Genomic DNA, 72,089 nt, shown 5'->3' with positions numbered 1-72,089 from the left:
AAAAAAATATAAATATACAACGAACTTTTGTTTTACTCTACGTTTTGGGAGGATAAGAGTGCGTTGGACAAACGTCCATTTTTCCAACTTCCAGATCGCAACGTAAGGAGCATTTTTCCATGCGACATCGCACATTGGAGTACTATGCCAATAAAACCGGACAAAAGTCGAAATCTGAAAGTTCTACAAAAGCTACTTTAAACTTACTTTACTTCAAGAAGATAACTGTTCTAAACATCTTACCTATTACTCCCCTTAAGGTAAAGAACAACTTCTAAGTTCCGAGAACTTAGACGATGTTGGAGTTGCGCAAGTATGTTTTCAACGCTTTTCATTTTAAAACTTCGTTTTTCTTGTTATTGTATTTAAATACGATACGATTTAGTAAAACAAACTTTTCATTATGGAAAAAAGAGGTTTTTAACTCGATTTAAAATCCTGCTGAGTTTATTTGCTTTAATCATTTGTCATTTTCGTACTGTTTGAATGTAAGTCAGGATTGGGAGTTTATTTTTTTGCAATGAGTTTTTCATGCTAATGTTTTGTTTTACTTTTCGGGTCCTGTAGGGCAATATTGATTTTATGGACATAAAATTTAGATTATTTGCTTTGATATTCTGTAACAAAATCTGCCTCCCTAATTGACGATTTTGTTTTTTAAGAATTTAGAGTTGGTGAGTAATAATGCCTTAATGGTTTTGGGTTAGGAGGTTTTTGTTATTTCTTTGTAGATTCTCCTGAAACTCGTGGGAAAAAATTCCAAACCATGATAGTGGATAAAAAATTTGCATCGTCAGAAAGAGAAACCTGTGGAACTTACGAAACATTCAGATCATGATAAAAAATCTTATTAGTCGTGTTTTGGAGTGTTTTACAACCGATTTCAAGTATAAAGGAACATTCGCTTGTTATAAAAATAAATGTTTTTTGAGGAAAATAAAAAATGGCAGATTTTGCAGACCAGCAATAACTGATCTGCAAAATCTGCACAGAACGACAATAAAAGTCCTTTCAAGAGCAAAGTTGTAAAACTAAAAAACTGCGAGAGCAATTACTTGATGAAGTGTGGAAAAGTGCAGTTGGTAGCCAGCGTACTATAGAAAATAGTGATACATCTAAAATGATAAAAGAACTACTTTCCTTACCAACCAAAGTATCAATACTTCAAAAGAAGTATCCTCTGAAATTGCACTTTAAATATTGCTTGACCACAACCCGTTGCAATTGTATAATTATATAGTACAGGTTGCAAAAACGCGTTCAAGAGAAGAAAAGCAAAATAGGGTACTAATATCGAACCAGGACTGATGAATCCCCTCAGACACAGTATAACCAAGACTTTCAAAACATTACCGGAAACGATGCATTTATCTTACAGAACTCAGTTGCTCATTTCATACTAGTTGTTATTATTGATTGTGAAAAGAAAAAAAGTGTTAAATTGCATTCGTTTGATTCTGTCCACCCATACACGTCCGGTTGGCATCCTTGCTTAAAAAGGTTTGCTTCCTCCTAGATCCGGCACTGCGTTTCCTGTATTCATACCATCTAAGCACGAATTCATTTATTAAGCATTTTCTGTTTTTTTATTTCAAAGCATGTGTCAACTTCTAAAAATAAAGAGTGTCAACTCCTAGATATTCTAGTTTTCGTTTGGTGTCAACTACTGACTGAATCAAGGTCTATTTTAATTTTAAAACACATAAAACTTTCACCGTAATTTTATTTGTCTAATTCTTGTCTGATTATAATAGCGTACTAGTTGGTGCACCTATCACTTATTAAACGTTTCCCATAGTGTGAATTCACTCCAAGCTATATCAACAAACAGAAAACATAAAAACTATATTAACATACATAAACTTTTAAAGCGTCAACGACTGGTGGTTTTACCTTATAGGAAATAAAAAGACAAAAAATATTTTCATTTTTTTTAAAACTGAAGTTTTAAATTATTTTAAAATGCATTATAAACTCTGCATAAAGCTTAGGAGCAATTATAATTAGGATAATTTTTACATAATAAAAATTTCTTCGTACTGATGTAGTCTTATGAATTTTTTTCGTGTCTATCCAGTGATCAGAACAGTCTACAAGACTTTAATATATATTTAAAAATGAGCAATTATATGGGGTGAATTTGATCGAATCTGCCATATGAAAGGGAATGATAGAAGAGCGTAAGCGGAGCGTAGAACCACCCATTATCATGTCCAATCCCTAACCGATTTATGGTAGATATAAGGAAAAGGACTGTTTTGAGACAAAGGAAGGAACTCTAGTGCAGCTCTGGTTAGTTGAGCTGTGATCTTGACTATGTTTACCTGTTTTAGGGGAGTTTAGTGAAAAATAGACGCGTTATTGGCTCGGATTTTAGTTGGAATATTTTTGAAAAACTACTAAGAAAGTTTTTCAACTGAACTTAGCGCCAATTACCCCTCCCTTTTTACCGAAACAGAGGTAAACATTGGCAGAGTCGAAACTCAACCTCTCAGAGCCTCACAATAAAACGGATTCAGTGCGTGAGAAAACTCTGGTGGGAGAAATATCTTGGCGGTCCGAGACATGGGACCGTTCCACTGACAGCAACTTTCTCTAATGTATCTGGCTCATATAAAAGAGTTTTTCTTTAAAATATGATACTTGTCCCTTGCCCTGCATTTTTAATCGTGTTTGTATCTGTTTCAGTCTCGCCCCCCCCCCCCCCCCCGACCGCTATAGAGGCACGAATGAACAATTGAAGACTTTTATTTATTTTTTAATACCATAAAGTGATGAAATAATTTTTCTAAAAATCTAAAAAAAAATCCATGCCATAAAAAAGAAAAATAATAAAAAATAAAAAGTAAAAAAAGAGTGTTTAATCATGAGAAGAGAAACTGATAATATTTTTTGAACACTAAAGAAATGAAAAAAAAATTGTTTTAGATGTGTCCCTATTTTCCTGATGAGATTTGAATACGTGGCGAAAATACCAAAAGTAAGAAGTGTAAAATAAAATAAATAAATAAACTCAAATAAAACGTAAGCAATGAAAAGTAAGCAGTGTAAAATAAAATAAATAAATAAACTCAAAAAAAAAAACCTAACAGAAAATGTAACACCAAGGGGTAAAAAAAAATATTTTTCGAAAACGGTAAAATACCGATTTTTATTTCTTAGAAGTTACGCACACCTAAACACAATCTAATAAAAAAATACATGATTTTCTTAGTAGTAAAGGATTACCTAACTCTAAAAGAATTAATGAATTCAGTAATTTAAAAAAAATTATTCTTAATATTCTGGTAGGATAATCGCTAGTTTACTTTCCTTTTGCGTATTCCTTATTCCTGTTATGAAATACAAAAAACGGAGTAAAAGTCATAATAAAATGAAATTTATTCAGTTAAGTGAAATTCAAATAAGCTTCAAACATGTCCACCTTTTTCCTCCAAGTTCAATCGACCTTGTCATTATGTACTCATAAGATCAGTTCTTAAACTCCACAAAAGCCCGCTATCTATAGAATAGCAGAATGGGACATCACATTTCCATCCATTCATTTCGGTGATCCCGCCGATGAAACGATTCCATATTATTAGCAATGAACGATTCTTTCCTTCGCTGCTAAACTAAGCTACAAAAGGAGGCAAAAGCCTTAGAGAAAAGTACCTATGCAACAAGAATGGGAGAAATGGCAAAAGGGAGAAAAAAAAGTTACGAAGTCAGAGAAAGTAACAGAAATCAATTTGAAGTAGGGGAAAAAAAAGTTGGAGAAATTGCGCCCTGTCCTACGGGTAGAGGGGGGATGCTTCGATGTCGCAACTAGAGATCCCCCGAGGCGGATACCTATGCGATATTGTTAATCGATTAATCGATACTTCTCCCACCCTCCGGGTTTGCCTTTGATCATCTCCAAAAGAACTGCAGGTTCTCCCGATTAATTATCTGGAAAAGAATGTTTTCGGCGAAGATTTTCTTGTGTAGAGCGGCGATTACCTATGTTCTAGTTGAATGTGTAATGTACTCCTCCCCCCATTCATAAAGCCGGCCGGAATCATAAAGAACTCCATTTTAACTCTCCTCATAATATTCACGTTTGGATACGTAAAGAAGATTTATGCATGCATGGTCACGTTCTTTTGTTTAGACCTCGCAATTATGCAGAGTTTTACGAGCAAACTTAAGGAAAGTATTCGAGGGTCTTGCTGTGGAGTAAGAATGTAACTTTGCTCTCTGTGTCTAACTCTGCATGCCTTCAATCGACGCTATAATCGAATTTCAAAGAATGAGCATAATAATTACTCAATCTCAAGTAACCAAAAAAAAAAAAAAATTGTTTTCGTAGCAATCTATAAAAAAATCTTTGAAGAATGATCCAGTAAAAACTTTATAGCCGTGTTTCGTTCTAAGTGGTATCCGTTTTTCACGCTAAAGTAGCATAACTAGTCGTAATAAAGAATGGGGTTGTTTCCTTCAGTCAAAAGTACTACTTTTAGTCACTGAAATTGATAGAATGAGTAAAAAAATAACATGACCCAGAAAATACTTTCATTTTCCCAATAGTTATTTTTTAACTGATTTCTTAAAATGTCCGATTTTGAAAACAAGGCGTGGTCTTTATGACAACACAAATGATGCAGTTTGGCGCATCTTTCTTTCGCGTTTCCACGTTATGATAATCCTGGAAGCGAATTAAATATTGCGCTCTACGCTTGCTATCAACCATATCGTTTCCAATACACATGAGTAAAGATGCGAATTAAATATTTTTCTCTGTGAATGGCAACACTGAATGGCATTTCATCATTTGTGATGTCACACGACAGAAACGTAAACAATGAAAGCGCACCGATTTAAGAAATTTTTTAAAAATATTAAACTTAGTTAAATTATTTAAAAAATGGTCAGATCCTATGTTTTTAAGCATGCTCTTTCAGAAAAAAATACTTTTAAAATTTTAGAAACGACCCCATTGGTTGCTGACCAAAGAGTGTAAATGGTTATTGTGAGAAGTTGTTGTTGTTGTTTCAATGAGTTGAAACATTTGTAGATAAAATATTACCATTTTTGATTGAGGCAGGAGTTATTATTTCTGAGAAACCATTTGAGAGGATTCGGATGAAGTCATTTGCACAAAAACAGACTCTTAGCTGCTCAAAAATCACATCCGATACCAGTTTTTTTTTTTTTTTTTTTTTTTTTTTGAACTCAAGTTAAAAAATAGCAACTACTATAGAAAATCTTCGATTATGTAAGGAAGAGAGGAACTCTGGGACTCTCCCCTAAAAATTTTCGAGATTTAAGGGTTAAAACCAAAGTTTTAAGATGATCTTCAATGATATTAAGGCAAAAGGTTCAGAGGTTAAACCTTTTAGAAACCGTAAAGGGATTTTCAACGGTTTTTATAAAAAAAATACAATTGAAACTTCGAGTATAACATCCAAAAGAAGCTGAGGAGAAAAAAAAACCATTTAAATAGGTTATCAAATAATGTATCAAAAGTATGGAGAATCAGCATCTAATCTTTACTAATAATAAAGTTGAAAGTCTCTTTGTCCGGATCTCTGTCTGTCAGGATCTCTCTCTGTCCTGATCTCTGTCTGTCAGGATCTCTGTGATGCGCATAGCGCCTAGACCGTTCGTCCGATTTTCATGAAATTTGGCACAAAGTTAGATTGTAGCAGGAGGGTGTGCACCTCAAAGTGATTTTTCGAAAATTCGATGTGGTTCTTTTTCTATTCCAATTTTAAAAACAAAATTATCATAAGATGGACGAGTAAATTACGAAATTATCATAACGTGGAACCGTAACATGGGCACAAGCCAATTGGCGAGAAAATTCACCATACATTATTTGCAAATATGCAGGCGAACCAAAAGACCTTTTAATTTTCTATTACGGGCAAAGCCGTGCGGGAACCACTAGTATTGAATAAAAGAAAGAAAGAAAAAACTCACCGCCATTATAAAAGAAATATCTTTGCAATTTGTTTCAATTTGAAACTAAAACAGCAGCTTTGAGTATAATGCTTCAATGCTTTATCTCTTATTTTCTAACATAATGGCGCTGATTTTTCAAGTGGTTTTTAAAAGCTTATTATTTTGTTCTCATGACAAAAAGGCCATATAAGATACTGATTTTTAAAACTCGAAACGATTATTGGAGTGCATTATTCAATATATTTTTAACCTAATTAAGTTCTATATTATAATTCTAAAATATTTACGTTACGTATCAACGCTTGAGGACAGTTATCGTAGAGATCAATATGAGAAAGGAAAGTTTCAGTTCACATTACGGAGAGAACTTTTCATAATAACAAAACCTTTGCACAATTTGTCTGAGAGAGTGTTTCAGTAAAGCAAATAGGAGCAATATGATAGTTTGTTGGCCGATTTCTTAAAATAATGATGAAAAAAATGTTTTTGACAAATCTTGAACTCTGTTATAGGAAATGTTTCAATCAGTGTCAGTGAAAATGTTAACAAAAATGAATCAATATTCCATTACGCAAAAATCATTCTCATAGAAACAGCAACAAAATTAAAACTGAAAAACCTATATTTTTTCAGTTTCGTATTTTGGCTCATTTCCAAAAAGGAAAATTATCAATTTTTATTTTAACAGTAACGACTTTTTTCCATTAGAGATTGCCCTTTCTTTTTGAGTTATAATCGCTGATAAAATAAAAAAAGAACAAATGTAGGAAAACTAAAATGGCAATATTTAATGTTCCGACATAATTTAAAAGGAAACGTTTATTTCGAACCATTGATCATTGTATGTTTAAGTAAATATTACTACACACGAATATATTATTTGGTAGCAACTTCCGTTGCATTTATTGACATCTGATTCACAGAACAATTGGTAAAAATAAGTTCATTTTAACATTTTTGAGATATTTATGTACTTATTTCTAAGAATTGCCTCTTAAGCTGAGGGGCACATTATAGCGCAGGAAAATAAAACCTACCCAAAGTTTCTAAAACAGTGTATTTCAACGTAGAACACACGCTTCCTACGGCATTAGATATTTTTTAAAGGATAATCTGAGAATGAGTTATTTATTATTTTGACTTCAAAAGTTTTTTTTTCTTTCTTTCATTTTAGTAAAACTTTTTTTGTCCTCTCTGTCAACTCTCATATGCTGTTTGAAAGCTTCCTGAAACCACACTGATTGTGTTTTAAAGCTATGCCATATCAAAAAGCACTCCTGTTGTAACAAACGGATTAATTGTTGCCGAAAAAAAAAAGGACTTCAAATATGTTAGACCCTTGTTATATTGCATGAACTTTATGACGAACATAGTCTCTACTTGTATGTTATGCCATAAAATTTTAAAGATAAACAATATTTAAGTAATATTTTTTGCTCTGTAATGAACATCTTTCATAAGCTGCGTCCATTACTGGTGTAAAAATCCTTATATATTCAATGTTTTTGAGAGTTTTCAAATTTTTAATATATTATATAGTCGTTACAAAGTTTATGAATTGAAACAATAATCTAATACTTTTACAGAAAGATTTATGCAACAAAAGATAAATCTATGAAAGTTAAATTTCCCTTTTACCAGTGTGTATCGGTACATTAGATGTGGGGCAAGGTTAAAAAATGTTGGGATGCACTGCTGTAGCACAACCAGCAACTTTCCAGATAAAAATACAAGAGTCTCGATAATCGTAATAAAAAATTGTTGTTCAATTTAAAAAAAAAATAGTAAAACTTCGTTAATCCACTTTTTAAATTGGAACGTGTGTTAAACTGAAATTAGTCGAGATATTGAAAATTCCGTGCAAAATAGCATGCAATATGCTTCATAGAAAAAGGGTAAGTAGGTCATTCTCACGAAAACAGTTCGAATTATATCACACATTATTTAAATTATTGTCCCGAATAGTTATAAGTAATATTATTGTCCCAAATTACTAAAATTTCTTGGGGGCTCTGCCCCCTGCTCGCTGGCGCTCACCAACCCCCGAAGATTGTTTCGCAATCTTATTTGATTCGCAAAAAATTAAACCGTCAATTAGAAATAAACAGATTAAAAACGCATAATGAACTCCCTTTGGATCAAAAAGCACCCCTTTCCCGGGTTTCAAAATAACTTGTACTTGCAGAGCCGTAAAGGCTAAGGGGCTCCTGAGAATTACAAAACTGCAATGTTGTGCGTTTGAAAAATCGCTTTCATATTCATGGTCTCTACTAATATATTTTGCTTTTAAGTTCGGGGCTTGAATTGAGTTGAGCCTAAGATTTTTACCCCTTTAGAAACCTTACTTTTATCTCTACATAGTATACAAGTAACCAAGATTAAAAATCTTTAAAAATCTCGATTTGGTCGCAAATGTAGAATCAAGAGGGAAAATTGAAAGTCCTTTCAAAAGCCTTATACTATTAAAAATCAATCACAATTATTTTATTTGTTAACAAATAGAAACTCGCAACAGATGAAATTTTAATTAATTGCTTTTTGATCCCCGACACACAAAGGAAGGGGTTTGACGTGTCTGTGCGTCTGTCTATGGCACTCTACCGCCTAAACGGATGGACCGATTTTGAAAAAATAAAATTTGTTCGAGAGGAGAGTTGAGCGAGAGTGTTTTTAGCTAGGTTACATCTTTGGATGGCATTAAAAAACGAAGATGTTAATTAAAAAGCTGTAAAACGTTTTTTGCGATTTTTGCAGGGAAAACATAGTTAAAATTTTTAAAATTTAATACAAAAATAAAGAGAATTTTTTTCCGCGTCTGATAGAATGTGTTTGGAACTTCCATGTTTCATGGAATTCGAATTATAACGTTTTTTAAAAGCAGATTTTAATAACAGCTAAGCCTTTATTCACGCGATTGAAAACCGAATTCATTGTTGGCCGACAAGGAAATTAAACGCAATGATTTAAAATTTTTATCTGTTTCCAGTTTCCACTTAATAGCAAATAAAATACTTGACATTAATTTTTAATAATTTAAGGCTTTTAAAAGTATTTTCAATTTTCCCTCTTGATTCTACAGTTGCCACTCAGTCGGTTTTTTTTTAAATTTTTAATTTTATCGTTGCTTGTTTCTTTCATTTAAGCCTGATTGTTGAATATGCATCACTTAACACAATGGTTATTTTTAAGATAGCCCGGACAAAGCCAGGCAATGCAGCTAGTTTACTATAAAGAGATTATTGTTAAATCAATTTTAGTTAGTACCACAAGTAATTCATTCTTACCAATAATCCATTTTTTGTACGTATTAAATTATTGATGACCGCAGATAAGTAATTTATGAAGGGTTTAAAAATATTTGAACCACACTATATTAGATATTGAATCTAATACAGTACACTGATAATAGAGCGGAACTTAAATAATCATTTCATTTAATTTTGATGAAATGTTCCGATTAAGGAAAAACATAGCAAATCAAAAATCATTATTTTGTTAGAAATTTCAGGAAAACATTCTTATCATGGATTTAAATGTAACATAGTGGACACATTTAATACCTCAAATTAACTACAGAAGAAGGAAACAAGGCTCACTTTTTCTGCTGACTGAAGAATTGAAAGAAGCTAAATAAGCATAGAAGTTGTAGTACCCATTTTTTTTCAAACATTACCAGATTCCATGTAACTGTTATTTTTTTTCGAATTATCTGTAATAAAGTGGGCAATATGAATCTTAGAATATGTTGAGAAGCAAGCAAAAAATAATTTTGTCAAGGATTTTTTTCTCAAGTTATGTTGTTAAATTTACTTTCATGTTAAATATGCAGTTTTACTAATTGTTACATTTCAGCACAATATTAAAGTTTAACTCCTAATGATTTGAAACTGGAACACGTAAAATCTCCTTTTTGTCCAAAAGCAAAATTTTTTGAGCTTTTAAAAAAAAAAATAATAATTTGAATTTTGACATCTTGAATTCAAATTATGTTTTTCGCAATCACGAGTGTGTGTATGTAGACGTGTGTGTTTGTGTGTGTGTGGGGGGGGGGGGGTTTTGTGTATAGGTGTATGTGTATGTGTGTGTAAGCATGTGTGTTTGTGTCTGTGTGCAGGCATAAGTGTGTAAGTAGTTGTGTGTGTATGAATGTGTGTATGTGGGGGGGGGTATGAGTGTGTAGGCATATGTGTTTGTGTCTGTGTGCAGGCATGAATGTGTGGGTAGTTGCTTGTATGTGTGTGTATGTGTTTGTGTGTGTGCATGTGTAGGTGTCTGTATGTATTTGTGTGTGTATGTGTTTGTGTATGTGTGTAGGTGTATGTGTGTGTATGTGTTTGTGTGTATATGTGTGTGCGTGCGTGTGTGTGTGTGTAGGTGTATGTGTGTGCATGTGTGTATAGGTGTGTGCGTGGGTGTATGTGTGTGCATGTGTGTGTATAGGTGTGTGCGTTCGTGTATGTGTGTGTAGGTGTATGTGTGTGTATGTGTTTGTGTGTATATGTGTGTGCGTGCGTGTGTGTGTGTGTGTGTGTAGTTGTGTATGTATGCGCGTGTGTGTAGGATATGGATGCAACCTGGAGATTGCTCCAAAAAAAAAAAAAAAAAAAAACGGTGTTCAAATATTCAATAGTTGATTACGCAAGTAAATAAAGAATCAAGGAGAAGTAATATTGTTTAATGGTAATTATTAAAACCCCGTCAATCTACTGGTATTCCAACTATTGAAGAACTCATTTTGCTATTAATAAATTGAAAAAATAATAAAGCAACAGGACCTGATGCGATCCCGGCTCAGTTTTTAAAATATGGCTAACAAGATTTGACAATCAGGAAAATAACCGTTTTTCTCTGGAAAAAGAAATCCTACCAACTGGTTGAAAGTTAAGTATTTTATGTCCCATGCACAAAATATGTATGTACTTAATTGAAAATTATGAAGGTATAAACTTATCATGTGTTGCTTATAAAATGTTCTGTAATAAGTTATTCAACTGTTTATCTCCTGTACAATTTTGCTATTTTATGTCGATATGTTTTTTAACTATACCCCTTCGTACATTGTATAATTTTGCCTACATCTTCAAGTTAACTTCAACTCAAGTATAAAATCATAAAAAAATTCTTCAGGTTTGTATTATTTGTTTTTTTCTGACGAATATTAAGATAAAAATACTACTAAAATTTTCCTTACTTGCACTAGTTTAGACGAGAAACATTTTAATAACATTATATAACTCATTTTATTTGAGTATCATTGTGAAACCTAATCCATATAATAGGGATGCCAGCTGCAAATCGAAGTATAAATCATATTTTCGAAACCACAAACTTCCATGACTTGTACCCCTTTTGGCGCCAGCAGGCGATGAAGCATCTAACGTCGCAACGGAGGAGGGGTGAATTTGATGACGATCGTTGCCTTGTGCAGTTATAAATTAGGGTTAACGATGAATGGGAAATTGGTTGCAGAGGACAAAAGATTCAAATCGGGAAAATTGCGCACGAAACCCTTTGAAGCGGTCCATGTTAACAAGCTGCGAGGTGCACCCTTTGCCGTACCTTTCCGAAATAAATTAGACGGAACGTAATTTATAGGCTTGTAATTTTCTCTACCCCCGACGGTTGCAGTTTCTTTGTCCCACTGCTTTTGTCAAAAAATAAAGACACAAATATAGCTGTTTCAGATTTTTTTTCATGCAATGGATGTCTTAACGATATACGGCTGGTTCTCAAAGATAAGATTTCAAATGTAATATTAGAAGAGAAAAAAAAGTTTGAGACAATTTTCGATTATAGGTTTGGAACTTATACTTTGTCTTTATTAACTTACGAGCGCGGTACCCACACGGCTTTTCCCGTAGTAGAAAATTAAAAGGTCATTTGGTTCGGCAGTATATTTACAAATAATGGACGATGAATTTCTCACCAATTTGCTACGTTAATTTGCTCGCTCATGTTAACTTTCTACGTTATGATAATTTGGTAATTTATTCGTCCCCGTTATGATATTTTGCTCGTTAAAATGTTCTTAAAATTGGAATAGAAAAGGAATAAAATCGAATTTTTGAAAAATCGCTTTGAGGTGACCACCCCCATGCTACGACCTAATTCTGGGCCAAATTTCATTAAAATCGGTCGAACGGTCTCGGCGTTATGTGCGTAACAGACATACAGAGATCCAGAGACACAGACATCCAGAGACACAGACATCCAGAGACAGACATCCAGAGACACAGACATCCAGAGACACAGAGATTTAGAGACACAGATATCCAGAGACACAGATATCCAGGGACACAGACATCCAGAGACACAGATAACCAGATACAGACTTTCAGCTTTATTATTAGTAAAGATAAGTTTATTGGGAAGCTTCGCCATACATTTAACATTTCCATTCAACTTGGAAATTTCGAGCAAATTTCCTCTAGTGTAGAAAATACAAGCAGTTGAATAGTGTACAAATTTTGAGCAAAATAAAATTTCAGAAAAAACAATTCGAGATACATGCTCTGGACTAATTATGTGGCAGATTCAATGATAGTTGTTGTGACCTTGCGTACTTTTCCGTTATTTTTAGTGAAGAAGATGCAACGAACATGTCTGTACCTCAGAGCCAGACTGACGTAAGTCCAAAAATTGCGATTCTCGGTTTATTAGTGCATTGCATGTTGATTCTAGAAGCCTATTCTGCATCGAGCCATGTGAACGTTATTCTTTAAAAAAATATATAAATAATCCTTTTTAATTTTTTACCAGGGTTAAAAGAACTCGCATCCAAGGCAAGATGGTCATTAGTCCGTAGTATAAGAACTTACGTTCATCAAGGAATGTTTAGCACACGGTGCTCAAAGAAAAGTGACGGTTAGAGAAAAAGGCTTTTTCTATTAAAAATAAGCAATTTTGATGCAGTTTCCTTTTAAGAACCAAAAAAAAAAGTGTTTCTTTGAAACATAGCTGCCAGTTTCTTTTCTATCTCCTTTATATTTTGCTACAGACAGCAATATTTCAGGAAATACTTCTACAGCAACGCGTACGCAAGTTGATAAATCACTTATAATAATTACCATTAATAACATTCTGGCTGTCCAATTATGTTTTAAATGTATTCCATAGTTTGAAGAAAAATTATTTTGAAGATTCAAGTGAAAAGGGGTTTCAATTACGTGAATTTAATTTTTCACTTTATGCAAAGAACTTGTGTATTAATATCAAGCTTGAGAAAGTATTCGAAATGAAGTTCCAAGACACTTCTTATTGTAGCATCCTCATATATATAATATCCAATGACCGAGTAATGCTCCTGATGTCGTAAACAATGAAACTCGTACCACGGCATGATAATTTGATATTATGTTTTGGTGATGTTCAACATGCAGAGAAAGACTTTATTGTGACAAGGCTAAATTATATCCGATAACTTCACAGTTTTATAGGTAAGACTATCATTTCAGAGAAATGAAGAAACGAAAAAGTGGTCAAGGGTCATTCTTTAGAAATATCAATCTCAACCTCAGAATTTTTTCCCCACAAAGCCCTAATTGTGACCTATCATTTCATTCAGCATACTTTCTACTACATAAATCCAGTAACGGTTTGCAAAAATTTCATTCGGTATTTTTCCTCTGGCTCTAAACGTGCGAGGCTGTAGAAAAGGCTTAGCACACGCAAAAATAAAAAAAAAACATGCGTCTAAGTTTCCTTGTGTAATGTAAAATATTTTGATAATTTTTAAAAGATCCATGTTTATTCTAAAAGATTAGATATTTGCCGAGTAAAATTGACTGTCCTTTTTGCATGCATTATACGATAAGTATTTTTTCTACATCTGTGTCACATCTACTTAAAAAGTGCAAATTATTTATTTTAGAATCAGTAGATATAAAATAATTAGTGTGACTAACGTAACATTTGAGCTGTGACTAACTTAACATTTTTAAAATGACTGCTAATATTTAAAACTTATTTTTTTAATGCACATTTTCATTAACAGTTTTGAATAAGTAGACATTCTATGCTGATTAAAAATATTTAGGGTAAAAATACCCGTTATATCACATTGTAGACCTCCTGTCTACTTAAAAAAAATACTTTTTTGAAGATCTTTAAAAAGATACTTCCAATTTAAAGATTTATTATTAAAAAAAGTGAGTAAAGCAAAATGAGTACTCTGCTGAATGTGCAATTGTGCATTCAACACAAGAATCCAGCTAAAGAATTAAGAAAATAGAAAGATAGTCATAACAAAGAAGAACGTCTCTATTTTTTTTAGAAAATACATCTCCACCTATTATTAAAATGAAGTAATGACAGCTTGTTGAAAAACATTTGAAGATGTGACGATAACTAGTATATCGGCAGAATACTAGAATTTGGTGAAACTATCAACTTGTATAAAGTTAACTTTTTAAAAGAGAGATATTTAGGATTTAACTAGCCCCCAAAAATGATGTTATTCAGTTAGTAAAAGCAGTTTATCTATTTTTTCGCACATTCAAATTGAGTTAATTGAACTGAATCTTTATATTCATTTTCTTACATTAATATAGTAAAAAAGGTAAAGAAAGAACAATAATTCAACATAAAAAAGGTTTCTAAAAAGTGTAAAAGTAATATAAGAACAAGGGATTAATTATAAAAAGTTTTTTATATGCATTTATTGCTTGTTTTCGATGGTTACGTTAGTCACGTTACGCTAGTCACACACAGTTTTTCGTAAAAGTACCATTAAGGGCCAAAAAAGATTCATCTAATAAATCTGTAGTAATTTTTTTTAAATAGACTGCTTACCTCTTACAAATATATCGGCCAATTTTAAATGCCTGCGTAACTTTCAGAAAAATTTGCCTCGTAACATAAGCGTTGTTTCTCAGGGTTGCAAAAATGTTACGTTGCTCACGATGCCTTTTTTGGTGAAAAAATACCTGCCAGCGCTTATTTTGCTTCAAATTCTTGGTAAAAGTGAAAAATAGTCACCTTTTAATTCTGCAAACTTAATTTTTAAATCTGCATATTAAACCAAAAGAAAATTATTTTTGCTCCCGGTTTATGTAAAAAGGGTAAGAAAATCAGCTGCGAATGTTACGTTAGTCACTATGGAATGACCCTCAACAATGAATGCTATCTACTGGAGTTTAGGGTTAATATACGGGAGTTAGGGGTAAAATTTCAACTATCAAAATATCACCCAAACAGGCAATTGGTTCGTTCAAATGTAGAAACAATTTTTATCCCTCATATCTTGACTGACGATTTTCTAGTTGTCAAATAACTTTGTGAGTTAGTGTCGGTTAAATGTGAATGAACTATATTTCAGAAGTTTTTTTTTTATTTTTAGATTTTTTAACACGATTTCTAAATTTCTTTGTAGAGATTTCAAGATTTGCTTGATTTTTCCTGCTGATCGAATCCCAACAGCCACCTTCTTTATCCTTTTACAGTTGTCAAAAGTGTTTGAAAACTAGATGGGCTTCAGATGATTTGCCGAAGCAGATTCTATTCCATTGCGATCGAAATTAAGTTGATAATTTCATTTTTTATTTCGAAAGCTTCCAAAATCGAAATGATATTGTTCAAAATCCTAATTATCAAGTTTATTACAAAACGAATTTCTTGTGCAAGATAAAACTCAAAAAATGTTTTAAAGTAATGAGTAAAACAGTCCTTTTTATCGCTTTTATAAGTCTAGAAAAAGAACTTAAGGTAATTTTGGGTGCGATGTCGAGCAAATTGAAAAACTTGCACTCTGAAAAGAGATTAAAAAAAAAAAATGAAATGAAACAACTACTTTGTATACAGCTTTAAAACAGAGTTTACAAGTGCTAAGATGAGAACACGAAACTGGCCTAGCAGTCCCTTGTGAGACACCCTTGTGTACTAAGCATGGAACTTGAGATAGGTGCAGTCTGTTCTCTCACCCAGAATAAAGATTCAAAAATGAGATTGCATAAAACATGTGTATCCTTGCCTGGGTACTAAGGTATTTGGAAAAAATAAAATTTAAATAATTACGCAAATGAAAATTAAATTTCCGGTAGGAAATTTCTTTCCTACCGGCAGTCGTGCTATATTCCAAATTCTGAGCTTCAAAATTGTTAGAAGGAGTTTTTTCTGTAGTATGTATTGATAGTTCATGGTTTAATGAAATATCCATTAGAACCTCTACACTTACAGAATTTTTAGTTTGGAAACCTATGAAAAGAAGAACCATTTCTTGAAGTTTAAGACAGCCTCGCAGAAAAGATTTGTTTTCTAATGATGGTTTAATGAAATATCAATTAAAAACTCTACACTAACAGAATTTTTAGTTCGGAAACCTATAAAAAGAAAAACCATTTCTTGAAGTTTAAGACTGCCTCGCAGAAAAGATTCGTTTTCTAATCGGTAAACAAAATTTTTCTTCCAAAAGATATATTTTTAAGTAGTGAGTAAAATATTCCTTTTGTTTTCGGTATTAAACGTCTAAAAAAGATGTTGAGGTATTTTTTTGTGCGATGTGGGGCAAGTTCAAAATATTGTATTCTGAAAAGAGATTTAAAAAATTGAAATGAAACTATTGCTAGGTATGAAGCATTAAAACAGAGTTTACATGTGTTAAGTTGAAAACCCGAAACTGCCCTAACACTCCCTTGTGAGACTTCTTACTGCACTAAACGTGGATTTTGGGATACGTGCTCTGCTATCTCACTCAGAATAAAAATGAAAAAGTTGAAGTTGCATAAAACATTTGTATCCTTACCTTGGTAGTAAGGTTTTTATAAAAATCAAAATATAAATACGTGTGTACGCAAATGAAAATGATTTACTTTCCTGCCGGCAGTCGTTTTATAATGAAAATTCTGCAGCTTCAAAATCGTTAAAATAAGTTTCTTCTGTTGTACGTATTGATAGTTCATGGTTTCATGAAATATCAATGAAAAACTGTACACTAACATAATTTTCAGTATTGTTTAACCAAGCTAAATGCTTGAATTTTTATACCTTTTTCTCTAAATTTTATAGAATGGCAATAAAGCAAAATAATTTTGATCTAAACGGTTCCTCGTGAAGCTACTTCCCTAGGCGAACATTTTTAGCACCAGTAGTTCGTTCTAGCTTTGTTAAAAGAAAGACTGCGCAATTTCTCCAACCAAAATAGGAGTGTTTGCTCATCTGCTTCCTAGGAGTGTTGGAGCACTTCTCATTTTTTTATCTTCTAGTTTCTTAAGTTTTCTACCGTTCCTTGTCTTGTTTCTTTTAATTTTTTTTCCTTAATTAAAATATCAATTTTTAGAAAGATATTAAGATATCTTTCCAAAAATGTGCATTTTCTGATTCATTAATGATTAAGTTGAAATATTTACTCCCTCTTTAATATGGTTATATACAAATACTTAAAAAATTGTTATTTTAAAAGTAGTTATTTTTGTAAACAACTTAGTTGTATAGCTGTTATTAAGAGCGATCTCTTCTACTCAGGTACGCAATCTTTCTGACCCCATATAGACAGATTGCGCAAATCGCTCTCTTGATTTTGTTACAGCTGTTGTATTACATTAAAGCGTAAGAGCAAAATGGAAAGAAAACGCATCTTCATCAAATGATGTTACAGTTATACATGTGCATGAACAGTTCAGCAAAACATTGATAACTATAGTTGGAGCAAACCTAACTTTGCAGCGTCGTAAATCTGATTAGGATCTACGTAGCTTTGACAATGTTTCCAGGTTAGGTTTGCCTCAGTTCAGTTTTTCTACTATTCTGTTAAATTGTGCGCGAACTCTCTTAGCTTTTCCTTACTTTTGGCTTCGAATTCTTACCGGTGGAGTCAGAAATACACCAGACTTAGTTTCTTGTTTTTCAGAATGTTGGAAAACTTCGAAAAAGATAGTTTTCTCTTTTAGAAGTGACACTCATTGCAAAACTTATCCTCAAGTTGATTCTGCATCCCCGAGAAAGGTTAAGGGGGTGGATAATCGGATTAGATCCCCGCTCATTACGAACGCGTTCTAAATCGTCTTTCTAATGGCGATACACCGACGGCCCTTAACTCAAATGGAACACGTACTGCGTAGGAAGGGGGAGGCGCATACCCTCATCTGGACCGCGTATTAATCTTGGAATTAATGCCGTCGTGTTCCAAATGGGGAGGGTCGGTCGAGTTAGTGACGAAGTACATTATTGAGATGATTTTTGGTGTTAAGTGCCATGGAGTTCTTATGAGGAGGAAGCATTAGAATAATGGAATTCAACTACACTGCCATTGTTCTGCTGTTAAATTAGAAACATAGCAGTGGGAGGCTGCGTCGGATATTCATTATGACATTTACTCATTAGGGTCTTAAATGGAAATGCTGTAGAAGGCATCCAGGGCTATTAAGCGATTTAATTTAATGTTTTTTAGCTTCGCCTTTTGTTTTTTAATTATGATTTTTCAGTAACGTGAAATATGGATTGAAGATATCACTGCTATTCGAATTCAGTTCAATTTATTAACTTTATTCATATTCATTAAATTAGCTACAAAATAACCCGCGTTTAATGAATTATTTTAATTCGTTATTGAAAACATGCAATTTTTTAATCCACTGATACGTTTAACTTTCGTGGAAATTTCGGAAGTAAGGAAACAATATGATCTTCTTTACAAACAATGAAGCTGAAAGTCTGTCTGTCTGTCAGGATCTCTGTGACGCGCATAGCGCCTAGACCGTTCGGCCGATTTTCATGAAATTTGGCACCAAGTTAGCTTGTAGAATGGGGGTGTGCACCTCGAAGCGACTTTTCGAAAATTCGATTTTGTTCTTTTTTTATTTCAATTTTAAGAACAAAATTATCATAAGATGGACGAGTAAATTACAAAATTAGCATAACGTGGAACCGTAACATGGGCACAAGCCAATTGGCGAGAAAATTCACCATACATTATTTGTAAATATACAGGCGAACCAAAAGACCTTTTAATTTTTCTATTACGGGCAAAGCCGCGCGGGCACCACTAGTAGCAAATAAAACATTTTAAAAGGAGGTAGGGGAAACTGTTTTACCTTGGACCACTTCTAAAACTTTTTGGTTTTCAAAAAAGGAATGTGTGATTTTTATGGTTTTTAGTTATTAAAACTTAATTTCAAACCTTTTTGCATAAGTAAAAAAATATTTCAGATTATAAAAAAATATTTTTCTATTTTTGTATATTTGTCAAAATTTATTTAATTTGATCCATGGTACATGAAGCTCGTGTACCTTGAGATAGACCTCTTGTACTTGCTTAACTGCATAACTTAACGTTGTATTCAAATTTATTGGACCCACTTTCATTCAGCTTTCTTAAATGTCTAGTAATGTTCCTGCTCACTTTGAATACTTTTACGGTCTCTCTAAAAGTTTTTTTTTTTTGTCAGGATCATTACTTCTTACTGCTTCAATAGCATTTTACAATGCCTCAACATCTACTGGATCCCTCTTGATTCCAGTTTTACTTCGAGGCATGATGAAATCCTAACTGAAAAAAAAAAACAAATCACTACAACCTATTGTACCTTGATCCAGTGGTTCAAGGCACAAGATGGAGCTTGTTTTCAAGTTACACGAGGGTGCATGTTTATACAAAAGTGGCTACCTTAGCCTAACAGCTACGTAAAAAGTAAAGACTAAATGTTGAATACACTTACCGAGAGATAGGCAATAGATATAATGGTCAATCAGTTGGGTAACACTAGTCTTTAAAAGTTCAATTTCATTTAAGTAGCACTGGAATTATTTACTTTTGTTTACACAAATCACAAAACAATCACTGTCCGCATGAAAGCTGGAGTTTCAACCTACGACTCACTCTGGCAGGTGGAGAGACTGTCATTGCTGACATAGTACCGTGATTCCTCACTAGGTAAGAGAGCTAGCTAATTAGAGTGTATGGCGCAATGTACACCGTGGTCAAGGTACAACAGTCTCCCCTACAGTCAGCAGCAGGAGTAAGGTAAAGCCCCAGTAGTGGCCAGTGCTACATGACCTGACACCCCAAAGTCCCAAATGTGGCCAGTGCTACAGTAGAAGCTGCTTCAATATTTGAAAAAAATAGGGGATTTCAGGTGTCTCTACAGATTGAAAAGTACATCGAACGTGCAGGAGGTAGTATTACCTCCGGCCCGTTTGAATCCATTGGGAAACCTGGAGTCTATTTTGTCAAATATAAGCCGTGAAGTGGCCATTACTGGCATGTTTACCTAAGTTCTTTTGGAAGTAACATCCATAAATGAACTACAATGTTAGGAAAAATAACTTTTCAACTACAGATCTTCACTTTTTTCACAAAGTTTTAAAGTCCATTTAATATATTAAGCTGTTAAATGTTGCATACTGCATTTACAATGTTTCACTAATGTAGTAGCGTCGCTACGGGGGGGGGGGGGGAGGGGGCGGTCCGCAAAGAGTCTCAGTGTCTTAGGAGTGACACCCAGAGTGGAATTGCAAGTTTTTGAAAAATATGAAGCTAAAATGCATTTTTAAGATTACAAAAAGAAAATTTCGGGGGAGGTGGGGGGGGGGGTAATCCCACAAATTAGCTCCCCTGGTGTCATCCATGCTAGATACGCCGCTGACTAATGTTTTACTTGAAGCGGTTTCTTTTTTGAATTTATTTCGCAATACAGTAGCCCCTCGTTATATCGCTCATTCGGATATATCGTTCTTTTCTTCTGTCTCCCGAAATATTTAAGTTTAAAATAAGGAATAAAAGTTTTCTTTAAGTTTGAAACCATTTCTGAAAACATATGGTATTGCTCAGAGAAGGTATTTTTCTTCTTCATTTTGTCAATGAACAAAAGGAAACTATACTTCTGAATTCACTGGAAAAGCAGCATTAATTCCTGTCATCCGAATGTACATACCAGCGCAGTATATTTCAGTTTCAAGTTTTTAAACTAATTAATGTCTTTTGCATTGATACATTGCCTTTACAATGGGTGAGAGATATCAAGCAAGTGTCATACTAGCCCATGTAGAAGAGAACATACGACCTTCTTTTAGTACAAAAAAGATTTATGCTTGGTTGCACTAACCAGGATTTGCATCAAAGAAAGGAAGAATGTTCTGGACGGGCAAAATTTTTTTGTAAACAATGTGACAGCAAGTTAAACGGATTCGAAAGTCTATTGGGAATGAGAGGGTATTGGAATGCTCACTCTTATCTCCCAGTAGCTCAGAAAGATTATCTTCATTCCCCATTTGATGTTTTTTACTTTCAGACGGTGAAAATTTACTTAAATTTCAATCATGTTTAAATATCAATCGGTATGATATTCGTGAACTACATCGAAACCATTAGAAAATCATCTCAAAAAGAACTAATGCTAATTTAATTCTGTATTGGACTTATGACTATTTTTAATGACCTCCGTTATATCGCGCTTTCGGATATATCTCTCTTTTTCTTTGTCCCCCGAAAAGCGCGATATAACGAGGGGTTACTGTTTTTATAATCCAACCTCTCCCCTACATTTCCATTCTAAGGGAATTATATTGATATTTAATTCAAAGTAATTTTAGCACCTAGGAACTAATCTGATGGAGAGAAAAATGCCATATCAGAAAACTTTAAAAGAACAACTTTTATCAGTGTCATCTTCAAAAAATGATGAAACCACTGCAATAGCTTGGAAAACACGCGGAAGTTTTAGATCTCTTTTTTTTTTCGTACCTTGTCTTTATTCTCCAACATTTAAGTAAGTTTCACAAGTGGGGTAATAGAGTTTGTTTCTGTTTACCCCATGTTTCCTTTTACTCCATCTAACCATACGTGTTAGAATGGGTCGATTTTTACTTTTCTTTAAAATCGGAATCGATTGTGGTGGCAAAAACTTGTGTATTGTTATCAAAATAATCAAGTAAAAGTTTTTGCATAGCCATGCTTGTGAAGTTTTGCTAAATAAGTAAAAATTAATACTTAAAAAGAGAAATCAATTCCCTATGTAATATTACAATTTATTGAACACACTTTAAACTTTTCTTCTAAATTTCTTATGTATTTAATCGCCGATGTTGGGAAGAGTTAATAATTGTCATCAAATATGCGTTTACGAAATGTTTTGGCAATTAAAATTAATTTAGACCCCCGCAAGCCCTTGAAATTTCGTCAAATATGAGAAAAAAAAGCGTTTTTAAAAACGTAAATTTTGTACGTATTGTTTTTTTTTAACTGCCTGTATTGTAAATAGTTGAATAGTAAGACCCTCTGTCTGCGAACAAAATAATTATTGTATCATACATTTGGTTTCCCTCCGCCATCTCAAAGAGATAAAATGGGGTCGTTTCCAAAATTTTAAAAGTATTTTTTTCTGAAAGAACATGCTTAAAAACATAGGATCTAACTATTTTTTAAATTATTTGTTTGAGTTGAACATTTAAAAAAAAAACTTAAATCGGTGCGCTTTCATTCTTTGCATTTCTCGCCGATGGCATCACAAATGATGAAATGCCATTCTGTATTGCCATTCACAGAGCAAAATATTTAATTCGCATCTTTACTCATGTGTATTGGCAACGAAATGGTTGATAGCAAGCATAGAGCGCAATTTTAATTCGCTTCTTTATTATAACGTTTAAACGCGGTACTAAGATGCGCCAAAGAGCATAATTTGTGACGTCCTCAAGACCGCGCCTTGTTTGAAAAATAAGACAGTTTAAAAAATTAATTAAAATATAACTGTTTGGAAAATGAAAGAATTTTCGGGTCCATGTTATTATTATTATTATTATTATTATTTTCGATTATTCTATCAATTTCAGTGACTAAAAGAACTACTTTTGACTGAAGGAAACAACCCCATTTCCTTCCCTCTTGCTTTTACCTTTCAACAATCTTACTTTTTGAGTTTTTCTTTCCGAATTTTTCAAGGAGAGAAGGAAGGAAAGTTTATTGTCCGCGAAACGAAGGGTAAACCGTATATTTACTGCATTTAAGAAGATTGTTGCAGTGTCTCATAAGTCAATCGCACGCTAATAAACGCTATCATCTACGGCGATTTAGATTTTTAAAAGAAAGTTAAAGTCGACCCATTATACAACTTTTATTAAATGATATAAAGCAGAAAATTTAGACTAATTTTATGAAGCAGTTCGAAGGCAGTGTAGTGATGAAAAAATTCATAGCAATATCGGAGCTCTGTTCGTTTCTGAGAAATAGGAATCACTTAATGGATTCTTACATGGAAATTCTTACATGGAAACAAATAAGTGTCAATAGACAGTTCATAAAAGTAGCATAATATGCTATTTACACTATCATATATTTAATGTACTATCATGTTATGAATTATGATGGGTTCGCTGTTTAAACCCGAATTAAAGTTACCGATAAATTTCACAGCTAGTATGGTTTGGGGGTTTTCCATCTTATATGTCGCACGATCACCCCTAACCACCAGCAGATACAGATAGAGGGCTGGGGATGGATAAAATAAAATCGTCTGCACTATTTAAAATGGCATTTTGACTTTTTTTTTCTACGTTTATGGGTGGGGGAATGATGATTTTCTGCTTGTTTCGACTGAATGTTGTTGTATGAATGGCACCGAAAAAAAGTAACCATGTGAAATACCCAAGTCTGGTTCCTGAGGCAGGTGACCTTTGCTATCACCTAGGACGCTAGATTTTAAGAGCGGCAAATTTTGTGAATATTAATTTTTTTTTTATCTATTAGTGTGCCGTTAGATGCTATGATGGATCTAGTGGGGGTCACGCTAGGGTCCGTGCCTCGGGTGGAAAATTCTAGTAAGACGCTTGAGCGAGCGCAAATCGTAAAGATGGTTATGATTCTCTTTGAGGACACCGAAGGAACCTTCAAAATTACGGCTTTCGTTTGTTAATTTCAAAACGTTGCGGGAAATCCACCAATCTCCCATGGCTCTTCCTAAAATGTCATCCAAATTAACTAAATATTGCATTTTTAGAATTTCGATTTCGAGCATTTTCCGAAAAAAAAAAAAAAAAGCCACTTACCCATCTCATCTCCCCTAATCTGTCCTAAACAGTCTAAAATTGTGCTTTTTGAATTTTAGGCGTTCTATCCTCTAATCACAAAGCAAATACAAAGCCATGGCTAAGTAAAAGCTTGATTTCTATGAAAGACTTTTTAATTAAATCATATCAAATATCTTATTTGATCAATGTTGCGTTTTCAAATAACTTCCAGTTTCAGACCATTCTCTTCCTCTCTGTACATGTATAACGTAGCCAAGATCTGTTAAAAATGCGTTTTCAGGACAGAAAGCTACCAAATGTCCTACCGCTTCTCCTGACATCGCCAAAACTTGGTTAAATCGAGTTTTTAGAGCCTTAATGTGAAAAACCACTTACAAGGAGTTGCCGCAACCCTCTTTCTTCTCTATAATGAACAAACATAGCCGAAAAATGTATATTTAGGGTTTAAATTTCGAAAAATTTTGAAGGAGAACATCCAACTTCTCCGCTAACGTTTCAGCATATAGATGCCACAAATTGCCTCTTTAAAATTTTAATTTTGCAAATGATCTTAAGAAAATTGTGCTAAAATCTCTTCTTACTTCTTCAAGCATAGAATAAAATTGCGTTTCTAAAGCTTTAATTTCGAAATATTTCCTTGGGAGGAGGAAAGTTCCTCCGAACTTTCCCCCTCCCTTTTCCCTAACGCCACCATAGATAACTTACCAAAATCTAGTATTAATAAAATTCCGTGGGAGAGCAAAAGAGTCCTTACTTCCCACAGATAGCTTCAAAAATTACCTTAAGTTTCGAACAAAATTCAGGAGGGAATCCTGAACAGCTCTTCACCATTTTTTCTATCGTTTCCAAAGATAGCCTAAAGTCAAATTTTTAGGACGTCAATTTCGAAACATTTCTGAGCTGTCTGACTTCGCTTTTGGTGAAGTATTTGAGCATACCTCTATCGTTACCAAAGATAATCTACAATTGTGTTTTTGAGACTTCAATGTCAAAAATGTCCAGAAAGGACCCTGAAAGCTACCTTACAATCAGGTTTTAAAGACTACAATGCCGAAAAATTTCCAAAGGAAATTGTCGTCCCGATACCTCCCCTAACGTCGCAAAGATAGCGTGCGATACGTTTTTCAGTGTTTGGCGCTGGAAAATACTCTGGAAGAGCTCTCATATTCTAACTTCCTCAAGGATAACCTAAACACACTTCAGTTTTGAGGGAGCCCCGCCTAACCTTACCTCCCCCTCCTTTCCTAAATCATTAATTAAAATTTGCGTAAAATTGAGATCTTTAGAGTCAATACTGAAAATCTCTCCGCAGGAGAGATTCATCCCCCCTCCCCATTCTTTTTCATAACACTTCCAAAGAATGACTAAATCTACATTTCTGAGACTTCAATTTCGAAAAATTTACGGACAGAGATCTAACAATCCTTCCCCTCCATCTTTCTTCAGGCGTCACCAGAGACAGTCTAAATTTTTATCAATAGCAATTGTATTTTTTCAAATCTATCTTTATTTCAAACAATCCTGGACAAATTTTAGAAGTTTTTTGAATTTCTTTACAAAATAGCAAACATATCATTCATACCTGATTGACAAGTAGGATAAAAATAAAATGCCTTACTGTCGAAAAGGACACAAATCCAATATGTCAAACGATTAGAAGTTCTTTTATAATAACCAAGTAAGGCCTTTCTCATTAAAATTGCTCTGACGCGAAATTTTAGATTTGCAAGTGTAATATGTATCATTAATAAGAAATTTATTCACCGCAAAATGATCACCTTTTTAATATCGCCAACATTTCCCTTTTCTTCATTTCATCCTCAAAATATTCCAAAAGATTAAAGAATAGGAGCAGCCATATAATCCTCTCAACTTACCTCGATTCCCCTTCTAATTTGACTCTTTCTATAAGCAAACCTCTTTGGAACAATGGCATGGAACTTTAGAATCGCCTATTTCAAAGGATGTGCTCTCCCCTATTGCAGGGAGGATAAGCCACTAAAAAGGGATTAAAACATTCTTTTTCTTCCTCAGAAATCCCTCAGTTTACGCGGATGGTTGAGTGTGATAAGGTGATTCGAATTTACATAAGCCGACGACAGACGCTTTCACAAAATGGCTCTTTCGTGCAAGCCTTTTGTTGATGGGTAATGTAATTAGAAGATTTTTTTCCTGGGAAGATGAGGTATAAGTAGGAGTTTTTTTGTGTTCTGCGGTGATGATTAAATTCAAAATGTTATCTGGGATTTATTTTCAGCTTTATACATTGATAAGACAGGCAAGCGAAGTTAAAAAGTACATCTTTATACTTGTTTATGATTAACTATAACATTATATATATATATATATATATATATATATATATATATATATATATATATATATATATATATATATATATATATATATATATATATATATATATATATATATATATATATATATACAACATGGAGCGAGAAAAACCTTTTTTTTTCGCAACAGTTGTTTTTGGTTAATTTTTTTTAATGTCCAATTTTGGAAATAAGGAATGGTCTTTATGACGTCACAAGGGATATACTTTGGCACGCTACTCCATTTTCGCGCTAAACGTTAACGCTTTGCTGTCAACCGCGTTGCCAGCGCTGTGCGCTAATAGCATCAGTGAATGACATTAAATCACTTGTGATGTCATGTGCAGACGCGTAAAAATGAATTTCAATCTGCACATCGATTAAAATATGCGTTAAAAAATATTAAACTTTGTCAAGTTATTTGAAAAATGGTTAAATTCCATGTTTTTAAGCATGTTCTTTCAGAAAAAAATACTTTTGAAATTTCGGAAAAAATCCCTTTCTGAAATTCCTCCATTTCTTTTTCCTTCAATTTTTTAGCATTAGTTTAATTGATATGGCAAGGTAAAGCAAACGTTTTCATGGTATGAATTACTTAACTGTGATTTCAAATGAAGAAAAACTAAAAACAAGGTTTTTTTTTTTTTAAATGCTGCAAAAAAATATCTCTTCGCAGAGCTTATTGGAGTACACAGTTTACATACAAGTTGAGAAAACAGTCAGTAGATACATTTGAGCAGCTAACAATGCTTTTGGAAGTAAGGGGTTGAATCATAGTAAGAGAGTCAATTCTGCCGTGGACAGGTAAAGGGTAGTAATTGCATTTTTTTTTTTACTTTTATTTTCTATTGTACATTAACTTCATTGTACGAGCTTTCTTATTTGGTTTCCGCTGAAAAAAAAGGGCAATCAAAATGTCTAAATCCAGAGTTTGTTTTTGTTAGAATTGAATCAAAAATAAGTTTCTTCAACTACAGTGCTGGCCAAATTATAAGAATAAGACTGCTAAAAGCAAATACTTTATTGATTACATAACTACAGACACAGTAACGAACAGTGAAATAATTACGTAACATTTAGTATGCATTCCCTTGTTCTTGATGAGCATTTTAAGTCTTTTTGGCATACTTTTCACAAGGTTTACACCATTTCTTAACTTTTTAAAAAAAGGAGGTAAAAAGTAGTTTATACTCACTATTATATATACTCACATACACATACTCACTAATTACCTAAAAATAACTTTAAATATAACAGGACACACTAATAAAAAGAACTAGTGAACTGTTTAAGCTGATTGAGGTTATGTTCCTGGTAGGTAGATAATCAAAGATCATAAGCAAAGCAGACAGTGCTGCCACCTGCAAACAAATAATTAGGCTAAAATAACGTAATAATCAGTGTAAAGTATGTACTGTACTTTAACAGTAAAATAAGTAGTATTTTAGTACAAATAGTGTACAAAAAACAAAAACAAAAAATTCTAGTGTAATAATCTGGCCAGCATTGTATTTTGAAAACTCATTTCAGCAGATACTACCTTTTACCTGCCAACGGCAGAATTATTCTACGCATTGAAAATTGATAGATTCATAATTTTAATATTTATGGTTTTTCCTCCAAGCTGAAATGACAACTTAAACACTTCCTTCTACGTCAGGGACTGTACAATGGAAAAACAAAATGAAAGGATATAGTCTGATGGGAAAATATTTGAAAACACTTGGAATTAGTCTATTTGATCAAACTTAATAAGGAACAAGGATTGTGAAAAAACTGCAAAATAAACCTTACGTATGTCACGTCTCTCAAAGACTGAATATTGCAATAGACTTTTTTTTGGGGGGGGGGGGAGGGGGAAAGGAATGCAGTTGTTCTGTTTCAGACAGATATCAAGTATTCTTTTGTTTCTAAAACGGAAAAGTGTTGCCACTTTTCAAGCAAAAAGAATTATCTGAGGGATGCAAACTAAAAGGGTATTTTCCCTCTTTTAGTAGCTGAATTTCTTCAGAAATTTTTTAACTCCGACTTCCATTTTGTTCAAAACATTGAGACTTTTTTTTTGAGAAAAATGTATATGTTGTTTTGTTTCAGATCAAGCACTGTTTTTTTTTTTTTTTTTTTTTGAAACGGCAAAATATTGCCACTTTTGAAGTAAAAGTATTATCAGATGTAAAACAAACTAAAAGGTATTTTTAATTATTATTTTATTAGTTAAATTTTTGTTTAGAAATTTCTTAGCATCAACTTCAGCTTTGTTCAAAACATTATTTTGTTAAATAAAGCATATATATCATAATTATTGAGAATATTTTTATGTACGTTATATTTCTTACACACTTAATGTTCTTTATAACTATGGAAGTTTTTCTTATTCTTACCATGATTTTTTTTAAAGAAAACTTAGTATAGTTATTTCTTCTTAGTATTCAGAATCAAATTCAAAACTCTAAAAGTACTTTTAAATGAAATCAAAAATACTTTGCTCTTCTACGGATAAATCAAATACCGTATAAGTCTCCTTTGAACGATTGGGTTTTGCTGCTCTCATCTTTTTCTTTCCTTTTTTATTTTTTCGTTCTAGCAGATAACATCGTTAAGTGTCCGCATCTATTTTACCGTCCTGACGTTCCGCTAATTGGCCGATCTGTCAGAGTGACGTCATGGACTTGGTCGCAGAGCGGATTGTTCACTGATTTGGAAAGGACGCCCCGAAGAGAATTTCATGTCTCCCGGCGCTAATAAATTGTGTCACGTGAGATTTTTTACCACCTAAAGGCACGAATCACTCCCGCTGTTTCCGCTACTTCAATTTTTACTTGGATGTTTATCACTTATGCGGGTCCCGCGTATGCATTACTTGATTTAAAGTTGTTTCAAATCATCCTGCAAGGCTCAAAGTTGCAATATTGATATGTACTGCAGTCATTTTAGGACAAAATTTACATAGTTGTACATCTCAATTTCTACGCTATGATTTAGAGAGGTATTTCTGACAGTACGAATAAAGTATTAATAAAATTATAATGTTTAAAAAACTGAAAAATAATACTTTTGTAGCAATGTGGACTAAAAAGTGAAAAAAAAAAGCTCATTGCTTAAAGTAAAATAATACTCAATAGAGATAAAATGTCCTTCAACTAATAAAAAAAATATTTATTTTTTGAATGAATTTAAAGTAAGACTAAAATCATTTATCTTGCTTTAAATAGAAATTTCAAACACATTTTATTTCATCCAGAAAAAATCAGGCTTCTGATTGATATAAACTGCTAATGCGCAGAAGTAGTTTTTTTGCTTAAGTTTGTAAAAATTTAAGAGAAACTTTTGAGTATAATTTTGTTCAAAAAAAATAATAATGAATCTGAATTTTGAAATTTTGAATTTAAATTATGTTTTTCGCAATCACGAGTTGCGACAGGGCCCTACTCATTGGGGGCTATTGTTTGTAGAAACATCTCCTGTCCCCCCAAGCCTACCCCTCCTCCTGGGCGGTTACGTGTGTATAGTTGTGTGTGTGTGCAGGCGTGTGTGTATGTGTAGGCGCGCGTGCGTGCAGGTGTAGACTTGTGTGTGTGCGTAGACCTATGTGTATGCACGTAGTGTGTAAAGGCTTGTGTGTATGAGCGTGTGTGTGTGTGTATGTGTGTATGAGCGTATGTGTGGGGTAGGACATGGATGCCCCCGACCAGGAGAAACGGATTCCAGGAGGCAGTGCTCGGAGCCGCGCATGCAGAACCGGTGGGTGGTGGTGCTGGTGTCCCTAGTCCAAGTTGAAAAAGGAACAACAACATCAAGGATGGTGAAGTGAAAGCAATAAGCAATCGTAATTGCTCAAAAAAAAAAAAAAAAAAAAAAAAAAAAAAAAAGAATCGAGCTTATAAAAAAAAATATACAATTTTTAAAACTGTACTGTGTGTTACAGGTTTTTCATGAATATACAAAATTTAAAGTACTTCGGACGTCTGGAGGTGGGCTAAAATTGACTTGTAAGACTCCATGCTTAGGTGCAGGTGAAGTTAGAAGCATATTAATAAATGTATTGTTTGTTAACATCCGATATTTATAATTAACTGCCAACTAAAATCTAGGTAATACTTAAATTTGAGTAAAAATGACAATTATTATTCCTGTTTTTGCAAAGTTACCTAAAAATCGGGTTTTTTGAGTGATATATTTTTTTAAAAAATGCGAGACGTATTTCTGAAAGAACTAGAATACTAAAATGTCAACATGTATCTTATAGTGGAGGGAAAATTGAACGATTACATTACGTTCATACCGGTGAAGCTAATAAATGTTTGTTAAAAAAACGATTTTTGCCATTCAATTCTAAACTTCCAGTGCAGTGTCGGTATAAACAATGCTGGTATTTCTGTAAGCATAAAAGTATTATAGTACTGTAATAAATGCTAAACTATAGTATTTTTTCATCCGATCTTTCAAACTGCTCTTTGCTGCACTGTATATAGAACAAAGGGGCAACACGTTTATACTGAATTTATTACACAAGGACATGTTGTTTTCTCTACATGGGTACTATTTTTGCAAACAAACACATTTTACAGAATTCTTGGACTTGATTGAAAATGTGCTTACAGTTGAACCTCGCTAGTACAAATCGAAGGGGAATGTGGGGCAAAGTGAAATAGTTAAATGACTGAGCTTTTTCTAAAATAAACAAATTGGAAGTTTGTTTTGAAAATTACAGTGGGTCATTCCATGTCAAGTGATCCCCAAAGATTTTTCCCTCACATTTCGGATTTCTTTGAAAATAGGCTCATCAATTGTACCCATAGAGGGAATTAAAAGTCCAAATTTTTAGATTTTTATCTATTTTATTTTTTTATTTATAAAACTTTGAATTTTAGAAAAACCCTCTTTTTTTCATGGATTATTAAACGTAAAATGGACCATAACTCAGCACCAAATACAAATAGAAAGATTTGTTTAAAAGCAAAAAAAAAAAAAAAAATTTTAAATGAAACTTAAATTTCAAATTTAAATTTCCCCAAAAAGGAATAATGAATTTTTTTTGAAAAAATTCTCCAAAATTTGTGCGTATTTTATCTTTGTTTGAGAAAAATTTCAACACGGGATCTCAATGGGATCATATTTTTATGAATTTTTGTATAAAATTTGACTTTAGAACAAAAATGATATTTTTCAGATTCTATTTGTTTTTAAGTATGGGGTTCCCTTACTGGTGATGGTCTAGTTTGCAGTAAGTAAACATGACTATGCTTAAAGTGAGCTGGCATGAACTTAAAGATTGGTGAGCCCCCCCCCCCCCACACACACCATTATTTTATTTTCCACGCCAATTCCATATAATCCGTGGTAAAACTGTTTCCAGTGATAAGATACCCTCTTTTACTGCTTGTTTTATAAAAGGGAGATAATACCTAAATGGTAAACCACTTGCTCGTGAAAATTACGACTGATGGAGGAAGCTGATCACCAGTACTGTTGTTCAGCATTACTCAAAACGTTTGCATTGAAAAAGGGTTCTTCGTAACTTCGAAACGCGTGTATGTGGAATTTAGAAAACTTAAGATTCTTTAACATTTTGTCTTGTATAAAAATGAATTTTTAATAAATAATAAAAAGAATTTTAAATGACCCATTTGAAATAATTAGCAGAAGAGAACCAATATTTTCAACTTAACTACGGCTATTTCATACCTTTCATAAACCAATGACTTTTTAAAATTTATTCATTTAAATTTTATTTTCACTAATATACGCATTATTATAGTAGTCTTAAATGATTTTGCTAATCCGTCCACTTTAATAGCATATTTAAAGTTAACTTCCACAATTGAGAGTTGTAAAAAAAACTCTTTTGACTTAATGTTTCCTGAATGCAAATTTAATGGCAATCAGTCTTTCTGCTCTTTTTGATGCTGCCATAAAAAATTGCGACTATTCATTCCGGAAATCAAGCTTGAAGAATTAAATCCGGAGCGTTTTGTCACAGCCGTTCCCCTCCCCTGAATCGAATCTGAATCATTGGGTCCGGTCCAGTTGTGAACGGTGCGCCTTTTGCTCCCAGGAACTTGTTATGAAGAGGAGAGGCTCTCCCCTAGACCTTTCTTATTTTTCACGCATCGTCTGCTTGTCAGACCATTCTGCCATATACTCAAACTGATTTAGCATTGTCATCTAAACACAGCTGTACAGTTATTTTCAATTTTCGCTCGTATCAGTTCATGTAAACTCAGCCAAGGAGCGTTGTAGTTTAAGAGGTGAAATGATTTTATTAATTCCTGGACGCGGGGGGGGGGGGACAGATCTTGAAACTTCGTCTTCATTTTTCTTTTGAATTTGAAACAGCTGTACATTATGTTGACACTAAGTCTCGGTAGTCTTATGAGAGATAATTCAGTAAAAATTCTTATACGAACCCTTCTGCCCCACATTTCTTGTGATAAATTTTTAATATCTAAACTGTCAGTTAATATTTTTAATCCCTACTATGTCACGATCTCGCTCTTCCTTGAGAGACTCCAGTTGAATCATCGCTAAAAATTTTGCATTCATTGAATTTTGCATTCAATTTTGCCATTTTTTCCCGTCATCGCTTCATTTTTAGTCAAAAACTATTTTTGAATAAAACCCTTAACTTTCTTAAATGCAGAAATCCGGTAATTAGGATTTTTTGGGATGTCTAAGAAAAGACTCGCAGAAATAGCCAACAACATGCAGGAGGTGACAGGTTAAGTATAGTCTTTAAAAAAAGACAAACTTCATCTTCATCATGGGAAAAAAAAAGAATCGAGTTTAGTTTTCGAGATCGCTGGTTCAAATATTGCAGAATATGTAGTTATGATTATGGTGATTTTCTTAATAATGCCATATTTTACAACCGTCGAAAAAAGGCTACAGTGACTTTTTTGCGGTATCAGTAAGTGTCTCGGTGATTTTAGTATGATGATTTTATTAATATTCAAGATAGTTAAGGACTCGTAGTGTCCCATACACTGTGAAAAAAAAATAATTCCGAAACGTCACTGATTATTTTCGTGGAACGTTCCAAAGTTTTTCATATTTTAACCAATTTCCTGTGAAAATTAAGTACATTTGTCGATACGATTCCTGAATTACTACAAGTTGCATGAATGGAGACTTCTCACTATTGTGAAAAATAATTTTAGTTACTAGTTTAAAGATTAACTGAGCGTATTTGTTAAGTGTATTGGCTTCAGATCAATTACGGCCCGTCTCGATTGATTAATCCCCATACGAGAGCGAATAAGTCTCTGGATTCCGTGGTAGGCATATGAGGTGTTTGGTACTCACTTGCAGTTCTGTCTTAGCTTTGGACCGTAAAGCAATATTGCTTTTGTAGCTTTCTTGTTAACTCAAGAAGGTGTCAAACTATTACTTAGAACTTAATTTAGTATTTTCTGAAGGTTCCAGAAACATGACCGTGAAGATTTCTGTACTATTTAGAAAGGATAATTTCAGGAAGATTACTGACTTTTTATGGAATACATTCCTGATTTTTCTAGATACGTTGCCGGCAGACATTGGACACATTAGCTGCTCATTATTTTACAGGAACGTTTCTGAATTGTTTTTACCGTGAAGTTAAGTTGGAAATTTCAAATCAACTTCATGCAACTTAAACTGTTGTAGATATTTCAATTGTAGCAGATAAAATCTAAAATGCATATTGATTAAAAAAATTTCTGAATGAGTCCGGTACATAAAACAGAACGAGGGTTTTTATCAATGTAAAATTTGTTTGGTATGATGAAAGAATTATAACTCAGTTATGCTCACTGTCATTGGCTACTTAGGGCATGTTATCCAAAAACAGGAAAAGGCAAAAAAAAAAAAAATAATAATAATAATAATAATAAATAAGCCACAAACGGTACTCCGATTAATACGAAAGTCATTACAGGCGAACAACTTGAGGATTAGTCATTCCGGCAAGACACGGGGATCGCCCCAGGGTGGAGACCGTTTCGAATCTGGGTCCTGCTCTTGACTTCTCGTCCGTCCCGGATATTATTGATGGACGGGCGTAACAGGACTCCCCTTCGATCCCCTGAGTCACTCCAGAAAACAGGGGACGACTGAAACGCGCGCACGACCCCCTGGAAAACTTCTCGCCGATGAGGTTCGCCAGATAAGTGTATATTCTTCCGCCGCATTGCATACCTAATGTAGTAAAGAGTGCACGGATACACGCGCGCGTGCTGTGTGCAAATAGATAAAAATTCCCGAAATGAAATATCGAAGGGGAGACGGTTTTTTTTGCCTTGGAGATTTTTAGGTTTTTAAATAAAAAAGAGGAAGCAATTCATATTCATTACTTCCGGATACTTTCTCGACGAACAGCGATTTGAATATTTGGTGGAGTCATTGTAATGTACTCTATTATTTAGTCGTTCAAAATTGACCCATGGAAGGCGGAGAGTTGCTATCATAAATACTGCTCTATGTGAAAAAAAAGTAATATTTTTTTTGAAAAAATAGTAAAAATCACTTTTTAAATGATAAAAAACACAGAAATAAGATGTACAGAATTCTTTTGTGTTCTAAATGAATATAATTGTGGTTTCAAGTGCGGCATATTTCCCTAATTCAAAGATTTTTGGAGCTTCTTTTCAATTTTCAGAATGTAACTGCATTAAAAAAAGCCAGAAACGCTACTGGAAAATAATAGACAGCTATTTCTGCAAGTAACATATCTGGCAAATAACAGAAAAGTTTCCCACTTAAAGTCAGTAACCAATCTGAAATTAACCTGGAATGTTTCTAAAGAATTCAGAAACCTTCCTAATAGAACTGAGTCATATTTACGGAATAAATTAGGATCCTTCCAAGAAAACTTACATATGTTTATAGCAATAACTTGAAACTATCCTGATTCACCTGGAAATTTCAGAAAGCCCCTTAGTGAATAGGTCAATGACTATTCAAAATTGCAAGCAAGTTCCAAATACCTTATTCTTGCAAAGCTACAGAGTTCAAACAAAGATTGCTTTTCGGCACATTTGGGGCTCTGTTAATCTGTGCGTGCCTCATTTTATCGTAAAAGAAACACTTAATAAAACCGATGAGTATATTTTGACACCGGTAGCTAAAATATTTTTCTCTTCAGTGAGAAGTCTGCATTCATGCAACTTGTAGAAATTTAGGAACCTTTTTCACTAAGACAATTCATTTTCCCAGAGAACTGGTGCAAATGTGACAGTTTTCAACATTACATAACACTCAAGACTGGATACTATAACTCCATAAATGGAAAGCTAGCCACTCAAGAGAAGCATTTAAAAAAACGAGCTGATGTGTGCATCACATGACTTCCTTTTACGCCAATTTAAAGATAATAGCGCCTTTGAGTAAGCAAGGAAACATTAAATATTTTCACCCCTAGTTTCATGCGAACCGAAGGGAAAAAACGTTTTACACCGATTTATTACACCATTATTGGCAATTTTAATGTAATTCAGAGGTCAACTCTTTAAATATCACCAACATTGGCCAAATTAAAACCAAACTTAAAAATTTAAAAAAAAATCGCCAAATTTTTCGTCAAGTTGGCGACAAAACTTGAGCGGCCAAAAGCTTGGCAATATATCGCCAAGTGTTTGACAAAGTATAACACCACTTGAGTTAGCATTGAAATTAACAATTATTTCCCCCAAAAAAGGTGTAAAAGACCCCAATTAGGAACATCCGAATGCAACCAAAAGAGAAGGTGCGCAACTAGACCCCACTAGGAGTCAACGTACCAAAATTCATCTTTCTAGGACATACAGTTTTTGAGTTATGCGAGATACATACACACATACACACATACGCACATACTCACATACATACACACGTACATACGGACGTCACGAGAAAACTCGTTGTAATTAACTTGGGGATCTCCAAAATGGATATTTCGGGTGTCTGTTCGTTCCTAGGCATGTATCCACGTGTGGTCGAGTCGAAAAAAAAAATCAACATTCATTCGGGGGTGAGCAAAATGGAAATTAAGGCCGATTTTTGAGTGAAAATTTTTTCGCGAATACAATACTTCCTTTTTTGTAAAAGGAAGTAAAAAAAGTGACGTTAAAATCTGTTTTTTTTTTTTTTTTTATCATTTGCCAACAGTCAAGCAGACATAAATTTTCAAGTCCCTTTGCAGGTTCTGCACCAAGAAGCTCAAATATTAATCAATCAGACTACACATTAAACTATAAATCATCCATTACTTGACTTAAATGTCTTCGTCTTTCACAGCCTTTAAGCGATACATTTTAGAATCATAGCTCAGTCAATAACCCTAATGACTTCTCATTAGAATATCCATACTTTAAATTTGCTTTTAAGCTTTCTTATCAACAGCTGGAGGAAAATGATCTCAGATAGATTTCCCAAAGAAATTAGAGAGTTCCTAATACTTTTCTTACGGCAAGCGTGGAGTATTCTATAACATGCTCTAACGATGCCCCCGACTAATTGCAGGCCCCTGAGAGGGTTCCTTTAATAAAGCCACTTACGAAGATCCACGCCGTTGCTAAGTATTTAATGGATATAGCTTGTAATTGCTTCAGACCTGAATTCCAATTCAGGAAGTAAATGTTGGCAATTTTTTACCGAAGAGTTTTTCAGGTCTTTTGCGTCAAGATTGTAAGGGTTTTCTTTTGTAAGAACTTGGAACGGCATCTTTTGAAGATTGCTAACAGGCTTCAAAATTACGATTCAGATAAAAGAAAAGATAAAAGCAATGATTACTACAGTTGGGGCAAACCAAACCTGGCAGCATTGTGAAGGTTTCGCAGATGCTAATTACAGTGTCACAGTGCTGACAAGTAAGGTTTTCTCAAGCTATAGTTTTCTAGTTAATTATGACTGAGCATATTCTTATTAACAGAATTATTTTGATTTATTATGTTATTTAAATTTTTAAAATGTGTAATGAATGTTGTGTAGCTTCCTGTATATTTCATTTATTTTCTACAAAAGACATGTGCGTTACAAATATGTAACATATCTTCAAGTTCGCCATCGGATAATATATCTGTAAATTAGATTCTCCAGCGGAGAAATATCTATGCAGACATTCTTCGCAAGTGGGGCGTACTTCAATTTATTTCTCGAAAACACTTCTATTTTCTCCAAGGACTATATTGTGGCTACCGGTACATTCTTTGTTTGTTTTACACAAAAAAAAAAAAAAAAACGTGCATCAGAACAGATGTGCAGAAACGCTGCTACACACCCGGTAACCACGACGCTACTGCTCACATTGTAGATTATTGAGGAAATTGCCATAGGGTGATTGTCACGGAGGGGCGCCAAGTTTTACACTTGTGACAAACAGTCGGTTAACAGATATGCAGATATTTTCGCTACATTTTAAAATTTGCATTGAATGAATAGATTATTCTAATTATTTGATCGATATAAAAAATCAATCGATAGTTTTCCAATGTGATAACGATCCATAAGTTGTTAAAATAATATCTGAAAACTTGTTGAAATTAATTAATTAATTCATGAATAACGTGTTTTATACTTTTTTATTTGCACGAGTTCGCTTTTCCTGGCTCAGGGAAAAGTTTAGTTCAAACAATTCAGATAGTCTATTATTTTGAATTTGGGTTGAATTTTAAGATTCTGCTTCGTAGACTGTTGAAAAAATGCAATCCGTTGGGAGCATCAATAGGACACAATTGTGTTTTGGAGTGAAGGAAAAAAATTGAAGAAAATAAAAACAGATTAACAAAAAAAATAGCAGATTCCTTAGAACAAGAGCAAGTTTTGGAATCATTAAGTTCAGGAAGCACCTTAATGGTTAGAACGAAAAAGAAATTGGAAAAAAAGTTTCAGAATCAACTATTATCACTTGCTCCCAGATACTATTAAAAATGATAAGCGTTAAAGCAAAACGACGGCATTAGGAGTCAATAATCGGAAATTGTCCCTAATGTAAGGATGGCTATTTGTGCTATGGTTAAATAATGAAAAGGAAGCGGTTAGCCGCACTTCCACTAATAGCTACATCGTCGAAGCAAAGAGGAGAGCGAGATAAAACTTTAATGTGGTATTCATTCCCACTCTTTGGGGAAGGGGAGCGGTGGTCTTGAAAATTTTATCAAAAAGGCGGCTTTTCAGACCTTTTGACGAGAGATGGAAAGATTCCATTAGTGGAGGGAACGGTGTTGATGATGTTCGTTGGAAGTAGCTTGCTTAATAAAATCATACGTAGAGAGGAGTGGAGTTGTCTCACGTATCGAAACCGAGTAAGCATCTTGTATAACAGAAAGGGTAGTGTTGTTTATGTTTCACATTTTGTTTCCAGTTACATATTTAAATACTCACGGTCAAAGACAATGTATTTTTATTATCTATGTCAAGTATTAAATGTGTCTTTTTCTTTACTTTGAAAGTAAACAATATATCGTTTGATGAAAATATCACCAAAAATAAAGTTGAGTAAAAAGAAATCAACATATGAGGCAGTGAGAAGCAAAGGGATGTAAGTGGGCATTTTCAAGTTTTGAGTAAAACGCGTTTAAAGATAACATCCTAGGTAGGCTTTCATTGAATTTTTTTTCTAAATCATGCTGTATAGCAGCAACTACCAGGGGTACTAGTACCATCTCTTGCCCAAAGACACAGGAGAGGTTCACCTACCAGGTGAACTGGTTATCTCTAAATTTTAAATTTTGCCAATTACGTCCCTTTGGTTCTCACTGCCTCATATATAAAATGACATAAGTAATGGCTCTCTTTTCTCACAGTACTATGCTTGTTAATAGTATTATTTCCTCACTGCCCATGAATATAAAAAATAAAAAAGAAAGAACTTTAAATACTCATATTTTATAAGTTTTGAAATATGCAGCAATGTACCGGCGTGGGCAGGCAAACGACAGTATCTGCAGAAATGAGTTTCGAGACATTTGAAGAAACTAACAGTAAAGAAATGTTAAAATCAGACGTTTTTTCTGCACTTAGTTTTCAGCGGAAGCCAAATAAGCAAGCTTGTACAATAAATCCAGCGCAGCATAAAATGCAAAACAATGAAAATTTTTCAGTAACTACCACTTACCAGCCACGGCGGTTTGGTGCACAATAATTGCTTTCCTGAATTTCTAACTAAGAATATAGTTTCAAAAGTTTACTTCAAGATTGGAAACGTAACTGATACTTTTAAAGATTTAAACAAACTTAGCATAATTCATAGAAAATGAAAAGACGTAGCAGTGAACGCAAAAACATATTATTGAATCACTGTGCATGTTTCCCTAAATATGCTACCAGTGCATTTTTCTTTATGTTAACATAATGAAAACGCTTTCCCTCGGGCATGAATGTACTTTCTCCTGTCTTAGTTCTTTCTTGTGTGAATGTATTGTTATGCTGTGAATGGTTTTCTACCCTATAAACGGGTTCTTATGGTATGTGTGTACTGTGGAAGTCGGACTTCACACCGAATTACGGTACAGTTGGAAAAGTTGAGCAGCGCTCCACATATTGCCAGCCTTGCTGGAACAAGCCAGCAGCAACAGAAACAGAAGCAAGATCAGTCAAACAAGTGGGTGAGTAACAAGTTAACATTTTTTTGCTTTTGTTTTGTCATTTATTCAGTTTTTTCCCCTTCGTGAGAACGCACGTTGTCATACTGAAGCTTCCAGTCTTCTGCTCATCCCGAATAAACTCATCTCTTTACAACGCCTCAATCAGTTTTCACAGCTGAATTTAAAATTGCTATTTGCTCAATGCTTTTCAAAAATTTTCATACTGAAATTATTGAAAGCGTTGAGAGATTCTCAATAGAACTCATTCGCCCGTTTGTTTCTAATTAACGTAACTGTTCAGTGAATTAGGTAAATTGTCTAATCAACATATCTGGAGAGGGTTATTTTTTACATTTCTTCTTCACCAATATTCTTAGCACGCGCTGAATTTTATGTTAGTTAACAAAGTTACATCCGAATAACTACGTTCTTCAACTAGGTATGTTTCTTTTACATCTACTTATTCCATTGACTAGGTAAGTGGTAATCAATGGAGCTCATTTGAGAGGGTGTAAGGGGAGAAATTAATTGTTTTTTCAGGTTTCTCCAAAAGAAAACAGTGATTTTAAGGAGATAAACTAAGCATCTGCTTCCCACATAAAATTTTTGTGTAAATGTATGAAAACTACTGACTACCCTTCCATGTGCTTAACTTGTTAGAAACTGTAGGTTACCCACTTCTCCCTCCAGACGGCAATGTCACCCAAAAGCAAGACCAGGAACTTCAATTCTTTAACTGGAACCGTATTTTTTCTCTCTTCCTATTTTCTTTGGGTGAACTATGGCCATGTAGTGTTGTACTTTGTGTTTTTAAATACACATTTCTTAGCTTAGTATGATGCTGTTGTGTACCCGCGGGTTCAAATACAATGCTTGAGGATACTTCGCTTAGAAGAATTCTCCAGTATTTATCAAATTGGATTATTATAAATAATTACAGATGAAGAACATGTGAGGCAGTGAGAAGCAAAAGAATAAGTGCCAAAATTAAAAATTTCAAGATAAGCTGTATAAATGGTAGGAGAACCTCTTCTCTGCAATGGTGCAAGGAACAGTGCTAGGTACAAGGGTAGAGGTGCCCCTGGTAGACATTTATGTTTGTTTAATTCAAATTCCTTGTCGTCTGACCAAAATTAATCACGACTAGCTGTAGTTTTCTAGTACCAATTCAAACTCTTATTGGTACAGTGGTGTATAAGACCAACTCAGTGCTCTTCTTCCAACAACCGTGATGTCTGAAAAAGACGGTAAGTAATGCATAAAGATTCTATGATTTAACAAAAAATAGCAATTAAACACTAAAACGGAAGTTTATCTAACAAACGATATTAGTTAAGTAATAAGTTGGAAATAATACCTGCTTTATCAAGGTATTCACTGCAAGCGCAACTGTTCAATGTCATCTTAATAAGTGCCAAGAAAAAAAAATCAAATTTTTATAGGAATCCCAAATTTGGAAAGTTATGCGGTAATCAGATTCTTCGTCAAATCTAAGCGAAACAAACATAAAACAATCCCCCACTTTAGTCGAGTTATAAAGGAATCCCCTTTCGCGAAAGATCAATCCTGGGATTGAACAGCATCCACCCACACTATCGTCTCTGAAGAGGACAGCCATCTACCACCCCTGGATAATGTGAGTGACGTTGCGCGAGGGTGCCGGACACAGATCCATCCCTCATTAATTGGGAAAAGCAGGGTTGGGAGCTTTTGTCCTCGGAGCCAACAGAGCGAAACGTGCCTTTGTAGAGACACGTGACCCGACGACGTCATTCCACGATCGGAAGTCGCGTCCTTTGCAAAAATGCTGATCGCTGCCTTCTGAAGTTATCTGCTCTCCCCCTTCGCCATCCTCCCCGAAAGATGCTGCTGCACGCCGTCTGTGTGTTCAAAGGCGACATAATCCCTTATTGTATTCATGGTGTCCGACTGCGATTAAGATGGTAGACAAAGAATGATTTAACTCACAGGGTAAACGGATGCGTCCAATCAGAGAAAGTCGTTTTATTGAAGATTGTCACCCTGCTTTTGATGACTTCGTCTGAATGACGTGAAACTGTGATAACAGAACTAGATTTCTACTGTTTCACATAGAGCCAAGATGGCAAGCTATCTCTAGGGGCCCTTTGCATGAATTGGTCCCGAAGAACCCAACATGAAAATAGGTTTTGATGAGCATACCCAGGTACCATACTTTGTTTTTTAAACGTCACAAAATGGTTGGTAACATTCAAAACCATTTTAAAACGTTTAAACGTTCGTTGTGTATGCTACTTTGGTACCTGAAGCAAAATTTAAACCGGCAACTTTATCACTTCTACATATTCACCCAGCGTGTAAACGCAATAACATTATAAGAGTCTAATTTTATGAAAAAACTGTAATTTATTATGTGTTTATAACACAAGTACTCTGTGCGTCACCAAACAGTATAGCATTAAATAACATGTAGTACCACACTTGCTCCTTTTTAAGCTACATCCTAGTCTTTTGAGTTGCCCAAGACGCATGGTGAGTGAGCAGTATCAGTCAGCCCCTGTCTGTTTATCTTATTACACATAACAAATTATTAAAAGTTCATTGGCAATGCATCATTAATATCAGAATACGTCAAGTAAGAACATTTCGTTTCTTCATTCTATTTATAGTTGTTTCAAGGTATGGTAGAATGGAAGTTATATAAATGAACAATGTGTATCACAACACGCACAAAAAAAAGAAAAAAATGTCGAATGCTTTTCACTTATATATTTACATCACGTCATCATTTTAGATGGCTACTTTGCTCTAGGCATTAAAGTCTCCTCTCATTTAATTACAAGCCACTTTTGGAATGGGAAGGGATTTTTTTTTTCACAAATTAAGGTTCTCCCCTTAAGTAACTGGACATTTTCTAAAATGCGTAAAAGTCCCCACTTTAGCTCTTAAAATACTTTTCTTAATTTTACTGTTCTTCGTTTGGTCATGCAATTTCTCCCTAAGCCATCAGAGGACCTTTTTGACAATTAGACTTTTTGCTTAATTATTTGTGTTTTAGCTAGTTTCAGCAATTTATCAATTTTTTCATGGCACTTGTAGCAATATTTTAGCTTAAAATATGTTTTTTACTAGTATAATACATAGTGTTAAAGTAACACTGAAACTATTTCAATCTAAATTCGTTTTACTTCAAGAAGTGTATCGGACCCTGCACAAGTTTTTTTCTTGTTAACATATAAAATTCTAACATCTTTCGGAATCAAACATTGATTAAATGATAATTACACAAATAAAGTAAAATTCAATGCATTTTCACTTTTATTTATCTTTATTCTATTAGAGTTAAAATACTCGAAACAAATTATGCATGCTAATTGCTGCAATATATGTCAAGAATTTGCAGGAGAAAGATACCCTTGCTGCAATGTCAGCTGCTAAACTTCCAAGACGAAAAAAAAGTGATTATTTTAATTCTTCTTTCTTTCAGGGTATATTTAAAACCTTGGTCCGTTGCCTCAGTAACTGAGAGCATTTGAATACTTCAGAAAAATTATCCGCTCTAAAATGTCTCAGGAAAAACATCAATTAAATAGAAATCGCAATTTACAAAAAAAGAGCAACTACAAATAAATTTACTTTTTGTATATTCTTTCTCTACAAATACTTTGCTCTATCAAAATTTATGAAACCTAGATAAACCACTAGTGCCTCAGGGAAAACGTCAACGGAATGCGAATCACGATTTACTGAAAAAGAGCAACTGTTGTTGTCTTGGGCCAAAAATCGAGCAATTTGGCGTGCGCTGCTTCACTTTTCCAAGTGTACCGTAATTTGGTGTGAAATCAGACTTAATAGTACACATATGCCACAAGGACCCATTTATAGTGTAGGCAACCATTCACTACCCAACAACACGTTCACACAAAGATAGGATAAGAACAAGAGAGAGAACGTACGTCCATGTTCTAGCCGGGATTCGAACCCATGACCTCAACATCAGCAGTCTGACTTCTCTGATCCCTAGTCAAGGCAGTCGTCTACTAGAGAAACTGCTACGAAACTATTGCGATAATTTTGCGTATATATATTCCAATCTTTCAAATAATTCAATAAACCAAAATTTGTGAAACATTTATGCAATTTCGTCGCATATTTTTCAAAATAATAATAAAGCTTTTCTATAGTATTTTTTTTTTATTTCAAACCAATTTCAACCAGTTGCGTATGACAACCTCAATTCTTTTTGTCGAAACATAAAACCAGAAATTTCACCAATAAATCTAGTGGAATATTTTTCCAGACATCAGATTTAATTCCTATGCTATGTATTGCCAACAGATATCGGCATTGGGAAAAAATATCAGAAAAAAAAAAGATGATAACCAAAACTTTCTTAGGCCGTCCCAATCCTTGTAAGGAGCTCTGATGAATCCTGAGGTTACAGCAAGTGGGAGGAACCCGAAAATGATCCCCCCACCGAAGTAATCACTCTCATGGAGGAATGACACATCACGAACAAGCAGTCCCTCAGGAAAAAGTTCAGATTAAGAGCCTGTCGCCTAAAGGATTCCTTCATTTGGAAAGAAGAGAGAATGAGGTTGAGAAGATGATTTAACGCTTTGAATAGTTTGGGATTGTTTGCTTGCAGATTACCAACAAGTTAGGAACTATTGCAGAATAAAATTGGCAAGTTGTTGAAAGATAATATTCATTAGAAGAAGATTGCAGCCGGGTTTTATTAGAGCAGAAGTATTTAATTAAGGGACATTTTTTTTGTAAAAAATAGTAAAATTTGCGAATTTGTGGGTTTCAAAAAATACCGTAAAATACACATTGAAAATAGCTACTAGGTGTACCAAGAGAGGTAATGGGAAGTAACCGACAAAGCAACAGGACGCAACAAAATGGAAATAAAGTGAAACAAAATGGCAACAGGACACACCAAAAGAGCAACAGTGCGCTACACCAAGTCAAAAATACTACATTCAGCACTAGTTAAATACCATTTGCCCTATTTGCGTTTTTGCTTTTGCTCTAGTTTATTTGAAAGGATAACACGAAACACGAATGTTGCTATTCTAACTGTTTATTCCGAATGATTGAAATAGTCGAATTACGAAAAAAGTTTGTATCATGCTAACGGTGTGCTGACTGAAGGAAGTCATTCCACAGTCCTCATTAAATTCACTCAGTACGAAGAAAATTTTTTAGTGTGTATAAAGTGGATTGAGATAATGAAGAAAGCAATAGATTTTAATGCTTGTATCCGATATTGAATGACAACATTCCAATAACTATATCGTGCCTCAGAGCAACAGTAAGATATCTTAGTGTTATTTCTGAAAATAGATATCTTACTGTTGCTCTGAGGCGACGATATTAATTTTCATGAGCTTTTTTTCTTTATTCTTTTTAAATTGAATTTAATGAAAAATTTTATGTCTGAGTTTTTGAAACACTAGAATCTCTTGAACGAACTATCAATTTTATAATAAGTAGGGGAGAGTGTTGCACCTTGGGACACTTTTCATATTTTAAGTTTTAACGTCAATTATTTGACTTTAAAATCTAAAAGTCACATTAATGTATCCCAACATACTTCTATGCAATATATATTTTTTTTTTAATTCAGACAGTTTGAAAATAAAATGTTACAGTCATTTAAAGTCAAGCTGTCCCAAGGTACAACATCGTATTGTACCTTGGGACATATCCTGTTGTGCTATAGGAAAGTCTTCATGATTCAGGAAACAGCTATATACTTGAACCATTTTTGCACCAGAAAACAAATTTTCTTCTTGGTAATAAATAAAATCATGGAGATTTAATAATGAATTATGAATTATTATCTGACATTAAATGTGTTTAAAAGATTAGGGAAGACCGGGGTTAGTGTTTACAATTTGTTTTCAATATTTTTTACGCTAAAGTAGTTCTATTATTTACACGCCTGAAACTTTAAAACGCATCTAGCTTGTTTACCATTCATAACATATTTTTTAAAAAATGATTAGGAGCCTCTACTCCAGATTATTTCAAGTTTTTTAAATAGATGTAGATTGTAACAACTTACCACACCACGGGGCATGTTGTTACAGTATATGGGGTATGAGAAATATTTTAGTAATGAAATGAATTTTACGCATTTTGTGGTTTATTCTGTTAAATTTTAAAAATTCTTAACCACGTTAAAAATCAAAAACTTTTTGGCTTTACAGATTTACTTCATTAATGGCTTATTCTAATAAACTATCATCATCATTATCATTGTCCGCGAATTACAATTTGTACAAGCATATAATTTATCAAACTTAGCACATCGATATGTCCATTCTTCACAATTACGGCATTGACGCCGTTTAGTTGGTTTTTTGGATTCTGAATATCGTTTAGAGCACTCTATGCAGAACCAGTCTTCATCACCTTCATCCGAAGGACGCACTGTTTAACACTAGAAAGACGGCGTTTTGCGTATACCTAGAAAGACAAGCAGCGGTCACTTTGACCGCCATACTTAAAATAATAGAAATTTCCTCCTTTTGGGATTTTCAGCCATAGAAAAGATTTGTTTCATAATATCAAAGTTTAATTTAACAATTTAATCCTAATATAGTCTGCAAATAAGTCTCAGATAGCTTTTTTTTTTATTTTACGTTCGATTAAGTGAAATACACATGCTTTACACAATTGGCATTGAGAAAGAGGAAATTTGTACAAACAAGAGGAAATTTTCTTAGCATGTAATAACTAACAAGTACTATAATCAACCATGCATGTGTTTGATTTAAAAAATATCTTAATATCGCAAGATACCGTACATTACTATCTTTTACAGTATTTCGAAATACTTATGTTATCACGTCACCTGTATGTTAGTCATTAACAGTTTTTTGTTTGGAAGTTAGAACAAATGCTCGTAGTTTTAGTTCCGCATAATTTAATTTCACACTATTTTAATATTTTTCCTGAGGTACTTACTTATTTATATGCAGCAAAATTGATCAGTGGGGATGACTTGGCGGAAATTGAAGAAATAGGAGTTCTGTTTCTGAAATTTTTCTCCTTTTTTTCGGCGTCGGACCCTTTTCACTCTTTCTTTCACTACTTTTTTAATTTTGAGCATCAGTTTTTATTACCGAGGTTTCTTCTCATTCTAACTCAGAAGAACAATCCTTTTCTGCAAATCTAGGCTCCGAAAAATATTCGCAATAATCTCATGAAAGCAAACTATTCTCATCGCTAGAAATATATTTCTCTTCAGATAAGTCAGACTGTTCTTTCAAACCATAATCTGTTTTAGATATAAATCTGCAACAGTTTCAGGAGTTAATGTTCCTATAAGTTTTGCTTGTCAACGGTTCATCTCGACATCATGAAGATAATTATGTGACTGAGCACTTCATTATCACCGAAGAAAATAAACGTCAATGCTTCAAGCAAAGCACATGTTTTGGTGCACAAAACAATTCCAGCAAACATTTTTGTAATTTACCTGTTTATATTTCCTTTTTTTAGACCCAAAGTAATTTCACGTGTCCAGTCACATGCTTTTCAAATTTACCTTTCCCAACTTTGCCCCCTGTGCAGATAGCAGAAAACTGAAACCATGCAACCAGCAGGTGTTTCGCATTTTCCTAACAGTTCAAAAAATTAAACCTGACCAACAGGTACTACTCAAGCTCAAAAGAACATTACTCACCCTGACAACTAACAATAGTCCATAGTACACACAACTGATAAGCGAAAAAAGAAGAAAACGGATGCATAAAGAAAGGTTCACTTAGCGGTCAAAATGACCGTAGTCAGTCTTTCTAGGTATAAACATTTATAGCGACTATAATAATAATCCTAATACTGTTGTAAAATCTTAATAAATAGTTAGGAAAAGTCAATGAAGGAAAAATAGTTTGAAAATTAAACGCAGCAAATATGAGCATTTGAAAATAGTTTGCGGTCAAATGACCGCTTCCGTCTTTCTAGTGTTAAACGCACCTTTTTTTTTTCTTTTTTTTTTTGCCTTTATGTCTTGATTTCTTCTCTGTTAGACACTATTTCCTTTTCCCAAATTTTTGCTTCCCAGCTTCGACTTGGAAAACATTTTTTACTGGTGTATCTGTTAAAGTGGCGCTGACCTATGGTTTCCGCTTGCGAACCGTCTTCACTTTTGCACGCCTGCAGCGTTGGAAAAAGACCTATACATTCCGAATAATACATTATTTATTATTATTATCATTGTTGAAATTCTTATTATTATTTATTCAACCATACATATTAACAACAAATTAAATAATAGAATAAAAGAGATCAGAATTGTTATTATTGTTGTTATCACTATCGTCATTCAACTACAGTATTTTATATGAATTAAATCATGCAATAAAACAGATCAGAAATATTACTTACCACCACTAGCATTTTTCATCTTACTGCAGTATCTCTCTAGTGTCATGAAATTCATCGACTGCTTTGCGTATTGAACTACTTGCAATTACTTCTTTAGCCACTTCCAGGTATGTTTCTTTAGGTGTTTTGCCCCTGTCAGTCTTGATTTTATAGTCCCCCGCCATATCACATTTAAAAAGAAAACATAATATTAAATTAAAATTTGCATGGGGCAAGTTGTTACTTGTAACAACTAACCCCATCAAAATTGTAACAACTTGCCCCATAAGACGCCACTTTAATTCTTGGCACATATTACTGGTATTATATCTTTGTACAAAACTTTTAAATATGTTAGCACTTACCTGAAAATGTAGGCTTTCACGTGGTATAGAAATAAATTCGTTATCTGCAACGGCTTCGTCACAAATAGAAAAATAATAGCGGAAAGAAAAATTACTTTCAGACTCAAAACATCCGTTTTCCTTGAGCACTCTCCCTGCTACTGACTGCAAGCACTCCAGTGATCGTCAGAGAATGCATACAGGTGAGTGCTATCATCTACTGCAAGGAAAGTCAGTTTCTCCTCGCGGTTCATTTTAAATTCGAATGTAACAACTTACCCCGTGTAGCAACTGACCCCGGTCTCCACTACATAAGATTAGAACATTGTTTGTTCCATGCTCCTAAACATATCTTAATTATTAAGAACCATGCATATGTTGTACCTTGGAACGTGTCCTAAGGTACAATATGTTTGATTGTCCCAAGGTACAATCACCATGTGGTTTACGAAAAATCAAAATGATGGTCAATCTAGATTCACTATCATTATTTTTTCATAAGCAAATTATTTAAAGTACTTCTCTTTTATAACAAAATAAAATTCAGTTGATTAAATTTACAAATACAATAACAGAAAATGAAATAAAAATGAAGAAAATATTTACTTTTGAGTCACTTGATGCTGATTTTTTCTATAACACCATTTAGTGGTGAAGGTTACTATTAGAGATTGCAAAAATGTGGCTGCTAAAAATAGGTTCTTAAAAATTAGCAATGTCCCAAGTTACAACACTCTCTCCTAATGTAAACTAATTTACACACAATGCCTCTGATCTTTCCTAAACTATCATAGTTGTTAATATGTTTACAGAAAAATTAGATTTTTCACATTAATGATTGAAAAAAAATAGCATTTATTTCTTATATTACTGAAAAACAAAATTGTAACAAGCTAGCATAATACGAATTTATGTGCACATCATTCAGAAAAATTTTTTAATTCCGCGTTTAATATAAGTTCAAATTCCAGAATATGCATAGAGCTACTTTAAACAATAGAAATAAATGTATTAGACGGAAAGATTTCGCAAAAGTGAACTTTGAAAAAATTCCTTCTTCTTTCTATTGCCATTCCGAAAAGAGAAATGCTATGAATGGGAAAATACCGGCAGATACTATAATAGGCTTGTCGAAAATTTCCATCTCTTTCTTTTGTTCTGCTAGAAAAAGGTGCGGAAATTGACACAAAAAGGATATAAAATTCCGCTGAAAGTGCGTAAGGGGGGGGGGGCCACGAGAAAGGTATAGCGAAAGCTGGAACAAGAGACTCGGAAAAATCGTTTGAGCAGAAAATCCACTTTCATTTAATTCACTTAAAGACATGGAAGTGCCATTTTGTTCTTAGAGTGCCTTTGGAAAAGAGACTTTACAAGCCGCACAGTCTTTTGTTCGTTTTGTTTTATTGCTTTTCTTTTCGAAAAAAGAATCAAATTGAAAAGAATGTTCGTGCTCTAGAGCATCGTTTCGAACCCTTTTACCGGACAAAATATTCAGCGAAAAGTATTCTTCGATTTTTATTTCAAAACAATTGAATTTTATGCTGAGGTTTTTCTCGAGAAGCAGAGACGTCGTTATACTAACTTAAAAATACGCCTAAAAACACTGGGGCAGTTAAATTTTAGAGCACAGTGAGGATTGTATGATGGGCTTTTTCTAAATCACCAAGTCACATTTTTACCGAAAAATTCCAGTAGTTAAAAGGAAAAAGAAAATGGCTACCGTTCAAAAGAAATGCAGTGCACATGTAAAAATCAAAATTAAAACGTAATGAAACTAATGACAGAAAAAATGCATTGCCTATATTTAAAGTTTATTTCTTTGTTTTTTTTTTTCCTTTCGGTTCATAATCCGAAATGGGCTATAGCTGCAGCGATTTTGAATATACAACGCAGAGCGCCTAGGAGGAAATATTTCCTACAGTACTGCTAAGGATGGCTTGCCCGTATTTAATTATTAAATAGCACAAAAAATCCTCAATGAATACCTGGTTTAAGCAAAACAGAAAGACGTTCGTTCAGAACTAATCGAGTCTACTTTTCCTGATGCCAAAATTGATTTTCTATCGACAGCCATATGTTCCTCTGGATTGTATTAGCCACCAAATTACTTCAAATATATCTTTTACTTTTTGAAAATAAAACAATTAAAAATGTATTTATGGCTCAAGTGAAAAGAAATCAATTAAGTTAAAATTAAATGATCTGAAATTCATTCTTCCATGTTGCTATTCATCACGTTTCAGTGAATTTCGTTGCTATTACAACTCTGTAAAAATTACTTTTAAAATATCTTTTTATTCTTTCAAATTATTTATTTTTTTTCCTAAATATTCTTATAAAAATTGGCAGGATACTTTTGGATTATGCTTTTTATCTAGATAACTTCAACAGTTAAATAACAACCTCATTTTAGGCTCAGAAGTTTTTAATTGAAAGGATAAATCTGGCAATATTGGTGTGCAATACATTTAAACTAAATTTTACTATAGTCAAACACTGCTTCCTTTTTACAAATAGAAACGAATTAGCGCGTAGGTACTAAATGGTTCGTGAACTAAGCTCGAATCGAAATAAAAGTCAGATCCTATCTTAACGGAACCAGTCAGTTGCCTTCCGCACTAACTACTCAACGCGTGAACTGCCTTCATCATTGCCAGATAAAATGCAAATGGTCCAATCCAATATTCGCTAACTGCAGCCCAGTAACAAAAGTGAATTACAGCAGCAGGAACAGAAGCGCTCAGCTGCCCGGGTCAAATAAACACCCATTAGACTCAGAGCATGGCCACTTTATAAGGGGTGTCAAGCGGGCAGCAATTAAGGTTAGAAATAGGAGAGTAATTAAAACTCCCGATGCACCATTCTCGGGATGCCAGCGCCAGAAATGGATGGCGATTGAATTTGGAGCACATCTGCTGGAAGCAGCGTCCCCGGGAGACCATAAACTCTTTATGGGAAGGAGGAAGTCTTTTGCGCGGGAAGAAAGAAGAGGGAGAATCATGAAGATAGATGCGGAGGAAGAATTCATGGTGATTTGCTAACAACCATGTATTATTTGCAGCGACGTTTGTGTTGTCGAGTGGAATCGTAGGGAAAAACATTAATAGGAGAAGCTGCTGTACCCACGGACAAAATTTACTTTTCAATTTTTGCTGGTCTCTGCGAATGGATAATCGATCGGTAAAATTTTCTGTCAGAACCTACAACTTATCATCTAAATTGGCAACTTTTGTCAGGTGAAAATCTCAAAGCTTTCAATTTCAAAAAAACTTCTTAAAAACCATCATTTTTGTCCGTGGATACAACACCCCGTTCACCCCGGCCTTTGTACACATGGACATATAAAAAAATAATATATAAATAAGTCTGAGGAACTCAATTATACTCAATACATTTTCATAAGACATTTTATATTGAAACACTTCAGACATACATTGAAAATAACATGAAACAAAATATTCAACAGGAATTAAACTTTTGAAGTTAATTCAAGGTTTTTTCCCTTTTTTAATTGTCCTTAATTTTTAACATCAGTGAACTCTAAAAGCATCACTACTCTTAAGAAAGTTAATGATGTTATGAATAATTAATATGTTCTTAAACAAAAAATTAACTAGATTCGCGATAGTATGATTCTCTATTTGCCTACATAATAACTTCAATTTTTATGCAAATTGAAACCTTTAACAAAATTAACCCATTACAAAAAACTCAGTTTAGATAAAACCAACAAAAATCTAGAAAAGTCGACTTTAAACGAAATCAGGTGGGATTGATGGTCTGTAGATCATACAGCAGGTGGGAGTTACTTCAACACTATATCTTCAAGCCCTACTTCAAATTCATCATCATTGTTGAAAGCAAATTTCGGACGTTGATGACAAGGCACCATTTTGAGGTACTTCACATTGCAAGAAGACTCAGGTGTGACCCAAGGAGACTAAAAATTGCCGTCCGTGGGTACACATGGTTATGTATCCTTGGGTACAAATGTCCGCCATTTTAGATTTGCAAGCCAGTCACATCGACAAGACCTCAGTTTCACAACATTAAAAATCAGCCATAAGACCTTCAAAATATGGGAAAACATAATACCTACAACAAAAATGAATAATACAATCCAGGATGAACGAAAAAAAAAAGAAATTGTTTAAGTTTTTTTTCTGTTAGATCCCAGTAAAACCGCAAAAATGTGATGATTCTCAAATGTTCGTTTGATGGTATTGAAACTTCCTGGAGTACTGGAGAGGGCTGTGACATACACGTTGAACACCAATTACGATCTCTCTCGACGATACCCGAAATGCCCCGACCAACGTCCGTAGGTATAACCGTCCGTGGGTACAGCAGCTTCCCCTACCGTTTTGTTCTTTCGTTTTGAATCTTGAGGATCGTGTAACAGTACAATACAAATTAAGCATCATTTTTAATTTTTACCAAATACTATGTCTAAGTAGACTCTGAAACATGTGCCATGAAATCTAAAAGAAAATACTAACACTGTTTTTGTCTTTCATTTCAAAATGCATTTCGGAGCTTGAGAGAATTAGAACGTCAAATAAAACACTTTTTTTCTAAGAAAACCAAGTTTTATTTCTACACACAATCTCAAAAATGTATCTTAGGAAGAAAGTTGACAGTGCTTTGGTTTTTCGTGTTGAAATTCATTTTGGAGCTTGACAGTTTTAAAATTGCAACGCCATTAAAAAAATCTATTCCTGTTTTTATAGACAGACCATAGACTCTGAAATATGTCTAGTGAAATTGTAAGGAAAATATTAATGCCATTTTTTTTCTTTCGTTTTAATTCCGTTTGGGAAGTTGAGAGTTTTGAAACAACAAATCAAACACGTTTCCAAAAAAAAAAAAAAAGAAAAATCATTTTATGTACCTGCTCATAGTCTTAGAAACATGTGTGGTGAAACCATAAAAAATGTTAATACTGCGTTTAAATTTTCATTTCAAAATTCATTCTGAAATTTGATAGTGTTAGAACAGCAACGTTATTTTTTAAAACAAATTTAGTCACATCACCCATTAAAAAATCAAGTATTCAAAAGCTAAGAGTGGCTATGTAAGTAAAACAAGTACAAATCATTAAAAAAAATTACTAGTTAAAAGTTTTTTGAAACATAATTTATTACATTTTGAAGGAATAAATTTGACACCGTACATATATTAACTATTATTAACTGCTCCTCTTTCTACTTAAAAGACACATTTAAACTTTCAGAAAAAAAGGTAACTATTTCGAAAAAATTATGTTTAAAAGATTTTGGAACTCAAGAAAATCGAGAGAGCTTCAGTTAGAAAATTGATATTAATATAGGAGAAAATAGGCAGTTTTAGTTCCGAGTGAACTGCTTGCTACTTATTTAATTAATCATTTTATTTTTACTTTCTGTTTCGTTTGAGAAACTACTCGGAAAACAGAAAACCCATTTCATTCGTGCTTTTCAAATGATAAATCAACTCCAAAAGACAAAACCAAAGCCAAAATTACGTCGGAAGTGAAGTACGACATTTATAATTGCACTCATTTAGTAAATAACAACTTCAGTCCGAAATAAAAGCGAATTTCGGAAGGCGCAATTAATGCCGAAAACAGAATGAGTAATTAAAACTCCCTTCGCACCATTTTGGAAGTGTCAGACCGCGAAATGGATGGTGATTGAATTTCGAGCTATTTTACGCCGCCAGTGTCCCTTTGAGACCATAGAGCTCTCCCTCTTTATTGGAAAGGGAGCACGTTGCCCTGGACTGGAAAAAAATACAACAGCAAAAAGACACGGGATGGTGGCGAAGTGTTGGAGCAAGTGATGTTTTCGAAGAATTGGTTTTTAAGTTGAAAATTTTATTTTTGGCGAAATGTTTGTTAATAAACCTTAGAGAAAATAACCGTTGTTTTCAGGAGAAATTATTTTTTGAACAAAACGGATATGAATTGTTTTTTATTTATATTTACAGATAAAGATTTAAAATTGGCGGATTCTTATTCAAAGTGTAGCATAAGATTACATGGTATTTCAACAAATAAGTATTATGTAGGGGAGACCGGGGCAAGATGACGAGCCGGGCAAGATGACGAATGCCTTAATTTTTCCGTTTTAAACTAGGTAACTTCATCAACTGCATGCTACTATCTCTCCTATCCGCTGTTCGTTCAGCAATAGTATAGAGACGCTGAAATCGCCATATTTGTGTTAGTTCTGAAGCTCTGATTGTTTTCCGTTATCACGGTATAACTTTTATGCATGTGTAAATAAGCTCTGCTGCATATACATATAGGATATATCGTGTCTCTTGAGTATTTATGAGTAACTTAGTTTAAAAACTACCTATTACCATGAATAAATGTCAAATAATCGCCTTTTTTATGGCAATGGAGAAGAATCCGTTCAAGCAGGCAGTCTGGGGCAAGATGACGGGCAGCAACGCGGGGCAAGATAACGAGCTTGCCTATTGCCCGTGTTTCGGAATTTATTAAACTAACTATGTTGTCCACTTTATTAAATTCCTGTAAACGCTGTGTGTTTGTCCACGCGACCTTGCGCTTCCCCTCTGGGGCTAAAGGACGCATTGAATCAAGGGAGGCATCGTTCGAAAGCGGGTGACTAGGGGCTATTTTTTTTTCTAGTTGACCAAATGACTAATTGAATGAATTAAACCAAACGAAGAATCTCCTGCTCTGCTGATTATTGACAATTATAAATCTCACATAGCTTTGCAGGCTATCTTATATTGCAGTAAAAAAACTTTATCATGGTTGGGTTGCCATTTCACACATCGCATCGTCTCTAGCTCCTGATGCGTCATTTTGCTGCTCATTAAAAACCTACTATAGCCAAGCATGTGACAACTTTATGGTCATTCATCAAGCACAAACTATCACAGAAAAAGAATATTGGTGAGCTTTTGAGCACCGCTTACTTCAAAGCAGGTACAGTTGGAAATGCCGATAAAGGGTTTAAAGAATGAGGTATCGAGTCTCATAATTTTCTTGTTTTTAGCGGACTATGACGTTGTGTTGGCTCTGAAACTGAGAATAATAGTGCTAATCCTCAGACCTTGGGAGTAGAAAACCAACATATAAATCCTCCAGACGAAGCATAAGTTATGGCAAATGCTGATTCCGATACACCAAGGAAGCATGTTAGTGTTTTTGATTTCAATGCATTGCCTAAAGTAATATAATGCGAGAAAACAAAAACTGAAGCTCAAACATTCTTACAAGCACACCCATCAAAGAAATGTCAGAACAAAGAGCAAAGCGGAAGAAAAAAAAAAGAATAATTTGAGAAATAAAAAAGGAAAAAAAGTTCCTGTAGGCCCAAGTCTATTACCGTGGGCCCGTATTCATGCCAGGCAATGCAGTTGCATCAAATTCAAAGAATAGTGTTTTAAGATGCCTTGCTTGGAAAGTAGAATTTTGCGACCCTCCAGCAGAAGAATGGATCCAGAGCTGTAAAAGCCAAGAGTGATGGCATGAGGAATGTTCCAATCATGAAAATGGTATTTTTATTTGTGTCTATTGTCAGCTGCACAACTTGACACTTGAACATTACGCCACAATGCATTACGCTTAATTTGATCCTTAGTAAGATGTAAAAACAGTTATCATTTATAAAACCAGGTAACATATTCAAAACATAAAATTTGTTCAACCTTTTTCAACGTTGTCATCTTGCCCCAGTACTGGGTCAAGATGACGATTTGTTAAGGTTATAAAAAAATAAAAATATCCTTCGTTTTTTTCATTTGAAAAATTAAATGGTAATATATTTAATACTACAAAGGACTCTAACAGCTCATGTAAAATAAATTTTAATGTCCCTAAAAATAAATTAATAAACCACGAAATTTGTTAGCATAGTCATCTTGCCCCGGTCTCCCCTACTAAGTTAACTTTATGCAGAGCTCCGAAATTAAATTTATCCCTTATTCAACGAGTTCTTACTTAAATTTTTGTAGCTGTATTTGTGCAATTTTGTTTTGCAATATCAATTTGGTAATTTCTTCGGAAGAACATTTATGTAGGGCGGAAGCAGGAGGAATGGAATGGCAGCATTCCTATGCCGAATTAAAATGGGGAAAATAAATGGATTTATAAACATTTCTTGCTTGTCCAGTAGTTGTACCAGTTTTGGACGAATTCTAAACAGCTACATCTACTGAACAGACAAAAAATAATTTTTCGCATTTTATTTTGGCATAAATGCAGCTGTTTCACTTTTCTCGTATCTCCTCTCGCAATTTTTGAACTTACATCAGTCTGGCTCTGAGGTACAGCATTGCCAGTGGGGTTGTTTCCTCCAGTCAAAAGTACTACCTTTCTTTACTGAAGTTGGTAGAATAAGGAAAAAACAATAATAACATGGACACAGAAAATATTTTTGTTTTTCCAACATTTATTTTTAAATTATTTTTTAAAAATATCTGTTTTTCAAACCAATATGTTTCAGCGTGTGACGTCACAAGAAATGAAAGCCATCTTGAATCGAACAGCGAGGTAGTCTTTTCTGCGAAATGTAGCATTTTTATGCTTTTTTCACCGTGAGCGATTTATTAGCGGAGGGAGGAATGTTAGTTGAATAAAATATTCACTTAGCGAAGTTTGGCAATGTCCTAAAACTTTATTCTGGTGCTCATAGCGATTTGCTTACTTGTGACGTCAGCAGCGAAAATGGAAAGCACGGCTGAATTTCGTTTAAGGTTTTTTTTAAGAGAGCAAATAAGTCAAAATTAAGAGAAAAAAAAGTAACTTGCCCCATCTTTTCGAAAATGCTCTTTCAGAAAGAAATATTTTTGAAAAATGTGAAACAACTGTATTGTGAGCATTTACCCATCACAATATCAAAAAAAAAAAAAAAAGACTCCAAGTAAGCAGTCAAACGTGTTTGTACAAAAGCTTTCATTCCCGATACTCTCTCCCAAATTTTAATAACTTAGTATTCCATCAAAGTATTGTCTTGTAACAACAAATCGAAATTGGTTTTCACTGCTTAATAACCGACATTGCTAAGAAAACCGATTTACAAAAAACGATGTCTGACTAAGGCATTGCAATCTCACACAAATAACTAAATGGATAAATTAAGTCAATAAACAAATGAAATTGAAATTAATCATCCAAATATTTTTATTCAAATGCGTTCATTTCCGATGTTCTCATTCAAAAATAAATAAGTGTTTCAGCCATATTCTTGCAGCGACTTAACTGGAATCGTTTTCACTGCTTTAATATCAAATTAATTGAAAGAAAACCGATTTACAGAAACTATTATCAATTTAAACCAAGAGCATTCATTACATTCTCGAATAATTAACTAAACAAATAGTAAAGAAGTAAATTCAATTGGAAGGATAAAACAAAAAGTAGTCCTTCACAAGTTTTATTTCCGATGTTCGTATTCAAAAACAAAACAACCGAGTTTTCTTTCAATATTGTCGTATAGCAATCTTAAAATTAGTTTTCCCTGCCTTGAAACATATGCGATGAAAACCAATTTGGAGAAACCATTATCAATTTAAAACTAACATTATTACATTCTCACAAAATAAAAGCTAAATAAATAAATTAAACAGTTAAATAATTATTCTTCTGCTTTCATCAAATTCATTCGTGCTTTAATACATGATGTGCTCGTTTGAAATAATAATAATAATAATAATAATAATAATAATTAAGTAACCTTCGAAAATTGTCTTACAACTAACTGAAATCAGTTTTCATAGCTTTAAACACATAATGTGAAGAAAAGCAACAAGAAAGAAAAAAACTTCTAAGTAAAATGTAGTGCGTTTTTGTGCAATGTATACTATATTAGATTTTTCGAGACAAAAATAGCATTCAAATGAAACAATATAAGAAATAACGTGCTAATTCAGCAAAATACATAGCTCCGTTCCAGAGACTGAGCCAATCGTGTTAGTTCCATACCCATATGAAAAACTGAAATCGGTTTTCACTGTCTTAATACACACAGTGCGACAAAAATAGACTTGAAAGGAAAATACTGCTAAACAAAACATAGAACGTATCTGTGGAATATGCAAATTATATTCGATGTTAAATTCATATTTTTGCGAATAGATAAGTGAACAATAGAGCTAACTAACACTTTGAACAATTTTGTTTGAGATGTTAAAGTGCAGAATTATTTTTCAAAGCAAAAAGGACTACTTGTTCTTGTACGGCAAAAAAATAGTGTTTTTGAAACAATCTACATTTCGTCAACTAGAAATTGAAATAATTTATCAGATAAAGAGTTAAGTTTATTGAAAATGCTGAAAATAAAAATTTTAAGAATTGAAACCTCATATATTATAAAAATTTAAGAATTGCGTTCGAGCAAAAAAGAAATATGAGTCAGGGAGGTGCAGAGGAATGTAAGTATTTTTTATTGAGTTTTTGATTAAAATGCGTTTAACTTTCAGATCCTAGGTAGGCTTTCATTGAAATTTGTTTCTAAATCATGCTCTATAGTAGCCCCAACTAAGGCTACTATTACTGTCTCTTGCCCCAAAACAGAGAAGCGGTTCTCCTACCATTTGCATTAGTTATCTCCAAATTTTTAATTTTGGTCCTTACGTCCCTTTGCTTCTCACTGCCTCATATCTAAGCTTAAAACAAGAACTGTGACTATAATGTTTTAAAGCACGGGAAACTCTAATGTATCTTTATTTCTCCTCCTCACCTCTCCCCAAAATGTCGCAATAATGCATACAAGTGACAATTTTCAATCTGTTAAAATTAAATAACAACATCTGATTAATACTTTTCAATGAAGCTTCGATCACAAAATCGTAAAAAGGAAACATCAACTTAAACACTTTGACAGGCTCCTGAAAAGATGAACAATGGCTCGTTAAGTCTTGGGCGTCGTTTTAACCTAATACATTTTTTAAAATATTTATCTTAAGATTATATTTATGGGATGGATTTTAGGTTCAGAAACGATGTTCGAAACTTCAAAACTGAGTAACCCAGAAGATACTAGTTGTTTTAGAAAAGTATATAACACTGTAGTAACGACTGTGACACAAATTGTTTTGATGAGTTTGATACCAGAAAACGATGGGAGATAAATAATTAAAGGAGTTAGTTGAAGTTGTGATCACAAACGTCTTTCAGAACCGACAACGAAGGATTCATTCTAATTTTCAGCCCAGGATTCAGGATCATACTGTGCCGACTAACAGACATATTAAAAATGACGGGTATGAAATTATGGACTTCTTATAGCAATACCACGGGATACTGTCTATACTTTTCGCGATAAAGACAAACAGTTACGTTAATGTTACATCTTGCGTAATATTTATTTTACGCCGAAACACAGACAATGATAGCAAGCAAATCGTGTCTCAGACTTTCCTTGCAGGTTATTGGTTGTTAATAGTTTAACTAACCGTACTCGTGGAAGGGAAATCTCACCTTAAGCACACACGCTTATTGATTGCCTTTTTTTGAGCAATCACGACTGCTTATTGCTTTCATTTGACCGTCCTTGATGTTCGGTTCCTTTTTTCAGAATGGACCAAGGGCCTCTGCAGCACCGCCGTCCACCGGAGGATGGAGCTGCTCCTCTGGTCCTAGCCTCCACTAGCAGCACTGTCCACCGGAATCCCCTCCTCCTAGGCGGTGGCGTCCATGTCCTGCATACACACACTCCTACATACACACACGTCCACACACAAACAAGTCCTTACACACATAACCGCCCAGGAGAAGGGGCAAGCTTGGGAGGACATGAGCCGTTTCTAGAAACAATAGCCTCCAATGAGTAAGGTCCTGTCACAACTCGTGATTGCGAAAAACATAATTCGAATTCAAAGTGTCAGAATTCAAATTAGATACACACATATACATATATATATATATATATATATATATATATATATATATGTGTGTGTGTGTGTGTGTGTGTGTGTGTGTGTGTGTGTGTGTGTTTCCATCATTAAAAACCGCTTTGCTCTAGAGGATCTTGATTTATTAATCGCGCTAAGATCCAACATAAAACAGACAGCAAGTCTTTGTTGTCAGTGTGGTACGTACAGAAACAATCTAATTCAGAAGCATTTTGTAAACTTCTCAGTCGGTATGAAATCAGCATAAGTATTTTTTGCGATTTATGAATCGTAATATCGTGTATTTTCACATTTTATTTCTTTTGGTATTTAATACTCCTTCGCATGCTTTACTACATTCCAGAATCTGGCATACAAACGTATCATATAAAATCCTTCAAACGTTAGAATCGTAATTGCTTTGACGATAGTAAAAACTTAGTTCAGACTTTATATATCTGTTCCTATCTCACTCTTAAGTTTGGATGCATGGCAACCTTTAGTTTTTAAAACAATGGTAAAGAAATCTGATTTTTTTAATACAAAAAAAATGCACTACCATTTGTTCTTTACCATTCACATTGTTACACCACGGCCAAATGATTAAGACCTGAAAGCCCGCTCATAATGGCTCTTCCGCTGTTGCCAGTTCCAAAACTAATAATCGTTCCTAATCAGAAGTCATTTCCGCAAATTCCCACGCAGCACATGGACTGGCTTCCTCCCTCTTCCTTATTCTCCTAAAGGAAAGAGCGGGAAAGTCATTAACGTCCCCTATCCCACCACCCGCCCATTAGAATGAGGGGTCGTACATTTTCATATTTTTCCCACCTGAATTTAGGAACTATTTGCTTCATTCTCATGATACCATTATCTTAGTTTACTCTAGTTGCAATTTTATTTTTAAAACATTGCCATGGAACGTTTTTGAAAGGGTTTTTTTTCTTTGAAATGCTGTAGCATCGTTCCAAAAATTAAGGACTAGGTGAGACCGGGGTTAGTTGTTACAATTTTTTTCAATATTTTTTTTTACGCTAAACTATTTCAATTATTTACACGCATGAAACTTTAAAATGCCTCTAGGTTTTTTCTGGTTTATTCTGTTAAATTTGAAAAATTCTTAACCACGTTAAAAATCAAAAACTTTTTGGCTTTACAAATTTACTTCATTAATGACTTATTCTAATAAACTATCATCATTATTATCATTATCAGAATTACAATTTTCACAAGCATATAATTTATCAAACTTAGCACATCGGTCATGTGCCCATTTGTCAAAATTACGACATTGAAGTCGTTTCGTTGATCTTTTGGATTCTGAGTACGGTTTAGAGCATTCTATGCAGAACCAGTCTTCATCATCTTCATCCGAAGAATACACTGTTCGAAAGCACCTTTTTGCACTTTTTTTTGTCTTTGTGTCTATTGATTTCTTCTCTGTTAGACACAATTTCCTTTTCACAGATTTTTGTTTCCCAGCTTCGACTTGCAAAACATTTTTTGCTGGTGTATATATTAAAGTGACGCTGACCTATGGTTTCCGCTTGCAAACAGTCTTCACTTCTGTACTCTTGCAGCGTTGGAGAAAGACCTACATTCGAAAAATACATTATTTATTATTATTATCATTGTTGTAATTATTATTATTATCTTTACAACCATACATATTAACAATAAATTAATCATAGAATGAAAGAGATCAGAATTATTACCATAATTACTATCGTCATCCAACTACAGTACTTTATATGAATTAAATCATGCAATAAAACAGATCAGAAATACTACTTACCACCACTAGCATTTTTTATCTTACTGCAGAATCTCTCTAGTATCATGAAATTCATCGGCTGCCTTTCGTAATGAACTACCTGCAATTACTTCTTTAGCCACATCCAGGTATGTTTCTATACGTGTTTTGCCCCTGCCCGTCTTGTTTCTATAGTCCTCCGCCGTATCACATCTAAAAAGAAAACATAATCTTAATTAAACCTTGCATGGGGCAAGTTGTTACTTGTAACAACTAACCCCAACAAAATTGTAACAACTTGCCCCATACGACGCCACTTTAGTTCTTGGCACATATTACTGGTATTATATCTTTCTACCAAACTTTTAAATATGTTAACACTTACCTAAAAATGTAGGCTTTCACGTGGCACAGAAATAAATTCGTTATCTGCAACGGCTTCGTCACAAATAGAAAAATAACAGCGGAAAGAGAAATTACTTCCAGGCTCAAAAAACCGTTTTCCTTGAGCACTCCCCATGCAAGTGACTGCAAGCACTCCAGTGATTGTCAGGGAATGCAGATGAGTGAGTGCTATCATCTAGTGCAAGGAAAGTCCGTTTCTTCTGGCGGTTATTTTTAAATTTGAATGTAACAACTTACCCCGTGTAACAATTAACCCTGGTCTCCCCTGCTGCTTTAGCAATTCAGTGCATTCGTTTTGTTAATTCTTTTTAACCTATAACTCTATAAGTTAAAAAATGAATCTTTGTTTCCAAAAACGCAACGAAAGAGTTCAACGTTCTGAAATGAAAAAAAGCGCACGAAAGTATTTTGGAAATACATGGAAGCCCTTTGTCAACCCGTTCAAAAAGTTGGGTGTTTTGAGATTTTAATCATCACTTGAATTACTTAAAGCAAAAAACAACGCAACGTTTTACATTGAAGAAATTACTCCTTGCAATGTCAAAACGCGTGAATGCAATTCATTTCCCTTTTACATTCAAGTAGCAATATGTTTAAAAATTTAGTCAAACTAATTTCTGTTAGAATTCGACTAAAAAGAATAAAAGTGTTAAACCTCAAACCTTCGCATGAATATAGAAAACAGGACTCCTCAAGTCACGATAGAACCCCTTTATCACTGCAAAACGTCCAAACTACACTGTGTCGGTAAAGTTTTGCACTAATCAAGAAAATATGTTTAAAAAAATACTTCAAAAAATAATTGTTAAAAAAAGTGGAAGCTTTCCTTTCCAAGGAATGTAGTGCTCAGTGGTACTAATCAACAGAAAAAAATTAAAACTTAAGGCTGGTACTTTTGAGAAAAATCAAAATTATGATTTAAATTTTTGTTATCAACAGACTGTGGAAAAAAACTGAAAGTTGCATTTCAAAATGTTACACATCTTTTGAAACAGAAAATAATAACCTTTTAAGTAAAAAAACCGCAACAAAATATATTTTACCGCTATTGAGACAAAAAGCTTTAAGGGGACCGTTTACCGTACAAATAGCTCAAATCGGTCAAAAATATGATTTTTTTATTCCGTCGAAGTAACAATATATGAAGTGTGCTGAATCGTATGAAAAAAACCTCTTGTTGATCTGATGTTTTATCGCGAAGTTATATGCATTAAAAAAAAAGTAAACAGAGCGTGTTTTCGTGTAAAATGGCTGTAAACCATGTAAACAAAGTCGAAAAACTTAAGTAAAACTAAGTGTCAAACATGTAAACTAAGTTTCAACAAATTCTTACATTGGTATTGATGTCAAATATTTAGTCATCGTGAAAATATCTTTCGGGAGGTACTAAAATATGAAGATCATGAAATGTAAATGAAATTAGACTATAACGTCATTTATCTCGGACTGGAAACTTTGATGGTGACACAAATTGAAAAAAGCTCCATGCGACTTAATTTTTGTTCGATACGTTTCAAATTTCAGGATATGCTACTTTGGTAGTAGTTTGATAAAACTGGATATGCATTAAGGTTTAAGAGAATTTTATGTTGCTTAAAAATATTAAAGTTATGATTTTTATGTAATATTCGCAACAAATCTATTGCTTTACGCGAAAAAAAAATACTGTGCAGTTAATAATGGATCTATCCTTAAATGGATACCCAAAGTTCTTGGCAATGTTCTGTTCTATGATAAAATACAAATTGTTTGACAAAAAAGCAAAAATTGAATCGCGTGGAGCATTTTAAAATTATTATTTTAAATTTCAAAATTTTTAATTTTAAATAAATTTTTATTTTGTTGCATTTTTGTGCTTGATATTTTGCAAGCTAAGAAACTTACTAACTTTTATGCCCAGTTTCATATTTCAAAATTAATAAATAAAAAAAAAAGCTTTAAAGGTCCACCGTCCCCTTAATGATTTTATCGAAAATCGCAAGTCAGAAATGATGCCCGGGCCACCATCTTTGTCGGCCTGTATCTCGGTCCAGGGTGCTTTTTTGGACAAAACCAAAATATACCTCAATCCTTCTTTTTCATGAGTTTTAACATATGTTACTTTAAAAAAATTCCAAGACTATCGAGGTAACGCCGTGGTTGAATTGACATGGATTCTACCATAGTGTTTACACCAGTACGGCATGAAACAATGGGCTCGTTTCCAAAATTTTAAAAGTATTTTTTTTAGAAAGAACATCCTTAAAAACATAGGATCTAACCATTTTTTAAATGATTTGTTTTATGTTTAATATTTTTAAAAAAGAACTTAAATCGTTGCGCTTTCATTGTTTACATTATTTCTTGCCGATGACATTACAAATGATGAAATGCTATTCTGTGTTGCCATTCACAGAGCAAAATATTTAATTCGCATCTTTACTCACGTGTATTGGCAACGATATGGTTGATAGCAAGCGTAGAGCGCAATTTTAAATCGCTTCTTGATTATCATAACGTGGAAACGCGGTACAAAATGCACCAAAGAGCATCATTTGTAACGTCAAGGAGACCACGCATTGTTTGCAAAATCGGACGTTTTGAAAAATTAATTAACAAATAACTGTTGGAAAAATGAAAGAATTTTCTGGGTTCATGTTATTTTTTTTTGCTTATCCTATCAATTTCAGTGACTAGAAGTACTATTTTTGATTGAAAGAAACAACCCTATTACAATTGAATGGATCTCTAAAAGAAGGGCATATAACACAAATTAAAATTTTATTCTTAATTTGCCCTTCTCCTTGGAGAGGAAGGACTAAATATTAATGAATGTCGAACGTAACATATGCCCTTCTTCTAGAGACCCATTCAATTGATGAAAACGAAGCCAACATCTTACAATTTGCAAGGATGCTAGAGGAAAAATGTTTATAGGACAAGAAATTGTGAGGGATAAAAATCTTAATGTTATTGCTATAGTTAAATGCTACACAAAACCGGAAATTGCTTGGTGTCACTCACTCGAACTCTGTCTAGACTCAAGGCTACTCTGAAGAAAGTGCAAGATGAGCCGCTATTTATTATACAAAACTGCCTGATAAAATCTTAGAGCAATCCGCGAGTTTAAAGATTTGAAAGAAATATGCAGCAATCTGAGAGAAGAAAGGAAATTAAGTGAAGAAATTTGATATTTCAGATACATGAAAGTTTTCGGTAAATTGGTTTGCATAGTTTTATTGGTTGGAATTTATCACCTCAAGCGGCTGCAATAAAATATGTCGGGCAATGAAATGAATAAATAAATAGTTTCCAAATTTTGCGAAACTTCAAAACTAAAAAATAAAGCTTGCTGATTTTTGTATTAAAAGCAGATAGTTTCCCTAGAACTTGTCTATCTCATAGATAACCACAACAGTTTTTGAATATTTTAAGAAACTTTCAAGCTTTAAATTTACACATGGAAACGTTTTCGGTGAATATTTCAACTCATTGATTTTTATTCAACTGTCGTGCATTTTGACCCCGTCTATTAAAAACTTGGACTTTTTGAAGCAATCCCCTTTATGTACTACACACACACACATTCAAAACGGAGTGATGAGATATTGATGTCACTTAATACTAATTAAGCGTTCCATAAAATAAGGTAAATTGTGAAATTTATTTATTTTTATTTTGATTCCTCACAAACATTTGTAAAATATTGGAGTTCGAAAATCTTTCGTGATTTGTTGTCAGCGTAAATCAAATAGTCTAGTATAAACAATAAAGGTAAAATGAGAAAAAACGCAAAACAAACAACAACAACAACAACAAAAATAATAATAATAATAATAATAATAATAATAATAACAATAATAATAATAACAATAAAATGTATAAATAAAAACAAAAATGAAAAATTTGCACTTACTGATGTTAACCGTCCCAAGGCAGATTTCATCTTTCATAATGAGAAATGTGACTATAAAGATAGAAACAACGAAAAAACATTTTATAACAGCTTAAAACTAAATAAATCGTTAAAAAGGCTTTTATTATACAAACTGAATACCTATGCTCACTGGTATGGGGCAGCTCATGAATGCTTGAAAACTGCAGAAGTATGGTTTTATAGGATTTTTTTCTTTCGCCAGAAAAATGCTTCGATATCATATTTAGTTCCATTTTACTCCTGAAAAGTTCAAATCTTGATTAAATATTTTGAACTAAGATGAGTTATAATGGAAAATATTGGTATCAAAGGAAAAAGTCAAAAATAATTTCATGTGTGTATATCCATGACATTGTACCCCGAAATAACCCGCACCTACCGTTTTCACGGCTCATCTGTTTTATGTATACGTATATCCAGCGGAATATACAATTTTACTAAATTTTTGAAATCCAATAATTTAAAAACAGTTAAATGAAAGTTGCAAAACCAGTATTGCGTAAAATGTTGGGTAAGTGTTTCATAAAGTTCTTAAATGATACATCTTGTATGAATTAGAGCGAAAGACAAAAACACATTAATGGAAATAACTAAAAATGCATTTTATTATAAGTTTCCAAAATTAAATAGTTCTCTAGGAAAGAAGTAGTTAACACTTAAAAGATTTCATTAGTAATCTTGTTTGTTGACCTTATTGCAAAAAAAAAAGAGCCATGAAGAAGAAATCAATAAAAAAATATTTGTAATTATGCAAGCCCAAAAAAGCTTTAAGCATAAAGTAGAGAATCACAAACATGGATTTTAAAAAACTAAATTATACCTTTATAGGGGAACAACGTATATAATGAAGATTAAACTATCTTTCGGAGAATATTTTTAAGATATTAATTCTAACCAAATGAATTATATCCTTATTTTCTTATGTTTATGAAATTGGATTGATAAAGAGAGAAAGTGAGAAATAAAGATGAAATCGGCGAAGTATCTTTCAGAAACATAATAAAAAAATTAATTAATTTTTGCGTCTCTAATTATGTAATTCACATCTTCTTTCTGTTAAAAATATTGAGCAATAACGGTAAAAGTATACTTGTGTTAGTTAAATAAAATCAGATTAAACATAAGCTTAGTACGTAATCAAAAGGAGCACAATTAAAAAACAATCGCAAGGGTAATGCAAGCTTTATATTTTCTGAAACACAGTTTATAAATTTGCTTCTAATAATAAATTTAGTTATCTTGCTTTTTTCAGAATAAAATAAATAATAATGAGTAAAGCAAAAACAACAAAAAAAAGAAAACAAAACAAAAACAAACATCATAACAAGTTAATACCAAATAGTATAACAGGATAAAGCAATAACATAACGGAATCTAACAAAGTTATTTTCTCAGCATTTTCAGTTTAATTATTTGTGTTTGCTTGGGAAACGAATTCAATAATGATGAAATAACAAAAGAAGCTTTTAAAGATGCATAGTTTAAAACTTAAAATTTTAGAGCATAATTTGATGGGAGGATACTTAATAAGTGTCGTCAACACATAAAAGCAAGCGTCTTTAAAGTAAATTTAACAAAAATCAATTTTGGTAAGAAAACTACCCTAGAGGACTTAATTATGAACGTTTTTCAATTTTTAAAAGACTTCATCATTTAACATAGTGTAGTAGATTTATTAATTTCACTTAAATCATTTATTTATATTTTCTCTAATATATATGTATTCATTTCATGTGAATATTATATATATATATATATACTAGCAAAAATACCCGGCGTTGCCTGGGTCAGTAATAATTATTAGAAAAAATCGTTACTTGCTTTTGTTTTCTGTTTTGAGTGAAAGAATTCAAAACACATCTTTTTGACGTGATTAAAAATCGAGTTTCTTCCTTACCCATAAAACTAAAATAGCAATAAGTATAAAGAACAAAGTAGTATTGATTTAGAAACGAATGCACTATATTTAAGCATATACAAATTTAAAAAACATGAAATTAATCTTCTCATATTTAAAAAGATTAATTTGTTGATACTTTTTTTTTAACATGGAGTCTAAAACCTTCTCTATATGGCTAATGAAGTACGAAGTGATTAAAAAAAAGTAGCTGCGCTCGTAATCCCCTTATACTTGCTTTAGTTATTTCGGGAAATTTCAATCATTGTGGCTCTTGGTGCGATTTTACCGAATTTGCGAAAGTCGTTTCGGGTTACCTTCGATGATGCTCCCCCATTCTTTCCTTACTTTGTAAAACGATATGATATTAATTTTCGTTACAGAGATGTCGTCGCCAGATGCTGAGATATTTTTGGTCACCATAAAATGGCGCTAAACAGTTTCATCCGAAATGAAATTGTGCAAAAAGGAAAATTAATGAAAGTTTTTGTGCTGCTTATGGATTTGCCTAATTTAGTTGCTGGATTATTTAACACAGTAAAAAAGTCACACAGTCTTTTGAAAATTCTTTGATTGGCGATATTTTGTTTACATGGTGAAAGCTGAGAAACATTATGACGTAGTCTTCGGCTTCAAAAACAGCAACGTTGAAAAAACTGCCAAATGCATCAGCTACGGAAATCTTTCTGCAAAAATTTTGGCGATCTGCTGGTTGTTTGGATAATGAGTAAGTGTTCAATCAGCATAAATAATAATAAAAACCATTAATTACATTAAAGTTCCGTTTAAGTGGAAAATCATCAGCCAAATCATGTATTATTTGCCAATCTTGTGCAAAAATCTTACTTCAAGATTTGACTTGAGAAAAGCCTTGAACAGTCACGAAAAGCAAAGATAGTCAACAATACAACAATTGCCGCTATCGACAGGGAGTTGAGATGATACACTAAATACTGTATTGAGTTGAGGAAAGCCTTCGAACATGGATCTAAAAAGCTCATAACTCGTTTTTTATTCTACCTAGAAATTTCGAACAGGTGCCATCTTCAGCAGAAAATCAGAGCTTTCGATGGACATATAATGTAAATATGTGCGAGTATTTTTTCATCCCAATATTAGAGAATTTATACAAAAATTGTGTTTTATTGCCCCCCTAAGGGGGTTTTGCCCCCCATAACGGGACGAAAACTACCCTATGTGTTATTCTGATGCATAAGCTATATTATTGTAAAGTTTCATCAAAATCCGTTCAGTAGTTTTTGCGTGAAAGAGTAACAAACATCCATACATCCATCCATACATCCATACATACATCCATACAGACAAACTTTCGCATATATAATATTAGTAAGATATATATATATATATATATATATATATATATATACAGGGGCGGACTGGCTGACTTTGGCCCAGTCGGCAAAAAAATATTTTGGCCCACCTCTGTAAATTAAAAAAGTTAAATTAAACAGTACCGGATCTCGATTCTTCTGAGTCGAACAAAGACATTATACTGCAACTATAGTTCTATACAACTATTTTAAAGTTTTAAAAAAGAAAACTGCGAAACGTAAAATAAAGCGATATTTTTAAAGTTGATGTCAAAAACATCAATTTTGCAATTTTCGGTAATGTTAGAAGAGTGAGAAAAGAAGGGGTTCCCCTACGATTTTGATTTCTTAACTTTTTTTTTTCAAAATTGAAGTCTGTTTTAGTCTATCTATGTTTACAATAGAATGTCGGGGGCTCTTCTCAGAAATTCTCCAAAATGGGAATTTTTAAAATGCAATTTTAGGTTACGCATGGCAAAATTAATCGAACAGGGAAGCATCGGAAGCTCTCAACGAAAACGTTTCGAATTTGAACTATTAAAAAACGTAAAACTATCTTTGGTCACGTTTGAGAGAGTAGGTGCTTAGTGATCTCATTTGGAAGCATTTAAAATCTGAAGTATACTCGACCCAATTTTAAACTACGTTTCGTTACTACAGGGAATCCGACGACTCCCCTTCGGAATTTTTCGACATTGAAACTTTAAAACATAATGGAAACATTGAAAGCAAAGGGGAGAGTTTTTCCGAGTGTTTCCCCCAAAATTTTTAGGAGGTCGCAGCGCCCTTCCGCTTTTAAGCTAACCTTTGACCCAACACTTAAACAACCCTCCTTGTCCCTTAAAAGTTTAAACAAAACTTCACAAAAGCGAATTTTTTTTTAAAGGTCAAGATTCACACAAGCCTATCCTTGAAACGTCACTCCCTCGTTTTAATCCCACAAGAGTCTTATTAGAAAATATCTGAATGTGTTTGCATTACCTTTAAAACTAAAAGACAAAACGCTTTTCAAATTTTTAAAATAATTACTATCGAAAAAACTTGAACTTTGTATGTACCTATTATACCAAAAAGTAAAAGAAGCATCTTTTTTATTTGACGAAACTCCTCTTAAAACTTACTCTTTTATCTGAAAGCGCACTGCCCCTTTTTTGGTCTGAGGTAAACACCTCAGACCAAAAACCTCAGAACACCTCAAACACCTCAGAAAAAAAACCCTCTGGGCATTTTTTTTTCTAAAACTGAAATCAATTTTAGGCTATTGTGCAGATAAAAGATTTACGGAGCTCTCCCACGGAAATTTCTATAAGTGAAATTTTAAGCGAAGGTTCGAGGACTTTGTCTGACAATTTTTTGGTACTTAAATCTGAAAAGCACAAATGAGGGCCTTGATGCAAAAACCAGATAAGTCCAGACTCATTCATTTTTAGTAAGACCAACAAATATTCATCACTGTTCGATAGAAAGGCTAATACCTTTCCCACATAATTGACTACAAAGCAGAGGTCTAATCTTACATTTATGTCTCGTTGTTGCACCAGTCGGAACATCTATATTCTCCACACGTAAAAATGAATTTTAAAAAAAGAAACAAGTTTGGGCGTAAACTGTTTCTTGCATCAAAGTCCTCAATTGTAGACTGAAGACTATCGCTGGTGACTTTAGGACAACAAAGAGACCTCATACCTGAAATACCTTAGGAACCCCGTTAAGTCTAAATCTGGTCCTGATTACAACTAATGTTGCTCAAAAAAAAAAAAAACTTGTAACCCCCTCCCCCGAATTCGGTCCTAATTCCGCCAATGTTCAGGAGCTCTCCCTTCTAAGTCGAAATTTTGTCCTGCTTCAGATTCAGGTTACCGTAGTCAATTGCGCATTTTATAGGGGGGGGGGGGCAGGGGGCCCGGACACCCCCAAAAGGAAAAAATAAATTTAACTAATCATTTGTTTTTAAAATTGATTTCTCTATATAACATAAAGAAATGTTTTACAATTATTTAAAAAGAACACAAAAGACACAAATCTTATTTGAACAAGTGCATATTTGTTTGCTAAAGAAGTAATACTAGAGTCAGAGATCACAGCGGCAATTTAACTTGCTGGTTTTGAACTAAAATTAACGTAATGCACCGCGGTTCGTCTATAAATTCTCTTTTGATGGAATCAGTAATTGACTTTTTTTTTAAATTGCGTGAAGATGTGCCTAGAAAAGTCGTTTTAATCCCGGAAGCTAATTGCGAGATAAGATTTTTTTTCAGCTTATAAAAAATGAAAAATAAAATAAATCATGTGAGGCAGTGAGAAGCAAAGGGATGCAAGTAGCAAAATTAAAAATTTGGAGATAACCAGTACATATGGTAGGTGAACCTCTTCTCGGTCTTGGGGCAAGAGATGGTACTAGTACCCCTGGTAGTTGCTGCAATACAGCATGATTTAGAAAAAAAATTCAATGAAAGCCTACCTAGGATCTGATCTTTAAACGCG

This window comes from Uloborus diversus, chromosome 4, assembly GCF_026930045.1.
Source record: "Uloborus diversus isolate 005 chromosome 4, Udiv.v.3.1, whole genome shotgun sequence".
Classification (NCBI taxonomy): domain Eukaryota; kingdom Metazoa; phylum Arthropoda; class Arachnida; order Araneae; family Uloboridae; genus Uloborus; species Uloborus diversus.
This window is presented reverse-complemented; position numbering follows the sequence as displayed.